At 35.8% G+C, this 72,089-nt stretch overlaps 2 protein-coding genes across 4 annotated transcripts; one reads left to right on the top strand and one right to left on the bottom strand.

Annotated features, from left to right (window-relative positions):
* Window positions 1–48,109: 48,109 nt before the first annotated feature.
* Window positions 48,110–51,957, top strand: LOC107893722 (glucan endo-1,3-beta-glucosidase 3). Of its 3 annotated transcripts, none has more exons than XM_016818790.2 (4): window positions 48,110–48,374; window positions 50,024–51,277; window positions 51,423–51,462; window positions 51,561–51,957. In XM_016818790.2, the coding sequence occupies exons 1-4, from the start codon at window positions 48,317–48,319 to the stop codon at window positions 51,715–51,717; spliced, it is 1,509 nt and encodes a 502-aa protein (XP_016674279.1). In that variant the 5' UTR covers window positions 48,110–48,316; the 3' UTR covers window positions 51,718–51,957. The 3 variants fall into 3 exon arrangements, with proteins under 3 accessions (XP_016674279.1, XP_016674278.1, XP_016674280.1); XM_016818789.2 differs by having other exon boundaries at window positions 51,402–51,462; XM_016818791.2 differs by having other exon boundaries at window positions 48,114–48,374; window positions 51,435–51,462.
* A 108-nt stretch (window positions 51,958–52,065) lies between these two features.
* Window positions 52,066–54,162, bottom strand: LOC107893723 (F-box protein SKIP28). The gene is made up of 2 exons (XM_016818792.2): window positions 52,917–54,162; window positions 52,066–52,688 (listed from the first exon to the last, which is right to left on the bottom strand). The coding sequence occupies exons 1-2, from the start codon at window positions 53,265–53,267 to the stop codon at window positions 52,089–52,091; spliced, it is 951 nt and encodes a 316-aa protein (XP_016674281.2). The 5' UTR covers window positions 53,268–54,162; the 3' UTR covers window positions 52,066–52,088.
* Between the last annotated feature and the right edge of the window lie 17,927 nt (window positions 54,163–72,089).

The raw sequence follows: 72,089 nt of genomic DNA, 5'->3' as shown, positions 1-72,089 counted from the left end.
GAACTAGATGAATGGCAGACACAGAAACCGAGAACACCCGATAAATCGAAACCAAGCAAGGACGAGCTCAATACATCACCAAATCAACTTAAGGTTGGAGACAAAGTACTACTAGATGCAACAGATCCTCGCATTACCACTTCTGAACCTAATGAAGAAATTCCCCTCACGATACTCAGTATTTTACCATATGGTACAGTCGAGGTAATTCACCCCAAATTAGAAACTTTAAAGGTAAACAATCCTCGTTTTAAATCTTATATTGAAATAGTTGATAGCAGGGATGAGGAGTGTAAACTCCTCGAGCCACTATGATCACACACCAGAGAGGTAAGTCAAGTTTAGACTATAAATAAGCGCTTCTCGGGAGGCAACCCGAGCACTAACAGTATTGATTTATTTAAATTCTAGTTTTTCACATTTAACGTACTAACTGAGTCTTGAAACACAGGGTTTCCCCATCCACACGGCCAGGCACGCGGGCGTGCCTTAGGCCGTGCACACACCACAGGAGGAGACACGGTCGTGTAAAAATAGGGAAATTTTTTTTCCCCAACACGGGATGTGATAAGTCACCACGGCAGTGTGCTAAGGCCGTGGGCGAAACTGCCAAACCAATACGAGCGTGTGACACGACCATGTTGTGAAACTGTGGGTGGACCTGTCAAATTAGCACGGGCGTTCGACACGCCAAGGCCTAGCCCCGTGGTCGACACTATCAATCTAACACGGGTATGGGCTACCATACACGGGAGTGGGAGAAGTGAACGAAGTAAGACACGGCCATGCGACACGGCCGTATGCGCCTACACTCCCAAGGAACACGGGCGTGGGGCGAATGTCAGACGCACCTAAATTTAAAAATCGCAAAATACGTAGGAAAAAATTAGGGCACATGGGAGTGCCCCACGGCCGTGTGCCTCAAAATCTATATAAACCCCTCACTATTCATCATCTCCCTCCCCAAAAATTCCTAACCCTGCCCTACCTGCCACACTTATGCGCCGCCTACAACACTGTTCCGACGACCCAAGCTTCTCCCTTTTGCATTTGTTTACTCTTTTCTCTCTATTTTCTTTAAATATTTTGCCTATTTCATGTTTTCTCTGATCCATTTGACTATTTTAAGTGAACATTCATAGTAGAATAATAGAAATACTCATGCTTATTATTAAAGAATTTTGCCATTTTTATATTACATTCATCTATCTTTCTTGTTTCCATGGATTTTATGCTTACCCACATGCATTCATACGTTAGATATGCCCATCTTATTATTCTTGTAGTCCCATTTTAATAACTTGATATATTTGCTCTAGTTGTTTTAGATTTGTTCTCTTCATCTAATACGCAAGTCTCATGAAATATTCCTATTTAGTTTTGTTTTTCCATGCTATTCTTGGGACATATTGGTTAAACTTCAAATTTTCAATGTAGATATACAATGTCATCCTCACATGGTAAGAAGACCGCGGTCTCCGCCTCAAAGAAGAGGAAAAGAGCAGCATCATCCTCGGATCCTACCGCTGAGATCTATCACCCTTTCCTCGAGTTCCCCTTGAGACCCCAAAAGGAGCTATTTCAGACATTACGGGCCTGACCCTTAGGTGTGAGCCACTGCATTAACTGGGCACACTTGAACAGATTCAGTTGCCTGACGCGGTCCGAGCCCTCCAAATGACTGACCCGTGGGGGCTCTTCTTTGAGATCATCGAGCCGGCGTATCTCAAGTTCACATTGAAACTCTGCTTCACGTTCCATCTTCAGACCGTCATGACCAACTTCGACGATCCTGGAACGGTCCAGTTCTGCCTTGGTGGTCTAATGCGCTAGTTGACCGTACCCAAGTTCGGGATTGCACTAGAGATTTACATGGAGGAGTTCATGGACGACAATGAACTCGACGCCCTCCACCGCCACATCCACTACTCCCTTTCAAAATGCTGGAGGGACCTCGTCCCTACCTCGGTCACCTATGATCCTAGCCGCTCTAAGGCATCGACCCTCGCCTTATCCCTGCGATACCTACACGTCATCTTGGCTCACACTCTGACGGGACGATGAGAGAGCACCGGTGTCGTCACCACCCACGATGCCTATTTCTTAAGGAGCATGGCGAACGGGCACGTCCTTGACTTTGCCGACTTTATCGCCCTCGCCATTCGCCATCAGACGGAGCGACATCGGAGGGGGGTCATCTCTATCGGGCCCTATGTGACTCGACTGGCTCGGCACTTCGGGCTCCTCAACACAGCGAAACAATTATCCTCCCTCACTCTCATCAGCCAGATGTCCCCACAGGGCATCTCGAGCATGTTAAACATAAGGATGATCAAGAAACAAAGTGGCACCTACCCTCCTCAGTACCGCCTTGTCCAGTCCACTGAGGAGGAGGACCCAGAGGACATTACTGATGATGTCCCTCCACGTCATGAGGACACGTCGTCTTAGCCACCATCCATCCATTGTCCAGTTCATGCGGCGGCTTCATACTCTGACATTTCTGAGTGCCTTACACGATTTGAGCAGTAATATTTTCAGCACTTTGATCACATTGATACGACTCTACATTAGATTTGCTAGCACTTCCACATCTCATCACCACCACCACCTCGCGAACCATCCGGTGATGATGATGTTTAAAAACTTTTTATTTATTATTTTTATTTTCACTTTTATCTTTATTTATCTTATTTAAGTACTTTTTATTTCATTTTCCTTTATTATTATTATTTTAATTTTAGTTTTTATAATTTTTATTGAATAATTTATGGTTTCGGCTATTTCATTACGAGTAATTATGCTTCCTTATATTTCCTAAAAAGTTCTTGATTCTATTACAGTTATAAAGAGCTCCAAAGCTCATCATCGCATAGGAACTAAAAACCCCACTAACAAAGGTTCTCTACGACTGCCATGTCCTGCTCGACCACGACCATAGCTACCACCAGATATAATATTCTTTTGGCGCAGGACTTATGGACTACTGAACCTCTACCACCACCGGAGTATCCTCCTTCACTCTCATCATTGCCTTGGCCGATTATTCTCCATAACTCCAATTCAAGGAGTTCATTCATCATTCAGGAAGTTTCACTTCTTTCCCTATCTTATGATTATTTATCTATATTTTTCAATATATCTATCTTTGTACATTGAGGGCAATGTACATCTTAAGTGTGGGGGATATTTCATATCATCATTAGAAATCCCTGAATTTTGTCTTATTCTCATGTGAATCACTCATATCACTATTAGAATGAATTTTAATTAATTTATGATTTTTATTGATATGTCTTGAATTAAAACATAGGCATTTATGCATTGATTGTTTAAACTTTAAGACATTAGGGAATCAAGCATGATAAGTTTATTTTTGAAGGATTATAAACTTTTAGGTTGTTTCCCTAAGTTTAGGTATTGTCGTGAGTTGAAATTCACAAGTTTAAACATAAGAAAAAAACATAATTTTTGTGAGATCTTGAGCCTTTAGAGCATATTTTATTTCTTTCATACTCACTTTTATTATGAGTGTGTCAGTATTGATTTGTTATACTAGAACTTGCTTGCTTATGCATGTCAAAACCACACCATTTGATTTGATATGTCAAGATGATAAAGGCACTTAGGTTTAACCCACTCACTTCACAAAAGCCTACCTTCATAATTAACCCTTAGTGAACGCCTTTGAGCCTAACAAACCATTAATTGATTTACCCTCAATATTAACCCATAACCCATTATTGTTGAAATCCCCTAATTTGATCCCTATTTTTGTCGAGATTTGATTTGAACTAATTGCTTAGCTATGTTTTGTTCTTCTATGTATTTGACTTGTTCGTAAAAAAAATACTTCAACACATATTAATAGTAACTCGTCATTTCTGAGCTTGAGTGTTAATTCCATATTCTGATAAGAAGCTCACTTGTATTCAACTGATGACTAGTTATTTTTCTAGCTAGGTAATTTTTCAATTCAATCTCAATTCTAACCTTTTCCTTCAGCTTGTGACCACACCCCCTAACCAAAGCCACGTTACAACCCTCTAAAGACTTTTTTGATTGATGTATCAACTCAATATATAGTGGTGGAGATTTGATTTTCAAGCAAGCCTATTGTAATAACTTTTCATATTGACTAATGAGTGCTTTAATTGATGTCCTTAAACACCTTGAGTGATTTGAGTGAATCTTTAGTGAGGATGTTAAACTCTGTGATATTTTGATCAAAGGTAATCACTTAGATAAGGGGAGACACCTATGTTTTCGTGATAAAATACCTCAACTTGGAATGTTTGAAACTTTGATGTACTTTTAGTTGAATTTTCAATGTATGAATACTTGTGGATTATTTTGAGATATTATTGATAGGGATTATAAATCGAGAAGAATTTATTTTGATTGTGTGTTGGGGATTTTGCTTGAGGACAAGTAAACGTTTAAGTGTGGGGCTATTTGATAAATTGTAATTTATACATGTTTTTACCCCATGCTTAGCACTTTTATGGATGGCTTCTCCTTAGATTTGGTGAATTCTATGCTCCTAATTCTTTAATTTCATGTTTTATACTTAGGTGAGCATAGGAGAGTAAAATGAGCGAGAAATAGGCCGAAAACAGAGAAAATGAACCCACATGGGAAATCAACACGGCCTGGACTTCCTCACACGGGCGTGTCCCACGACCGTGTCCCTTTGTTAGGATTGAAGCACAACTTACACAGGTAGACTATACGCCCGTGCCTGTTCAACAACTTTGACCACGGGCTGGAGTAATCTCACACGAGTGTGTCACACGAACGTGTCCCTACCGAGCCCAAGTATAGCCCTATTCAGAAAAAGCCAATTTTGAGGGCTCTTAGGCATTCTAATGTCTACTTAAACACCTGATGAGGCACTTAAGAAGGAGAAGGAGAAGTAGAGTAGGAGGCAAGGAATTACTCAAGGGAAGCTGATTGGTCCATCTCAGAAGCCGGATTCATCATCAAAACTGAAGATCTCCCTTCAATTTCCATTCAGGGGTTTTGGGTTTTCTTTATGTTTTGTATTCATTATTCTTCTGAGATGTTTTCTTCTATAATTATGAACTAAACCCCTAAATACCTAAGGGGAATGAAACCTAAGACAAATCTTGTTATTATTATCTGAATTGTATGATAAATATTTGACTTGTTCTTAATTATGTGTTCTTAATTCTTGTTTTTATATTTCAGGATATTGATTCAAGTTAATTCTCTTATTCAGAGGAGGAATAGACCCTGTCTAAGAGTAAATTTGTCATAATTATGCGGAGTTGATTGCACGCCTAGAGATAAGGTGATAAGATTTTGCCGGATTAGGGTCAAACCTAATAAGGGGATCTATAGATCGAGTTAATGCAACACTAGGTGTTAATTAGAAAGAGATTTCAATTAATCAACCTAGTGTTAGACGTTATTAGTCTCGAGAGAGATAATAATATAACTTAGGGATTTCTAAGGATAAAGTCAAATGAATAAATTGTCTGATTCAGAGTCAAATAATAAGTGAATTCTAGGTGGATTTTTCCTTGGGTATTGTCTTAATCAATCGAGTTTTCCCAAAAGCTTTTCCCTAATTTTTTGTGCACTCTTAGTTTAGTTAGTTTAGATAACCAAATCCCCTAATTTTTAGGCTAGATAATAAAAAGAAGGTAATTACTAGTACTCTTGGTTCCTTTGGGTTCGACAATCCGGTCTTGCTAAAGCTATACTACTGTTCGATAGGTACACTTGCCTTCATCGTGATAATAGTTAGTTTCAAGAACGATTAATTAAAAATATTTAAAACCTGCCGCGAATATCATGTATCAACACTGTTAAGTGTTCGTGTACAGATGCACCTTCCTCCAAATGATGAGTATAAAGACGCTGCTTCATATACAACTTGCTTGTTAGATTTTTCGACATACATGTTTGTTCTAGCCTTTTCCATAATTCAGCGACAGTCTTCTCCTTCATCACATCCTGCAAAATTTCGTTGGACAAATGCAGATGTAATTGTGTTAACGCCTTTTGATCCTTACGCTTCTTCTCTTCATCTGTTAATGTCAAAGCCATCTTATCTATCCCTAGCAAAGTATCCTTCAGATCCATCTGCGCAAGAACTGCTTGCATCTTAGTCTGCCACAACGCAAATCCAGTGTTGCGATCCAACAGCGAAATTTCATACTTCAAAGAAGCCATTACCGTGACCGAGATGAACAACTTGGAAGCTCGGATACCAATTTGTGAAATTAAAATAAAATAAAATAAAGAACACACAAATTTTAAGTGGAAACCCTTTCGGGAAAAAACCACGGGCAGAGGAGAAGAAAATTCACTATGTCGAATTCGAATTATTACAAGAGGAATAGACTATGTCTATTTATAGGCTTGTAAAGTCATATTCTAATAGGAGTGTAGTAAGATTAAAACACCTTATTCTAATCAAATATAAAATAGATGGAGTTTAATAATGTTTAAAAAACCTTATTCTAAAATAAAATAAAATAAGTGTAGTTGTATATAGATTTTACTTTTATTTTATTTTACCACTGTATTTTATTTAAAGAAGGATTCGGGTCATTTAATTCTAACAATAGGGTTATTGAAATTGAACCGGGCTGAGAATTGAGTGGTGTATGATGCATTTAAAACCATCATAAAATCAGAAAGAACTGGTTGAAGAGCAAAAATAATTGCCTAGTAATTTTCGTCTATTTATTTCAAAAAGAATTAAAAACTGTAGCTGCTGCTCATCCCAATCTAATAGCCATTTAATTTTAAAAGAAATGTTGTTGGTGCTCGTTCCATATACAGATATAATGAATCTATTTCTCAAATTGGTCCATCATTTTATGCTCTATACAGGTTTTGGTTGGGCTAAGATTGATTCATTTGATTATGGTATGTTTGACAAAATAATAGCATGGGAGTTTTTCAAGGACTCGTTGTAACACCCCTAACCCGTATCTGTCATCGGAATAGGGTTATGAGGCATTACCGAACAATCACAACATAAATCGTACATTTGTGCAATCATAATTAAAATCTGTTAAACTTAATCACTTTGACCCTTATAAGGCCCATTGCAAACTTTGGAAGACTTAGAAAATTTTCTTTGATTTAAGGGTCACACGCCCATGTGAACAGGCCGTGTGCCTCATACGGCTACCAGACACGCCCGTGTCACAGGCCATGTGAAAACAAGGCATACATACTGACTTTCACCATACGGCCAAAGACACGCCCGTGTGCCATGGCTGTGGGAAAACTAGAGGGGTTACTGACTTGGGTCACATGGCCGACACATGCCCATATGCTAGCCGGTGTGCCATACATGGCTAGTAGACACGTCCGTGTGTCTAAGCCGTGTCAAAACTGTAAGGTATACTGGCTTAATTCGAAAGGGTACCCCAAGGGACACACGATCGTGTAACATGACCATGTGTTGCACATGGTTGAGACACACGCTTGTGCTCTGCCCGTGTGGACAAAAATAGGCTATTTGCAAAACCAATTTGCCACCCTTCTCAAGCACACCTAAACCATAACAACTTGCATCATTTATATACATTCAAAGGCAACCAAGACATGCCATTTAATACACAAAACATGTCATCTTATTCACAACCATTTCAATACTCAAAACCATGACCAAAATCATATTGAAACATTATGTCAAAACCAATTGTTCCATTTATCTCCTTTATGCATTTTCTCAACATTTTATCACCTATTTTAATATCACAAAACATTCCATCACAACATCTTATAATCAAGCCATTACATATCAATTTTCAAGCATTAACAACTAACCAAATGAGCAACCATTTAGCTATATCAACAACTATGGCAAACATACCAAAATAAGCCCACATATAAGGCACTATATACATTAATATATCACTTATCAAACACATAACTTAAGCCAACTTAAATGGTCATACACATCATCATTTATAAGCCAAATATCATGGCTAATATCATAACTCAAAAAATACCAAAATGACACTAGCCTATACATGCCATATACCATATATACAAAGCTTTAAAAGTACCAACGAGTTGATCGATAGTGTGATGACATTTCTCGACGATCCCCGAGTCCGAGCTAGCTTTGATTATCTATAAAACATAGACAATTAACACACAGTAAGCTTTATAGCTTAGTAAGTTCGTAAGTAATTAACTCAATTCGTCAAATAAATATAATTTAACTATTTTCACATTACCAAATCAAAATCACATTAACCACAAACCTTTATCATGTCTCAAAACATGATCAAATACTATCTCAATGAACTTTCTCAATGTAATACTCGAATAGGTTCTGTACGTACCTGTTCCGCCTCGTACTAACCTCTTTCTCAAATACGTCACTCTTTTACTCGTTGAACCATTTGGAATAGAAGTCGGATACTTAAGATCTCAATCGATAAGTACCTATACCATGGCCCGTAGCCAAATCAAGGTATTATTCGCACCCAAAGTGCCGATATCATGGCCCGAAGCCAATACATTAACCTAATGACATGTCACTAACATCCTAAACTATTCTTAAGGTTCAACTGGGAAGTTTCACTTGTTGATTTCATCATCGAACCCTCTCGTATAGTCGTATTCACAATTCAAACATTATCCACAATCTCATAAACACATTTTATGCAATATCAAAGCATATAACATTCATTTATATGAAATTAACACCTACAAACTTACCTCGAATACTAAAACGGCGAATCGAATCGTTTAGTCGATAACTTTAGTTTTCTCCCGATCTAGATCGAATTCCTCCTTTCTTGATCTAAATGTATTCAAAATTAACCCATTTAACTACCAACTCATTCAATTTAATCCACGAGCACATATTTGGACATTTTTACACTTTAGCCCTTAAAGTTTCACATTTATTAAATTTAGTCCTTATTTTATAAAAACATAATTTACAACAATTTTAATTAAACCCAAGCTAGCTGAATTTCTATAGGCTCCATAACAGCCCATATTTTCCAATATTTCACACATTTAACCACACATTTTCATCTTTTCACAATTTAATCCTTTTTATGGAATTTCACTAAAAATCACTTTACAAAACATGATAATCTAACAACAAATACTCATTTTTCATCATCAAACATTTAAGAGCTCAAACATTCATCAATGGAACTTCATAAAATCATCAACAAATTCAAAAATTAAGACATGGGCTAGCTAGTACTCGAAGTAATGATCACCAAAACATAGAAATCATCAAAAACCGATAAAAAATCATACCTTAATCAAGGATTAAAGGTGCCAAAAGTTTAAGCGCTAAATGTTCTTCTTCTTCCTTGATATTTTGGTTGATGAATGCATGAAATGATGAACATTTTGTTTTGTTTTAATTAAAACATATATTAATTACTAATTTACAAATTTGACCTTGATTTAAAACATTAATAAACATCAAATTTATGCCCATTTATGTTCATTCCCACTATCAATGGGCTAATTATATCATAAGGGCCTCACATTTAATAAGCCATGGCAATTAAGCACTTTTAACATATAAAATGCAACTTTTGCATTTTACGCTATTAAGTCATTTTCTCAAATTAACCACTTAAACGATAATATTAGCACACAAAATTTTCACACATATATATTCACATGCAATAAACACCAAAAATAATATTAAAATAATTTTACAACCTCAAATTTGTGGTTCCAAAACCACTGTTCTGATTTAGCTAAAATCGGGCTGTTACACTCGTCAACTAAATTAAAGGAAGATATTTTGCTGGAAATGTACAATACTTTTAGCAGATCTTTGTAACCAACCCTTGTTTGTTTTCTTCTATTGAGTGTTCCATTTTCTTAGTTGTTTATTGGCAAACTCTCTTAAGTGAGGTGGAGAGTTAGTATTGGTGTATATGTTGATTGTGATATTGCCTTGCATTAACTTAGCTTATAAAGGGTTATAGGTAGTTATGGGCTTTAGCCAATATAGATGGATTGTTCTGTTTATTTGATTTGATGATCAAATAAGTCATGAACTCATCTTTAAATTTTAATTGCAGTAGTGTGCATGTGTATGAGTTCCGATAGTTGTTGTAGTATCTTGTTACTCAAGTCCGACGACCAAACTGGGTGAGAGGTGTTACACAAAGTGTCATAAATCTCACCAAAAATTAGAGGCACCATGAAAGGAAAAAGCACATAGACATTCGTTATCACTTGGTTGGAGAGGTGGTCACCCAAGGAGATGTTCAGATTCATAAAATTTGCACACAACACAATCCGACCGGCATGTTGACAAAAAGTCTTCTAGTTTCAAAGTTCAAGCACTATTTGGACTTGGTATGTAACACCCCTTACCCGTACCCGAGACTGGGATAGGGTACGAGGCATTACCGGACAAACATACAAACATCCAACTAAAATACAAGCTATAAAATTTCATTTTTATTTCGAAACATTCATTCACATGCACATAGTCCCTTATTTGGGTCTACGAAGTCCAAAACACACTTTAGAAAGGTTTCGGGACTAAATTGAGAATTTTGGAAAGTTCTGGAAAACATAGAAATATTTTTCTCATTAAATAGGGCCACACGCCCATGTGGACACAGGGGCATGCCTGTGTGCCAACAACATGCCCGTGTAATTAACTCAGGCTATTTCACAAGCCTTTTTCACCCTACATGGATCTACATGATTTCAATAACATTCAACATTCTCTATTTTGATACAAATATATCATTTGTCTACCATCATGCATGTAATACACATTCTTACATGAACCAGAACTATACATACCAGATCTTGTTCTCATTTTATACCAAGCCTAGACATACCATCTATTTTCAAACATAAAACAACATGCTTGACTAAGACATTCCACACCTATTTCATGTTTAACCACGGTATTACTTATGCTTAACATACACCTTTACATTAAGAATATGGTCATATCTATTGATCATAATCTATCCACCACATAAGCATGACATATCATACATTCGACCGTATCAAGACATCACTACGCACATATCATACAGCAATGGATCAAGCTGTATGATCAAGCATGCATAATCAATTAGACTTACAACCCAATAATAGAATATAAACCATATCACATGGCTATATACGATTTAACCATAATAAGCCAATACGTTTGGCCAAATCATACTAACAGCTATCATACAGACTAAATCTCTATACATGCCACCGACTTAAAAAAATTTAAAGTTTATCGACGCTGCACATCAACGTTCTGATAGTGTGATGCTTCTCTGACAATCTCCAACCCCGAGCCAACCTACCAATACTAAAAAAAATGGAGAGGGGGGTAAGCTTTACGCTTAGTAAGTCCATATGAAATTAATAAGCAATTTACCAACATGTTTCCTTAGGTAAAACAACTATATTTACACTATTAATCATATTTTGGTCAATCTGTCTACTTGAGTCATAGTCAGAAATTTATTTAAAATTTTAGCTAAAGGGCTCCAAATTAATATCCGTTAATTTTCCCAGAAACTAGACTCAAATATATTTTTATCACAAAATTTTTAGAATTTTTGGTTTAGCCAATTAGTACAGTTTATTCATTAAACTTGCCCTTGTTTAGCTGTCCAACAGTTTTGACCTCTCTTCACTAAAAATTATTTATCTCATAATATGGAACTCGGATAATGCCCTCGTCTATCTTTCTAGAAAGTAACTCAATAAGTATTTTAATCATATAAATTATAACTCACAATTATTTTTGTACAATTTTTAGTGATTTTCTAAATATAAGACAGGGGAGTCTGGAATCACTCCTACTCTTTCTCACAAGAACTCAAATATCTCATAATACAAAATTCTTTTTCTTAGACCATTTCCTTAATGTGAAACTAGACTCATTAACCTTTAATTACATATATTATTTAGCCTATAATTCGACTTTCACTATTTATGGTGATTTTTTAAATTCGAGCTACTGCTGCTGTTCAACACTGTTTCGGTGCAAAATCACAATAGCTATCATAAAATTCATTATTACTTTATACTCATAGGCATGATTTAATATATACATGTATCTTTCAACAAACCCTTATACTTTCATCAAATCGTATAACATTACTGTTCATACATAATACACAAGGATATATATAAATAGCCATGAATCATCATAGTCATACAAGCACATAATGTAACACCCCAAACTCGGCCCAGACATTATGGCCAGATCTGACGTGTCACATGGACTTACGACTTAGTATGCATTCGTTGGTTTAAGTGATTGAGGTGGTCTTTGTAAAAACAGTGGTTGAATGAAAAGCCGGTTTATCAATCTTTAGGCTATCCATTTGTTGTGCTTGTTGAGTCTTAGAAAACGGTCATTAATTTTGAAAACCAGCGCAGCCTAACACTAGCAGTTTCGACATAGTATAAATATAATCAGAAAATAAAACCATAGCGGAAAAAGAAATTTAAATAGCGGCCTTATTACAACTTAAAACCCAAAATTAAATCATAATATAAAATAATAAAAATAAACTAACTTAGAAAAACCAACTTTGCAGATGATGTGGCCACTCGAATCCCTCACAGCTCCAAGCCCACTATGGTTGGGGATTTCCTGCAGAGATGAAAATAAAGGGTGAGTTCGGTAAACTCAGTGTGTAACATAACCCAACCATAGCCCAAAATAGATCAAACCTCAGAGTCAGACTTATCTAGGCCCTGGCCCAGTACAGAAATCAGAATGAAACCCGTAGGCCCATAGCAGATACAGAACAAATATATCATGAATGCAGAAATCCCAACCTAGAGCCATCCATAACACCCCCGTACCAGCCTTACACCATGTGGGGAGACTACTCGACCCACCCAACCGCTACACACCACAGAAATTGCAGCGAGGCTGCCAGATATTGTGACGAAGTCACCAGATACAGATATTGTGGCTAGGCCACCAGAACAAATATATATATATGTGGCGAAGCCACCAGATTGCAGCGAGGCTGCCAGATATTGTGACGAAGTCACCAGAACAGATATATGTGGCGAGGCCACCAGATTGCAGCGAGGCTGCTAGAACGCTTCCTCCATCAATATAAACCCATGTACCATGCAATAGAAATAATATGTCATGGCATACGTATACAGAAACAAAACATCATGCTTTTCAGAAAAAATATAACTCTAGGGGTAAAATCGTAATTTTGCATGCATAAGGGTATTTCAGTAATTATTACCTATTGCTAAGGTTTCATGCTCATTCTAATGTTTACCAAGTAATTAGAAGTACTTACCTTGTTTTTTTACCAAAGTGGGCCCGTTGGCCCATTGGCCCGTTTTCGGCCCATTAAGCCCAAAAATACTGCTGTGCACGAAAATGCACACTCTACACTCTAATCATCCAAATGCACCATATTCATTAACAACTGTCTCACGAGTGCTTGCACGCTCGCGAGTTTACAAAATACCAAAGTTTCGGTATTTCGACTTTTACCGATTCAGTCTAAGGGAGGGTGTCGTTACACACCTGGTTGATGACGATTGATGACGATATCTCTAACGCGATAATCCTGTTAGGAGACTGCCATTAATCCTGCTCCAAACACTCTTAGCTGACGCCCAACCCAAACGAGCACGTTACAAAGCGAAAGGGATCAGCCAAGAAGGGTATGCCTACTCTCCTCATGGTTTGCTCTATTTAAAGCCAGCTCTCCATCTACTCTTATGTTAGCTTCCCGATGTGGGATCCCTCAATCACCAGAGTTTAAAACCAACACCAACTCTTGCCGTCCCAACATAGCAAAATAATCAACCGTTGCGTGCCAAGGGATTCGAACCAAAGTCCTCTCACATGCCAACTCACGCCACCACCACTAGGCTATCAACTCATGTGTCATAAATCCAACACATTAAACTTTAAAGCGCACCTACTTGCTTCTAAATTTATTGAAAAGAGAAACCAAAATATATTGCAAGAGCCAAGACTTGAACCTTCGACCCCTAGCTTCCTCTATGGCGTCACTTTCTTGTCCTCTAAGTGGCGCCACCTTGCCACTACACCACACTCCTTTTTATGTCACCTTTTACCCCTTTACTCTTAAAAGCCCAAGCGCCAATTGCATCACCTGTTCATAAAATTAAAATTCCGAAAACTACCACGGATTACCTTAAGTTTGAGCCTTCTAAAGGCCCACTAATCTACTAAAATATATTTTTTAACCAACCAGAACACACACAAATTTTAAAAATCACAGAAACACAGAAAACCTGAAAATTGGGGCGTTACAACTCTACCCTCCTTAAAGAAATTTCGTCTTCGAAATTTTACCTGAATCAAACAGATGAGGATATTGTTGACGCATCGCCACTTCTGGCTCCCAAGTAGCTTCCTCTCTACCATGATTACGCCACAGAACCTTTACTAGTGGAACTGATTTCCTCCTCAAAATCTTAACATCTTGATCCAAAATCTGCACAAGCTCTTCCTCAAAAGTCAAGTCTATTTGGACCTCGATCTCTGTAACCGGCACAACATGAGTAAGGTCAGAACGATACCGCCTTAACATGGAGACGTGAAAGACATCATGAATCCTATCCAACTCTGGAGGTAGCTCCAACTGATAAGCCACTGACCCACTCGCTTAAGAATTCGATAAGGCCCATTGAACCGCGGACTTAACTTGCCTTTCCTCCCAAACCTTAATATTTTCTTCCAAGGTGAAATCTTCAAGAAGACCATATCACCCACAAAGTACTCAATTTCATTGCGCTTCAAATCTGTATATGACTTCTGTCTATCAGATGCTTCCTTCAACCGATCTCCAATCAACTTGACTTTATCCTCAGTATCTGCCACCAGCTCAGGTCCAAGAACCTGTCATTCACCCAACTCGGTCCAACAACTAGGTGTACGACATCTTCGCCCATACAGTGCCTCATAAAGAGCCATTCAAATACTTGCCTGATAACTGTTGTTGTATGCAAACTCTACCAATGGTAAGTAATCCTCCCAACTTCCTCGAAAGTCGATAACGCATCCCCTCAAGATGTCTTCCAGAATCTGAATAACCCTTTCCGACTGACCATCAGTCTGAGGATGAAAGGCTGTCCTAAAGTTCAACTGCGTACCCAACGCCTCATGCAACTTTTTCCAAAACCGAGATGTGAATCTAGGATCTCGATCAGAAATAATCGACACTGGCACTCCGTGAAGTCGCACTATTTTCGCCACATACAATTTGGCTAACTTCTGAAGTGAATAATCAGTGCGGACAGATATGAAATAAGTAGATTTGGTCAATCTATCCACAATTACCCAAATTGAGTCCTTCTTCGATGGTGTCAAGGGTAACCCACTCACAAAATCCATGGTTACCCTCTCCCACTTCCAAAGTGGTACTTTCACTGGCTGCAAAAGTCCAGAAGGTAATTGATGTTCAACTATCACTTGCTGACAAGTCAGACATTTTCCCACAACTTCTGTTACCACTCGCTTCAATCCAGGCCACTAATACAACTCCTTTAAGTCGCAATACATTTTACTCCCTCCAAGATGCATAGCACAAGATATCCATGAGCTTCTTTCAGAATTGCTTGCCTCAAGTCAGAGTCCTTCGGAATACAAACTCTACCTTGGTAACACAGAACTCCCTCACTGTTCAATCTGAACTCAGAAGTATCCCCATTCTTAACCTACCGAAATCGAGAAACCAAGGACTCATCCCTCGACTGTTTTTCTTTAATCTGATCCACCCAGGTCGGCCTAACTTGCAGTTCTGCTAACAGACTACCATCGTCATACAGACTTAAACAAGCAAACATGGCTCTCAGATCAGATACAGTTCTACGACTTAGGGCATCAGCCTCCACATTAGCTTTGCCTAGGTGATACTCAATCGCGCAGTCATAATCCTTAAGCAACTCTATCCATTTCCACTGCCTAAGGTTCAGCTCCTTCTAAGTCAGCAAGTACTTAAGACTCTTATGATCTATGTATATAATACACCTTTCTCTGTACAGGTAATGTCTCCAAATCTTAAGCGCAAAGATTACTGCTGCCAACTCCAGATCATGAGTAGGATAGTTAACTTCATGTGGTTTAAGCTGTCGAGATGCATAAGCAACCACTTTACCCTCTTGCATCAACACACAACCCAACCCTACATGTGATGCATCACTGCATACGGTAAAATCTTTTCCAGACTCTGACTGAATCAGTACAGGTGCCTCGGTCAAAACTTTCTTCAGCTTCTCAAAAGATTCCTGTTGTTTCTCAGTCCAAACAAACGGTACTCCCGTCCTTATAAGCTTTGTCAAAGGCGCTGCCATCATAGAAAATCCTTCCACAAACCTTCTATAGTACCCAGCTAAACCCAGAAAACTTCAAATTTTTGACACTGACCTCGGTGGCTTCCATTCCAGAATCACTTCAATCTTTCGAGGGTCCACCTTGATCCCTTCAGCAGAGACAACATGCCCCAAGAAAGTTACCTCTCTTAACCAGAACTCACACTTACTGAATTTCGCATAAAGCTCCTTCTCCCTCAGCACTTACAGCACAATACGAAGGTGCTCATCATGTTTCTCCTCAGTTTCAGAATAAACCAGAATATCGTCTATAAAGACGACCACGAATCGATCCAAGTATGGCTGGAACACTCGATTCATCAGATCCATAAATACCGTAGGTGCGTTCGTCAACCCAAATGGCATAACCAAGAACTCATAGTGACCATACCAAGTTCTGAATGCCATCTTGTGAATATCCACCTCCTTAACCCTCAACTGATGATACCCAGATCGAAGGTCAATCTTGGAAAATATTGAAGCTCCTCTAAGTTGGTCGAATAAATCATCGATTCTCGGCAGTGGGTACTTGTTCTTAATCGTCAGTTTGTTCAACTGCTGATAATCGATGCACATCCACATTGACCCATCTTTCTTCTTTACGAACAACACTGGTGCTCCCCACGGAGACACACTTGGTCTAATGAAGCCTCTATCCAATAACTCTTGAATTTGGGATTTTAGCTCCACCAACTCCTTCGGTGCCATCCTATTAGGTACAATGAACACCGGTGCCGCTCCAGGCAACAAGTAGATTCCAAACTCAACCTCTCGGTTCGGGGGAAAACCCGGAAACTCCTCTAGAAAAACATCTTAAAAATCCTTGGCGGTTCTAATTTTATCCACTGTCAGATCCTCAGTTTCCGATTGGCTTACAAATGCCAAATAAGCCTCACATCCCTTTCGAATCCACTTCTCGGCTTTCAATGCCGACACCATATTAGACAGATAATCCCTACGCTCGCGTATCACCAAAACCTCATCATCCTTTGTGGTCTTTAACATTATTCGCTTAGCAGCACAATCCAGAGTAGCCCTATGCTTAACAAGCCAATCCATTCCCAAAATGAGATCGAATTCTCTAAAAGGTAGCTCCATCAGATCTCCAGAGAAAACTTTTCCTTGAGTTTCTATAGGCACATCTCTATACAGTTTATCTACCCTAACCGAGTGACCCAAAGGACTTAGTACAGATAACCCACTCACGGTTTCCTCAGAGCGCATACCTAGCAACCCAGATATAGCACATGCAACATATGAATGGGTAGATCCAACATCTATCAACGCAGTGTATGGCATACTAGAAATCAGAAACGTACCAGTTATGACGTCAGGTGCATCACCCTCCTCTCGGCGACGAGCTGCATACACCAACGTCGGCTGACGAGCCTCAGCAAATCTAGTACCCCTGTCAGGCGCTCCTCTTCCTCGACCATTTCCATTACCACCACTGCCTTGCCCACGTCCTCTCCGAAACTGTGGTCCACCCCTCACTGGTTGAGCGACCCTCTGCTCTAAAACTTGATCTTGATCTGGTTCCTGGGGACAATCCTTAACCCTATGCTCCATAGATCTGTATCGGAAACAAGCACCAGAACGTTTCCGACACTCACCCATATGCATCTTCCCATAATTCCTACAACCCTTCGGTCTAACAGCATTCATCGATACTGCTCGAACTGGCTCCATTACCCTAGCTCTCTTAACATTCCTGTTCATACCACCTAAAAGTCCTGAATCTCTCCTAAAACGGTTTCGATCTTTCTCACGATTCTGTCTTTCTGTATGCTTCACTTCCTCAGCTATCTTAGCTTTCTCCACTAAAGTAGCGAAGTTACGCTCCCTCTGCGGAGCAATCAGCACCCTCAGTTCATCTCTCAGACCATCCTTGAAGTGTACGCTACGCTCATACTCTGTAGCGACAATCCCAGAAGCATACCGACTAAGTCTCAGAAACTCAGACTCATACTCAGCCACTGACTTATTCCCTTGGACCAAGTTCAGAAATTTTTTCCGGTGAGCGTCCACGTAACTAGCCCCAACATACTTTCGTTTGAAGGCTGTCTGAAACAGCTCCCAAGTCACACTGTCAGCAGGAGTTCCATCTCTCACCGTGAGCCACCACTAATAAGCCTCATCCCTGAGTAACGATATGGCCCTCTTCAACTTCTGCTCCACAGAGCAGTCCAGATCATCCATAATCCGCTCTGTGGCTTCTAACCAATACTCAGCCACATTCGGAGCTACACCAGATACGCCCCTAAATATCTCTGTGCCATTGGCCCGGAGCCGCTCAGAAATAGACCCCCGAATTTCATTTTTCATACTTGCCCTAGCAACCCTTTCCAAAACTCGGAGCATTGCCTGGGACAGAGCATCGTCCCCGGTACCTCGATCATGAGACTCTACCTCTGTTGCCGGTGGTACCGATGCATCTGCTACCAGCACATGTCCTGAAGACGAAGATTCAGCCTGAGCATTACCTCGGCCACGTCCACGGCCTCTTCCACGAGCTGCTCGTGTACTCATTTCATATTATCTGATTAAGAATTTTATGAATCAGTTTAATATTTTAGTGTTTATTATAGATGTCTTATGAATAACAGTAATTCAGAGTTTGAGTTTGTTTCCTTTTGCGGTAGCCTTGCTACAGTCTCAGTCTACTTATTAGAGTTTCTACGGTTCTAGTGTTACCCTAACTAAAGTACCATGATAAGGTTTTGTACAAGCATATAACAGATATTTCAGAAACAATCAGAAAGGCTCAGAAAACTTACAGACTTGGGCCGGAGATTTGGTGTACCACCTTCTAAAAAAAACCTAATTTTAGAAAATCGATTTTAATCTTTAAAATCATCTATTTGTAAAGAGAAAATATTGGAAACATTCTCGAAAACAATTTATAATCAAGTTCCAAAAAAAATGATTTTCGAAAACCTTAATTCAGTGTTTCTTTACTAACTCCCATTTTTAGACCTGTTCCACAGCCGAGTTGTTGTAACTTGGCTCTGATACCACTAAATGTAACACCCCAAATCCGGCCCAAACGTTATGGCCAAATCTGATGTGTCACATGGACTTACGACTTAGTACGCATTCGTTGGTTTAAGTGATTGGGAGTGGTCTTTGTAAAAACAGCGGTTGAATGAAAAGCCGGTTTATCAATCTTTAGGCTATCCATTTGTTGTGCTTGTTGAGTCTTGGAAAAAATTCATTAATTTTGAAAACCCGTGCAGCCTAACACTAGCAGTTCGACATAGTATAAATATAATCAGAAAATAAAACCATAGCGTAAAAAGAAATTTAAATAGCGGCCTTATTACAACTTAAAACCCAAAATTAAATTAAAATATAAAATAATAAAAATAAACTAACTTAGAAAAACCAACTTTGCAGATGATGTGGCCACTTCGAATCCCTCACAGCTCCAAGCCCACTATGGTTGGGGATTTCCTACAGAGATGAAAATAAAGGGTGAGTTCGGTAAACTCAGTGTGTAACATAACCCAACCATAGCCCAAAACAGATCAAACCTCAGAGTTAGACTTATCTGGGCCTTGGCCTAGTACAGAAATTAGAATGAAACCCATAGGCCAATAGCAGATACAGAACAAATATATCATGAATGCAGAAATCCCAACCCAGAGCCATCCATAACACCCCCGTACCAGCCTTACACCATGTAGGGAGACTACTCGACCCACCCAACCGCTACACACCACAGAAATTGCAACGAGGCTGCCAGATATTGTGACGAAGTCACCAGATATAGATATTGTGGCTAGGCCACCAGAACAAATATATATATGTGGCGAAGCCACTAGATTGCAGCGAGGCTGCCAGATATTGTGACGAAGTCACCAGAACAGATATATGTGGCGAGGCCACTAGATTGCAGCTAGGCTGCCAGAATGTTTCCTCCATCAATATAAACCCATGTCCCATGCAACAGAAATAATATGTCATGGCATACGTATACAGAAACAGAACATCATGCTTTTCAGAAAAAATATAACCCTAGGGGTAAAATCGTAATTTTGCATGCATAAGGGTATTTCAGTAATTATTACCTATTGCTAATGTTTCATGCTCATTCTAACGTTTACCAAGTGATCAGAAGTACTTACCTTGTCTTTTTACCAAAGTGGGCCCGTTGGCCCATTGGCCTGTTTTCGGCCCATTAAGCCCAAAAATATTGTTCTACACGAAAATGCACACTCTGCACTCTAATCATCCAAATGCACCATATTTATTAACAACTGTCTCACGAGCGCTTGCACGCTCGCGAGTTCACAAAATACCAACGTTTCGGTATTTCGGCTTTTACCGATTCAGTCTAAGGGAGGGTGTCATTTACACACCTGTTTGATGACGATTGATGACGATATCTCCCACGTGATATTCCTGTTAGGAGACTGCAGTTAATCCGCGCTCCAAACACTCTTAGCTGACGCCCAACCCAAACGAGCATGTCACAAAGCAAAAGGGATCAGCCAAAAAGGGTATGCCTACTCTCCTTATGGTTTGCTCTATTTAAAGCCAGCTCTCCATCTACTCTTATGTTAGCTTCCCAATGTGGGATCCCTCCATCACCAGAGTTTAAAACCAACACCAACTCTTGCCGTCCCAACATAGCAAAATAATCAACCTTTGCATGCCAAGGGATTCGAACCAAAATCCTCACACACGCCAACTTACGCCACCACCACTAGGCCATCAACTCATTTGTATCATAAATCCAACACATTAAACTTTAAATCGCACCTACTTGCTTCCAGATTTATTGAAAAGAAAAACCAAAATATATTGCAAGAGCCAAGACTTGAACCTTGGACCCCTTGCTTCCTCTATGGCGTCACTTCCTTGTCCCCTAAGTGGCGCTACCTTGCCCACCACCTTGCCACTACACCACACTCCTTTTTGTGTCATCTTTTACCCCTTTACTCTTAAAAGCCCAAACGCCAATTGCATCACCTGTTCATAAAATTAAAATTCCGAACACTACTACAGATTTAACTTAAGTTTGGGCATTCCAAAGGCCCACTAACCTACTAAAATATATATTTTAACCAACCAGAACACATACAAATTTTAAAAATCACAGAAACACAGAAAACCCGAAAATTGGGACGTTACACATAATGGCAAATACATACCTTTGCTTTCTTGCACATATATAGGCAAACGTGCCTGAATCAAATCTAAATCAATCGCAATAACAATTCAATCACAATTTCAAATTCACCACAAATCATTATACAATTTAATTTCACACATGTATACATTCATCAATCAAATCCAGTCTCATTCAATTCAAATCTCACTACTTACCTCAATTTCATTTGATTTTTCTCTTCACATATATTTTCCCTATTAACATAACTCAGACTTTAGAGGATACACGAATCCAACTAAACACCAGAGTGGCGGCCAATGCCACATCAGATAGTTCGAAACAAATAAATGACGACCAACGTCTCATCCGCTAAGCCGAAGCAAAGTGGCGACCAACGCCTCATCGAATCTATCCGAAGCAAATGTGACACACCAAGTGTCTCATCGACTCGAGGTCGAAGAATCCTTGAACTCTTCCTATCCTATGGCATGCCAACTATATCCACCCTAGCCCGACTAGTTAATAGGGTATTGGAATCACATATTCATATTACTTTCACTTTCAGTTGATCATAATCATTCGAATTCAATTTCACAAAATCATTTACTTTCTCGAAATGCCCATTTAAACTGTTTGGAAACATAAGGATACGCGGATAGCTCGGAAAGCATATACAATGCCAACGTCCCAGACGTGGTCTTACATGTAATCAAACATCGATGCCACTATCCCAGACAAGGTCTTACACAAAATCAGATACGATGCCAATGTCCCAGATATGGTCTTACATGATATCACATATCAGAAATCCTATGTCATGACATATGTATCCTAAGTATTCCTAAGTTTCATACGGGGATTTTCGTACGTCGAAACATTGTCGATACTTTCCCAAATGTCTCGTTTTATTCAACTCATATATTCATTCATCATAGTTCAATGGCAAATAAGCATAAATAAACCATTTGAAATACATTTATTTGTAAATATATAGACTTATATCTCGTATACTATCAAATAAATAACATTAAAATACACATTGCATTATTAAAAATCATATGAACTTACCTCGTATACGAAAGTGGCCATTTTTACCATTTAAGTCCACTACTTGGTATTTTCTCGATTTTAGCCCAAATCTCGATTTTCCTTGATCTATCATTTCAAATATAGTCTATTTAGGACTCACATTATTCAAAATGACCCAAAATCATATTTTTACAAATTTGCATTTTGACCCCTAAACTTTTGAATATTTTTACTTTTACCCCAAGGCTTGGAAATTAAACTTCACCCTATTTTATTATGTTTTATGACATGCTGATCATTTTTCCCTTCTATGGTAACATCAAATTCTCACTCTAACATGTACTTATGAACATTAGGTATTTTTTACCGATTGTGTTGTTTTACTCGTTTTCACGTAAAATCGCTTAGCAAAAGTTGTTTATCTAACAACCAACACTCATTTTCTACCATTAGACATCAAAATGCGTGCATGTCACATATGGGTCAATTTTTAAACATGAATCCTAGCTCAAATTAATGGTAGAAATGGGTAAATCGAGCTACGAGGATTTCAAAAATGCAAAGAACATTAAAAACGGGGCAAGGATGAACTTACAATCAAGCTTGGAAGTTTTACAAACCCTAGCCATGTCTTCCATCTCCATATACGGTTATGGCATGTGAAAAATGAAGAAGATGACATCTTTTTCTTAGTTATTTTGGCTTTATTTGCCAAATTACTAAAATACCCTTAATGAAAAATAAATAAAAACATACCATGCCATATCCATTTTTGCCCACTAATTACAAAATGGGCTATTTACCATTTAAGGATCTCCAATGTAATAACCCATTACTCACAAGTACTTAGTACCTTTGTGAACTAGAATACACATTTTGCAACCTTTTACAATTTAATCTTTTTCACTAAAATGAGTGCCCAACCATCAAAATTTTCGAATGAAATTTTCACGAAATTATTTCGTGAAATCGTAGACCATAAAAATATAATAAAAATAAAAAAATTTTGTCGAATTTGTGGTCTCGAAACCACTATTTTGACTAGGCCCAAAATCGTGATGTTACAACTCTCCCCCTTTAGGGATTTTCGTCCCTGAAAATCTTACCGGAAAAAGTGGTTTTCACTTAGATTCCTCAATCTCATATTTGATGCTAAAGAACTTCCACTTAGGCTGTGCCTCCAATACATCTTTTTAATTTCTCATATGATCTGAAAGCTTGCGAACTCAACTCCCAATTGTTTTTAAATTTTCAAAGCCTTCTCAGTTTCCCTGGATATCATGACATAAAACCCAGACCTCAATTTATTTAATGGAGAATAGAATTCCAAGTAATCCAACAATCAGAAAGATCTGGAATTCCATGAACTTTATGAGTAGAAATTCATTAAATACCGATATGATTTATAGATCTCATAAAAAATTCAACAATAATATACATCATATTTTCCTCTTTTTGCTACAGAAATAATTCTGATATGGCCCCGAGAATAGTCCTTTCTCATTTCCAACCTAATATCAATCCTGGAAAAGATAACTCTAGTAGACCCTGATGCTCGGCTTTAACCCCATTAACAACTCAGATTTTCTGTGGCACCGAATGCTCTAAACTATCACATCACTTTATTGTCTTGAAACACATCACAATTCATACAACAAAACATTACTGAAAATTAGGAAGTCTTTACTCAATCCAGACTAGTCCAGTTCAAATGCTTCGGTTAGCAATATTCTCATCTGTCCGAACTTTGCCAACATGTAATAAGCTTTTCAGCTTTCGCAAGACGAAAACTTCATCATTCGTAGTAGCTTTAACTCATATCAAAATTTTTCTAAGAGATATACACTTCTCATTTAGACTATTTGCCTTTTATCCGTAAACAAATGAAATTCTATTATCAGACTTGAGAAAAATGATCCTGACATAATTGTCACATGAAAATTTTCAAATAAATAATTCACACAGGTTGAGCACTCGAGTCGACCTTAATCACAAGTGAATGACATTTCAAGTAATCCTTTCTTCTAGTTACCAAACAATTCATCATGCAATCCTTTACTAAAACACCCCTCACCCGTATCCAAAGTCGGGACATGGTTCAAGGCGTTACCGGACGTAAACATTCACAACATTCAAAACCGGCCACAAAATTTTACAAAAAATTAAAACATCTCAAACACATGCATATCGTTCCTTATATAGGTCTTCGAAACCTATAACATACATTGGGGTGGTTCAGGACTAAACCAAGAACTTTAAAAATCTTTGGGCAACTTAACTAATTTTCTTGCTTCGGAGAGTCACACGCCAGTGTGGATTGGGCCGTGTGGTCAATTTCAAGGCTATTTTCCAAGCCAATTGTCACCCTTAATTACCTACATACACTTATTGTAACACCCCGTACCCGAGACCGTTGCCGGAGTCGGACACGAGGGGTTAACAGACTTAAATCACTTAGTTGCACAATCCATTTTAAATTTCCAGACGAGCTGGCTAACTGCGTCACTGTCACCTTAAAAATCATATCTCGAGTTTCAAAACTCGAAAACTAGTTCCGTAAATTTTTCCTGAAACTAGACTCATATTTCCATCTAAAATTTTTTTTCTATAATTTTTGGTCGAGCCAATTAGTTCAGTTTATTATTTAAAGTCTCCCCTATTTCAGGGTTTGACTACACTGACCTTCATGCATTACGACTGGGATATCTCCCTGTACAGGGCTTCAATACAGATGCCGTTTGTCTCTATAGAAACTAGACTCGTAAAGGAATCTATACATATATGGCATGACTTCTAATTATCTCTGGTTAATTTATAATGAATTTCCAAAGTCGGAACAGGGAACCCAGAAACCGTTCTGGCCCTGTTTCGCGAAAACCCAAATATCTATTAACATACAACTCATATGACCGCTTCGTTTCTTCCATATGAAAGTAGATTCATCAAGGTTAGATTACATAATTTATTCACTATTTAACTCCATTCCTACTATTTTTAGTGATTTTTCAAATTCACACCACTGCTGCTGTCAGCTTCTGCCTTTAAGGTAGACTTTACCTATTTCATAGTTTCCATGATTCAACTAGCCCTTTAGCATATATAGCACAAAATATGATCATGATTAACCATTCCAATGGCTAATCGTTGCCAAACGTTTCCATGCCTCTTAATGAACATATACATTCAAGATGATTATAACATTATGCTCAAAAAATATATATAAGCCATTTTCGCATGGCTATCCAAATTTGTACAATACCAAAAGGTACATGACCAATCATCAAAAAGGGTAGTCCTATACATGCCATTTCAAAGTTCAACCAAAAGTGTACCAAAGGGCTTTGATAGTGTGGGCGACTTCGACTTCAATAATCCCGAGTCCGATAGCTGACGAACCAAAATCTATAAAACAGAGATTCAAAGAAACAGAGTAAGCATTTAATGCTTAGTAAGTTTTGAGCCATAAAATTTGACACAACTAAAGGGTAGCATTCATATGGCTAAACGGATAATTTCATATGCACAAATTCTCAATATCACTTACTTCACATTACCAACCCTTATATTCATACACAAAAGATCAACTTAGCCAAAGGCCGGAAGCTCACTAATCGACTAAGCGAATAATATTTAAACGAAATCACTACTCCAATGCGTATACGAAACGTACCTCATCGTTGGGATTTTTCGAGCGTATTAATTGAAATTTTTACAGCAAGATCGCTCATTCCCAACCCAAGTACCTTCGGAATTTAGCCGGATATAACTACTTGCTCAAATGCCTTCGGGACTTGACCCGGTTATAGTAACTCGCACAAATGCCTTCGGGACTTAGCCCGGTTCAATAACTCGCACCAATGCCTTCGGGACTTAGCCCGGATATAATAACTCGCACAATTGCCTTCGGGTTTAGCCCGGAATTAGTCACTAGCACAAATGCCTTCGGGACTTAGCCCGGTTATCATCCGAATATCCATGCACATATCAATAAATCATGACACATCTCTATTTCAATTTCATGACTAGAATTCAAACACAAGTCACTTATCAAGCATTATCATTTCGGCTCAATAGCTACATACAAGAGCATGATTTTGATTTACTTGAAACATGATCTAATCGAATCAAAATCTAAGCTCCATTACTCAAAGACTTACTTCGGATGTGGTCGAACGATTTCGACGGCTATTCGATCACTTTTTCCTTTCCCTTATCCAACTGTGGTCCTCTAAGCTCTTGAGCTAATTCAAACAAATTTAACTTATTAAAGTCTCATTATGCTAGCTTATGGCCGAATATGACAAGGAATTTGATAGGTCATATGGCCACCTTTTAGCTCAAATACACAATGGTCATGCACATTTTTAATCACATTAAGCAATTTAATACAATTCATTCGAACATCAAAAGAGAAGCTCAAGGTACTTAGCCCATATATACATTAGACATTAGAGTCACATATTGTACGAAATCACAAATCGAATTCAACATATTAGCTAATATTCCCCTTAGCCGAATTTTCTAAGTTAAGATAAAGCCATCAATATGCTTACCTATGGCCGAACATACACATCAATTTATGTACTCATTCATGTGGCCGAACATACATGTCTATGCTGAGGCCGATTGCAACACTTAATACATTCTACAAGTATGGTCACTTGTATTGACTAAACACCATTTTGTTTCAAGTTCAAAACTTGGCTAATACACATATATACACTATTAAAGCATCCTCTCCCTTTCCATCAATTCAACACATGCATTACTCATTGATATACAAAATTATATTCGGCCTTAGCACACATCTTGCTGGCCGAATTTTTCTCCATCTAATAACATTTTATGTATTATGCCGAACCAAAAGATCAAACACCTAGCTTAATCATTTCCAAAACACTTAACCGGCCTTTGACCAAGACTTTAAACAAAGTCTATGTTCGGCTATCACACATATGGGCATTATTAGTTCAAAGTTTTAACAAGATTAATTTCTTTGATCTTAACCTAAATGACAACCCCTATTGTTCATCTAGATTTAGCATGAAACAAACACCAACCAAGAAAACAACACCCATGGCCGAGTATCATCTTCATCACATAGCAAGATTTAAACCATGGGCTAGGTAGAACTCAAACTAACATCAAAAATATGCATGAATCTCATGGAACAACATCAAACTTACCTTAACCTAGCTACAAGCATGGCCGAATCTCTTCAACATTTCCTCCTTTCTTTCCTTTTGAATTTCGGTCAAGAAGAATGAAAAAGGATGGACATTTTTTTTTCTTTGTTTTCATCATTTTCCTTTTTCCATTTCTTTATTACTAGCTTTTTATTTTATTGTTTCCTACATACCACATTAGCACACCATGCTTAAAATATGCTATGCCCCATAGCATGCCAGCCACTAGCTCAAATATTGGGCAATTTGACATGCAAACCCACCATTTCACAACATGCATTATTAGGCCTCTTTACATTTGCCTAGCACATTTCTAAATTTTCTCACATAAGTCCTATTTGATAAAATTCACTTACAATTAACAAAATTCAAACATGAAATTTTCACACATGCATATATACATATAATGAGCATCAACTATGACGGTTAATTATTTTTATGACTCGGTTTTGTGGCCCCGAAACCACTTCCCGACTAGGGTCACATTAGGGCTGTCACACTTATACATTTTCATAGCAATTGACATGGCATATTTGAGTAATTATATATTCACAATCAAGACACAAGCATGGCATTCTTACAACAACACATAACATATTACCAACCATGCATGGCAAACAAGCATATGCACATCACCAATGTCAGACATAACATGAATAGCTAGATTTATAAGTCAGAATTATTAGCTCACTAAAGACCAATATATTTGGCCAAATTATAATAACACATGTTATAAAACTAGGTCCCTATACATGCCAATCACTTGATAATTCTAGCATATGTGTTTATACTGTCAAGGTGTTGGCTTGATAGTGTGATGCTGCCTCCGATGATCTCCAACCCCGAGTTAACCTGACAACACTAAAAGAAATGGAAAGGAGGGGGTAAGCTTTACGCTTAGTAAGCTCGCATGAAAATAATAAGCAATTTACTAACATGCTTTCCATAGTAAACCTATCCCAATTGTACATTTACACATGTTCTAGTTAAGTTGTTTTCTTGGGTCACAGTCACTAAATCATTTATATCTGGAGCTACCGAACTCCAAATTAAGATCCGTAAATTTTTCTAGAAACTAGACTCATATATATTTCCACCATAAAATTTTAAAATTTTTTTGTCGAGCCAATAAGTACAGTTTATTATTTAAATTCTCCCCTATTTTGCTATTTGACAGCTTCGACCACTCTTCACTAAAATTTAATTATCTTTTTCTAAGAATTCAAATGATGTTCTCGTTTCTTTCTTCTGAAAATAAATTCAGTAAGGAATACAACCATATAAATTATGTTCATTACCTATTTTTAACAATTTTTAATGATTTTTACAATTCAGAATAGGGGATCACAAAATCAGTCTGAACCAGTCTTACAAAAATATAAATATCTCAAAATAAAGAATTCCTTTGTTTTCTATGTTTCTTTTATATGAAAATAGATTCAATAAGCTTTAATTCCATATCTCATTCCACTTTTATTTCAACTTCTACTATTTTTGGTGATTTTTCAAAGTCACTCCCCTGCTGCTGTTTTAGACTGTTTATCCCAAATTTCATTCCTTCACTAAAATTTCTTATTATCTACTTTCAAGATAATAATTATCCATATTCATCTTATCAAAAATTCAATCACATATCTAAATCATAACTCATAACTCATATATTCATATTCCGGCATTATCTCACATTTTTTTTCACGTTAAATTTCATTTAGCAAACTTGTTTCTCTTGGTGAATACTTCGAAAAGTAACAATATCCGGTGGTTTTAGCACATAGCTCCACACTATTGGGCTAACATGTAATTGTGGCATACGCACTCAGCGGCACTTTTCAAATTAACATGTATAACCGTGGCATATCCACTTAGCACCACGTTACATGTTTAACCGTGGAATATCCACTTAGCACCACGTTAATGAATCAATATATGTAACCGTGGCATATGCACTTAGCACCACGTTACATGTTTAACCGTGGTATATCCACTTAGCACCATATTAATGAATCAATATATGTAATCGCGGCATATCCACTTAACACCACGTTACATGTTTAACCGTGCTATATCCACTTAGCACCACGTTAATGAATCAATATATGTAACCGTGGCATATCCACTTTGTACCACGTTACATGTATCAATATGTGTAATCGTGGTATATCCACTTAGCACCACGTTACACATATAACCGTGGTATATCCACTTAGCACCACGTTTTTTTCATTCTGAAGGTTCAATCGAGATTTCCTCATTTAATCTCAATTCATCAACCACAAATCATCGTTTGTGTGCATTAATTGAACAATACTAAAACTTATTTCATTTGCACTCTCTTCACAAGTCCATTTCATTTCACATGTCAAACATGTACTCATGAGTTTCGAGTACGTACCTGTGCTATCTCTTAGCACAACCACTCATGCAAACAGGACAATCATATGCAAGATCTCATATTCTCGATAATCACTCATTTCTTTTAAATATCATATTCCATCAAATTTCTATTAACATCAAATTCAATACAATTATAACAAATTATATTTCATGTATATCAATAATAACATGAATAATAGGCTTATTAAATCACGCGAACTTACCTCGGATCCAGAAATGACAATTTACCATTCTAGTCCAGAACCTTGTATTTTCCTGATTTAAGCCCAAAACTTGATTTCCTTGATCTATAATATCACATTTAGCCTACTAATTAGTCACACTATTCATCTGGGTCTAAAAATCATATTTTTACAAATTTTCATTTTGACCCCTAAACTTTTGCATATTTGCATTTTTTCCCCAAGATTCGAAAATTAAAATTCTTTCTATTTTCTTATGTTTTATGACATTCTGATCATTTTTCCCTTGTATAGCAACATCAAATTCTCACTCTAACATGTACTTATGAACATTAGGTATTTTTACCGATTATGCCGTTTTACTCGTTTTCACGTAAAATCGCTTAGCAAAAGTTGTTTAACACAATTTCAAGCTTCATATTCTACCATTAAAAATCAAAATACATGCATATCATTCATGGGTAAATTTTTAAGCATAAATCCTACTCAAAATAATGGTAGAAATGAGCAGATCATGTTACCGAGATTTCAAAAATACATAGAACATTAAAACCGGAGCTCGGAATCACTTACTATTAAGCTTGGAAGCTTGGCCAAACCCTAACCATGGCTGGTCTTGGTACATTCTACTGTAGAAAGAAGAAAGGGACACATTTGGGGTTTAAAATTTGTCTTTTAATTCATTTTACCCCTAAATGACCAAAATGCTCTTTTTACTATTCTTCCAAATTTTACCCAACCAAGGCCATTTTTGTCCAAAAAGTTATACAATGGTTTAATTATCATTTAAGGACCTCCCATTTAAATTTTCATGACAATTAGACACCTCTAACATGTAAAAACTCAACTTTTGTACTTTTTACAAATTTGTCTTTTTTACTAAATTGAGTGCCCAAACGTCGAAATTTTCGAACAAAATTTTCACGTAATCATTCCGTGAAATCGTAGACCATAAAAATATAATAAAATTAAAATTTTTCTCATCGGATTTGTGGTCCTGAAACTACTGTTCTGACTAAGCCCAAAATTAGGATGTTACATTTACTATTCATTAATTACGCTAATCAAAACTGTTTCAATTGCATTAGCTCAAGTAACCAAAATATCTCAATTGAAGACATTACCTATGATTGACTTACTTGAGAGAAGTAATTCACCATACCGATTGAAACTCACGCTTTTATCACATATACCGTTACTGATGTTAAATCCTTACACGGAAATTAGAAAAATTCCAATACTAAAATCACCACATTACCAAGATCAAATCAGAAGTATAGTCATACTTGACATGATTATTACAAGCTGAAGAACGCACTTCAGACATGAATCATAATTGAAAATTTATGGAACAAAGATAACAAGAAAATCAAGTAAAGAAATCCAAGATAGACAAACCTAAAATAAAGAAATTCGAATAAAGAAACCCAAGATACGATACTATGTCGGAAGATTGAAAACCAAACTCATAGGAAATTACGGAAGATCTCGATAATTCGATTATAAACACTACTTCGGTAAGAGGGAGGGGTTGTAGGGCCTCTAACTTGACTTTCTTATGCATATGCATATAACACTATTTCATCATCATAGTAACATTTTCACAAGCATATAATTCACTTTAGGCTAATTATTATTCACACCTGCATGGCACGAATCCTCCAGTTATCTTATTTAAACTAATGCACTTATGCATGCATTCTATGTTTTCTAGATAACTTTGCTTATCTATTCATCTAATCAAACAAATCATACTCATGACATCGTATAAAGGCCAAACAAACATGAATATTTGTATCACAATCGCAACTTTCATTTTGTGCATCATCATATACATATCATTGCAATCATCTAATTCAGTCCAAACAATTTATCTTAAATAAGTTCATTTCATTACAATCCTTTATCTCATAAAAAAAATATCCTTGACATTCAACGTCCAATCGGAACAATGACAATTTTTTTTATTCACATCATGATATCATGAACCTTTATTCATACCTCTACAAATTTCTATTTATCCCATTCACCTTATCAAGTAAGCCAAGTGCACTACATCATATGAGCATCAAACAAGCATGGGTATTCATCACAACATGAACTTTCATCTCACACATTATCACGTACATATCATTAATTTTTATTCATACTTTCTCGAATCGAGACTCATCATGATCGTAATTTTACTCAAATACCTTCGCATCGTATTAACATGGTTGGTGTATCTCAGTTGGAGAGTGCCTCTGTTTAAACAAGACAGTTTTCATATGCGTCAGGAGGCATCACATTATCACGGATCCGTGGCATGTATAGCTAGACTTTTACACATGCTAGGTTAGTTCGAGAACCGACTAAATCATATCTCCGATACCACTAAATGTAACACCCCTTACCTTTGCCCGAGACCGGGATAGGGTACGAGGCATTATCGGACAAACATACAAACATCCAACTAAAATATGAGCTATAAAATTTCATTTTTATTTCGAAACATTCATTCACATGCACATAGTCCCTTATTTGGGTCTACGAATCCTAAAACACACTTTAGAAGGGTTTCAGGAATAAATCGAGAATTTTGGAAAGTTCTGGAAAACATAGAAATTTTTTTCTCATTAAACAGGGCCACACACCCATGTGGACACAAGGGCATGCCCGTGTAATTAACTCAGGCTATTTCCCAAGCCTTTGTCACCTACATGCATCTACATGATTTCAATAACATTCAACATTCTCTATTTTGATACAAATATATCATTTGTCTACCATCATACATGTAATACACATTCTTACATTAACCAGAACTAGACATACCAGATCTTGTTCTCATTTTATACCAAGCTTAGACATACCATTTATTCACAAACATAAAACAACATACTTGACTAAGACATTCTACACCTATTTCATGTTTAACCACGGTATTACTTATTCTTACCATGCACCTTTACATTAACAATATGGTCACATCTATTGATCATAATCTATCCACCACATAAGCATGACATATCATACATTCGACCGTATCAAGACATCACCACGCACATATCATAAAGCAATGGATCAAGTATGCATAATCAATTGAACTTACAACCCAATAATCGAATATAAACCATATCACATGGCTATATACGATTTAGCCATAATAAGCCAATACGTTTGGCCAAATCATACTAACAATTATCATACAGCCTAAATCTCTATACATGCCACTGACATGAAAACATTTGAAGTTTATCGACGCTTCACATCAGCGTTCTGATAGTGTGATGCTGCCTCCAACAATCTCCAACCCTGAGCCAACCTGCCAATACTAAAAAAAATAAAGAGGGGGGTAAGCTTTATGCTTAGTAAGTCCATATGAAATTAATAAGCAATTTCCCAACATGTTTCCTTAGGTAAAACAACTATAATTACACTTTTAATCATATTTTGGTCAAGCTATCTACTCGAGTCATAGTCAAAAATTTATTTATAATTTGAGCTAAAGGACTCCAAATTAAGATCCATTAATTTTCCCAGAAACTAGACTCACATATATTCTTACCATAAAATTTTCAAAATTTTTGGTTTAGTCAATTAGTACAGTTTATTCATTAAAGTTTCCCCTGTTTAGCTGTCCAACAGTTCTGACCTCTCTTCACTAAAAATAATTTATCTCATAATACGGAACTTGGCTAATACTCCCATCTATCTTTCTAGAAATTATACTCAATAAAGATTTTACTAATATAAATTATAACTCACAATTATTTTTGTACAATTTTTAGTGATTTTCTAAAGATAAGACAGGGGAGTCTAGAATCACTCCGACTCTATCTCACAAGAACTCAAATATATCATAATACAAAATTCTTTTGCTTAAACTGTTTCCTTGGTGTGAAACTATACTCATTAAGCTTTAATTTAATATATTATTCAGCCTCTAATTCGACTTTCACTATTTATGGTGATTTTTCAAAGTCGAGCTACTCCTGCTGTTCAACATTGTTTCGGTGCAAAATCACAATAGCTATCATAAAATTCATTGCTACTTTATACTCATAGGCATGATTTAATATCATACATGTATCTTTCCACAAACCTTCATACTTTCATCAAATCATATAACATTACCGTTCATATATAATACACAAGGATATATATATCACCATGAATCATCATAGTCATACGAGCATATAATGGCAAATACATACCTTTGCTTTCTTGCACATATACATGAAAATGTACCTGAATCGAATCCGAATCAATTGCAATAACAATTCAATCACAATTTCAAATTCACCACAAATCATTATACAATTCAATTTCACACATGTATACATTCATCAATCAAATCCAATTCTCATTCAATTCAAATATCACTACTTACCTCAATTTCATTTGATTTTTCTCTTCACATATATTTCCCCTATTAACATAACTCGGACTTTGGAGGATACATGGATCCAACCAAACACACCAGAGTGGTAGCCAACGCCTCATCAGATAGTTCGAAGCAAATAAGTGACGACCAACGTCTCATTCGCTAAGCCGAAGCAAAGTGGCAACCAACGCCTCATCGAATCTATCCGAAGCAAATGTGACACACCAAGTGTCTCATCGACTCGAGGTCGAAGAATCCTTGAACTCTTCCTATCCTATGGCATGCTAACTATATCCACCCTAGCCCGACTAGTTAATAGGGTATTGGAATCACACATTCATATTACTTTCACTTCCAGTTGATCATAATCATTCGAATTCAATTTCACAAAATCATTTACTTTTTCGAAATGCCCATTTGAACCATTTGGAAACATAAGGATACGCGGATAGCTCGGAAAGCATATACAATGCCAACGTCCCAAACGTGGTCTTACATGTAATCAAACATGGATGCCACTGTCCCAGACAGGGTCTTACACGAAATCAGATAGGATGCCAATGTCCCAGACATGGTCTTACACGATATCACATATCGGAAATCCTATGTCTTGACATATGTATCCTAAGTATTCCTAGGTTCATATGGGGCTTTTCAAACGTCGGAACTTTGTTGATACTTTCTCGGATGTCTCATTTTATTCAACTCATATATTCATTCATCATAGTTCAATGGCAAATAAGCATAAATAAACCATTCGAAATACATTTATTTGTATATATATACTTACATCTCATATACTATCAAAGCAATAACATTAAAATACACATTTCATTATTAAAAATCATATGAACTTACCTCGTATACGAAAATGGCCATTTTTACCATTTAAGTCCACTACTTGGTATTTTCTCAATTTTAGCCCGAATCTCAATTTTTCTTGATCTATCATTTCAAATATAGTCTATTTAGGACTCAAATTATTCAAAAATGACCCAAAAATCACATTTTTACAAATTTTCATTTTGACCCCTAAACTTTTGCATATTTTCACTTTTTCCCCAGGGCTCAAAAATTAAACTTCACCCTATTTTCTTATGATTTATGACATGCTGATCATTTTTCCCTTCTATGGTAGCATCAAATTCTCACTCTAACATGTACTTATGAACATTAGGTATTTTTTACTGCTTATGTCGTTTTACTCGTTTTCACGTAAAATCGCTTAGCAAAAGTTGTTTATCTAACACCCAACACTCATTTTCTACCATTAGACATCAAAATGCATGCATTTCAAATATGGGTCAATTTTTAAACATGAATCCTAGCTCAAATTAATGGTAGAAATGGGTAAATTGAGCTACGAGGATTTCAAAAATGCAAAGAACATTAAAAACGGGGCAAAGATGGACTTACAATCAAGCTTGGAAGTTTTACAAACCCTAACCATGTCTTCCATCTCCATATACGGTAATGGCATGAGAAAAATGAAGAAGATGACATCTTTTTCTTAGTTATTTTGGCTTTATTTACCAAATTACTAAAATACCCTCAATGAAAAATAAATAAAAACATACCATGCGATGTCCATTTTTGTCCACTAATTACAAAATGAGCTATTTACCATTTAAGGATCTCCAATTTAAAAACCCATTACTCACAAGTACTTATTACCTTTGTGAACTAGAACACACATTTTGCAACCTTTTACAATTTAGTCCTTTTGACTAAATTGAGTGCCCAAACGTCAAAATTTTCGAATGAAATTTTCACGAAATTATTTCATGAAATTATAGACCATAAAAATATAATAAAAATAAAATTTTCTTCGTCGGATTTGTGGTCCCGAAACCACTGTTCTGACTAGGCCCAAAATCGGGATGTTACATGGTAAATATCTAATGAAGATCCAATTAGGCCCATGATTGGGCTTGGAAAAGGAGTTAAAGTGAAATACGAGTCAAGAGATTTGTGGAGTATGCCTCGTATTTCAGACAAAACAGTAAGTGACATCCCAATGAGATAAAGCTTGACGTCCCAACGAGCAACAAAACGTCATAACGAGAAGAAAGCCTTCGTCCCGACAACGTGACACCTCTCATCACGATAAAATGAATGCCACGTTATGACATGATGATGTGTTCCTCAAGTTTCTCGATTTTCTTCACTCAGTTAAACTCTATTTTGGTTTCTCACTTAAACTCTTATTAACTTAGTGATATTCTAGTCATAAAAGCTACAAATTTTAGCCTATAAATATACCTTATTTACCTTAAGTTTATAGAATATAAAATAACACAATCAGGAGAGAATTTTGTGTTTTAGTTTAAAGGGGTTTTTCTTTCGGCTTATGTTTTGACTCTCTCCATCTTGTACTTTTCTCTTATTAGTGAAAGCTCATTTTATCTCTGATTTTTTATCCTCTTTAAAGAGTTTTTCCATGTAAAATTTGTGTGTTCGATCTTTTCAATTTCTTCGTTATCATTCTTGTTCATTACTTACATGTGTTTATCCCCAACATATTCTTATCACTTTATTACTTGTTTTGACATATGCACTTGTGTAACGAAATTTTACTCATCAGGAGGTGTTCAACATATATAAATTTGTAAAACCCAAAAAGAACAAAAAATCTCTCAACTAATGAGTCTTTTTTTAGCCAATCCCTGATACTAATAGGCTTAATTTGAAACTCTGGGTTTGTTTATTTACATGTAAAAGGTTTTACAGAAAATGTTTTCTGCATTTTCCTGTGTTTGTTTCACAAAAAATAGCTTATTCAGTGAAAAATGACTCATAGGTCAATGTAAAATAAGCCATTTTCCTGTAAAATGACTTACACTCTTAAAAAGCATAACTCATTTTCCGGAAATAAGCTCCTCAATAGATAATTTTATTTTAATATAAAAATTAACTTAAATCAAGTTTAATATTATTATATTGATAATAAATTTTATTTTTAAAATATTTAAATTATTAAAATATTATACGTTTCAATATTATTAAACAGACATATTTAATTATTTATATTTAGTCATATAATAAATTATTAATATAATAAATATAATTTATTATTTTAATAAATTATTTAATATTGTAATTTTATTTTAATAATAAATTTAAAACAATATAATTTTAAATAATATTATTCACATATTATTAAAAATATTCAATATTATTATTTTAATAATACATATTTATTACAATTATAAATATATTAATAATAAATGTTTTGTAGTATAAAGGTTAAAATATGTTATAAGTCTATGTACACTTCACATATTGCAATTTAGTCTTTGTACTTTTATTTTCAAGAATTTAATCCCTTTACTTTTCAAATTTGAAAATCGAGTCCAATTATTGACATCATTAGTTTTTTTTTGTCAATTTTGTTGATGTCACATTTTTAAATAAAAAATACTCACTTGGTAGTCATGTAATTAAAAAATGACGTCGTAATGAACCTGAATTTAACATAATATTTTTAATATATGCAAAACAATATAAAATATAAAATTATAGATAAAAATAAATTCAATTAAACAATGAAAAAATAAAAAAATCTCTTATGTATTTTTGTTTTATTGAAAACAACTTTTATGAAATATTTTTAACAAATCTACCAAACAACAAAAAGTATTTTACACATATTTATCTAAACACCAGAAAATATTAGGTTTTCCAGAAAAGTAAATCATTTTCCAGAAATCATTTTCCAGAAGTCATTTTTAGTGAAACAAACAAAGCCTTTATTTCATTTTCTTTTTAATTAGTCTTCTTCTAAATATAATATTTATAACCCTTTGATTGATAAATTTTTTGCTAATGAAAATGGAAAACCCTTAAAAAATACTTTAGATTTACTCTTGTTGTTAAGAGCATGATATTTCCTTTACGGTACATAGAAATAGTCCTTAAAGTTGATCCTTTAAATTGAAAATTAAATCCAGAGTTAAAAAAGATGACTTTCAAAAATCCAATTGTTCAATCAATAATTATATAAGGAAAAATTATGAACATTTAATTTTTATATGAAAAAAAATGTGAAAGAATTAATTGAATTTCCCTTTGATACATTGATAATGATTTTTTTTTATTTTATAAATTGATTAAGAGATTAATATGCATTCTTTTTATTTTAAATTATTTGTTTTTAATTTTTAAATCCACAATAGGCAATACATATCACTAATAATCTGGTTTAGTTTCAAATCATTTACCAAATTAATTAAAAACTAAAATTATGCTAGTTAGAGTGAATTTTTTTTTGCAAATATTAAATTATTTATATAATTTTATTTTATATTATATTTTTAAAATTTATATTTTCTATTATTTTTAAATGGTGTTTAGTTAATTTATAAAACTAACTTCTTAAAAAAATAAACAAATAGCGCTTAAATACCAAATTAGATAGATTCAACTATAAATAAAACAATCAATAGATGTGGAATGCCTTTGTTTTAAAAGCTAAAAGCTTTGGTTAGAATGTTTGATGATCGGTAGAATTTATAAATGTGAAGGGTTAAATTTATTAAATTAATAGAATTGGTAAGTATTAAGAATTAAATATGTTATTATACCAATTAGAAAAAGGTTTTTCGTTATCAAGTTAACTGTTGGTGATCAAACCAGAACGAATTCAAACATTAGTTCTTCAATTGAAATTTTTTAAAGTTGAGTGATCAAAAGAGGAATGTAGACATAATTAGATGAGCATTTGTATAGTTTACCTTGAAATCAAACAATTAGATTTTTTCATAGTTGGATTAAATATTTGAAGTGCTTAAAAAATATAGAAAAATGTCGATTTGGCAAATGAGATAGTTAGCTCGAGTTAGGGGGTGAGCAAAACTTGATTTGATTGAAAAAATAGAAAAAAAATTATAATTTTGAGTTAATCAAATCAAGTTATTCGATTTTTTCGAGTCAACTCAAACAAGTAATTCAAGTTTCAAGTTCTAGTCGAGTTGAATTTTACAATTCAAATAACTTGAATAATTCGAATAACATATAGGTGTAAATACCCCTTTGGTCTCTGTCATACCACTAAATGTAACACCCTTTGCCCGTCACTGTTATCAGATTAGGGTTATAGGATGCTATAGTAATTAACAAAACATACACATGCTATTTCAATTCAAAATTTATCTTTAATCAATCATCAATATATAAGCAGTCAATAATCATGCTTTTCATACAAAAATGGGGCTTAAATCAAGGTTTTGAAACTCTAAAATCAATTTGGAAACAAGCAGGGACTAATTTAAAACAAAATAGAAAAGTAATGTAAAAATAGAAAACAGGGGGTCACACAATCATGTGGCCAAGCCGTCTAACAAGTTTAGTTTGTGTGTCTCCTTCCACACAATTTTAGTTCTCACACACGATTGAACAACACAACCATTAAATGTAACACCTCTCGTCTGTTACCATCACCAGATTAGGGTTACGAGATGCTACGACAATTAATAGGACACACGCATGCTATTTCAATTCAAAATTTATCTTTAATCAATCATCAATATATAATCAATCAATAATCATGCTTTTCATACAAAAATGGGCCTAAATCGAGGTTCTAAAACTCTAAAATCAATTCAGATATAAGCTGGGACTAATTCGAAACAAAATATAAAAGTAAGGTAAAAATAGAAAATAAAGGTCACATGATCGTGTGGCCAGGTCGGGTGACAAGTTTAGGCCGTGTGTGCTATGGAACATGGTTGTGTTGTTTAATTGTGTGTGAGAACTAGAACCATGTGGAAGGAGACACATGATTGTGTCTTCTGACTGTGCAACTAATTGTAGTCATGTGATCAAAATAAAAAAACTAAATTACACAGACCACACGGCCATTCCAAGACCCCATGTATGGCACATAGTCGTGTGTCAGGCCATGTTTCAACTGATGTGACCTGACATGTACCTTTAATAACAAGTCAAACATTTCATGCTTACTTAAGGTACAAGTATACCGTTTACCAATCATTCAACCTGTTCAAATCATACCAAAAACATACCAAAACATGTCATTTGTCTAGTTCTGACCAATACGCCATAGGGCAACATCACAAACAATAATCCAAACTAACATCCAATGTCATTTTCTAACCAATTCAAGCTTGCATATTAATGTTATACAAAATGTTAAATGTCACCTATTCATTAACATCTAACAAACCATATATCAAAGTATATATATAAGCATGTATTCTACAACAGCTTTAATTCACTTAATCAACTAAAACATCCCAAAACAACAATCAAAATACGATGTCATATCTATTAACCATTAAACAAGTAACCAAATACCAACTATACATATATGGCATTCAATATTCCATCAACCATGCAATTAAACTTTCAAAACCCTTTCAACTATTTTATCATCACATACCACATCAACCATAATCAACCACATTATTTTATTAACAAATTCACATGGCTAGGAAATCTTAAATATACTTTAAATACATCTATAACACCTCTAACCCATATCCGTGGCCATAACAGGGTTACGGAGTATTACTAGAATATATAGATCAAATAAAGACAATCCATATTACTTGACATTCATATCAGAAATTATTCAGACTGTCCCTTATATGAACCCTCAATCCAAAATGCACATTAGAAACAAGTTGGGACTAAACCAAATACTCAAAAAAAAAATCACAAAATTTTAAAATCTTTCTAAGGTGTAGGGGACATATGCCCGTGTGGTCAAGCCGTGTAGCTCACATGGCCAATAGACATGCCCATGTCACAGACCGTGTGGGCATTTGAAATAGGGTACACAGTCGTGTCCCAGCCCGTGTTAGTACCCGTGTAACTCTCTGACTTGGGTCACACGGCCAAGTCACATGCCCGTGTGCTAGGCCGTGTGGACATAAAAATTTACATTAAATAGGTGCAAGGGTCACATGGCCAAGCCACACACCCGTGTGTCAGGCCGTGTGATCAATTTTGAGCATTCTGTTTTGAAATTTTTAAGATTCAGGGGACACACGGCCAGATTACACGCCCATGTGCTAGGCCGTGTGTCACATACAGCTGAGACACGTGTCCATTTCTCTACCCGTGTGGACAAAATAAGGCCATTTCCTAGCCATATTTCTTACCCAAACTTGTCTTCACAATAACACTTAAACATATTCCCAAACCAATATAAAACATTTGAATCAAGCCATAACCAAGTCTTATACATATCATATTATAACCAACTCAAACCATGTTATACATATCATATTATAACCAACTCAAACCATGTTATCATTTTACCTATTAATTAACCATCAATCAATTATACCAAAACATATATCAACTATAATAAGACTATATACTTATATATATATATCAAAATCTATCAAACATAAGCCATTCAAATGGCTATTCACAACAAAACATTTACATGCCATCAATAGCCAAATTAACCTATACATGCCATTATACCAAAGTTGATTTAATAAATATACCGAAAAAGGATTATTAATAATGTGATGTGGCTCTGACCAGCTTCCAACCTTAACAAGCTTTCGGGTTACTATAAAATAGAGGAAATAAAACAGAGTAAGCATTTAATGCTTAGTAAGTTCATATAACAGGAAATTAACTTACCAATTAATTCACATTTAAGGTAAGCAAATAAACATGCTCAAAAATTGGCCAATTGCCTAAACACATATCCTCATCAAGCTTGTTAGTCATGTAATTCACATAAATACCAAGAAACATGAATGAGCTCATCAATTTTCAATTTCCACATACATGTATTTATCACTTCAAGTGTCTATGAACATGTACATATTATATCTTTATATTTCAAGTATTTCTCATAATAATTCATCTTGAATTCATATCATCTCATATCAAAACTTTACCCGTTGAATCATTTAAAATATTGATGGATACAAGGGTAGTACACATAAGTGTACAAAACTATAAACCATCAATTCATATTTGGGAATGCTCATACGAGCACATATACGGGAAGCTCTCTCTCTCGAGCCATATAACGAAAAGCTTATCCGGGTTGTATAACGGGAAGCTAATAAGAGCTATAATAGGAAAGCTCATGCGAGCCAATAACGGGTAGCTTCGAAAAGCCATTAACTAGGAAGCTCCAAATAGCCATTTATCAGGAAGTTCAAGCGAGCCATATCGGGAACCTCTAGAGAGCCATTAATCAGGAAGCTCACAAAGAGCCTTTAATCGGGAAGCTTTGAAGAGCCATATAACGGGACGCTCATAAGAGTTGTGGTGTGTCTACAAAACATACATAATCACAATCAATCGGGATGCTCCGAAGAGTTATTAACGTGAAGCTCGCAAGATCCATATAACGGAAAGCTCGAGAGGGCTATTAACAGGATGCTCTTTCAAGCTGTGGTGTGTCTGCAACATATGTAGGACCACAACCAATTCGGGAACCCAGTATCCAATCAAATTTTATTTATTCAAACGGGACTTAATATTTGTCAGATATTATCGGATTTGTGATCAATTTCATACATACGACATTTATACAATTCACATATACAACATCCAACTCAAATATATAAATATACACAATTTAGTTACACGAACTTACCTCGACAATGTTCGTGAACTTGTATGCCACTAATCCGTTACTTTTTCTTTACCTCGATCTAGCTCTGTATTTGATCTATCCGGATTTATAGGAGTAAATTTATCTCAATTTAATACAACTCATATTCAATTAAATTCAACTCACATCCTAGGTAAAATTACCATTTTGCCTCTATACTTTTAATCAATGACGATTTCGTCCTTAGGCTTGGAAAATGAAATTCATGCAATTTAATCCTTATTCCAAACCTAAAATTTTTTTACATGTAACATTTACAACCCAAGTAATTCATAAAATTCAGAATTTTCTTTAAATTTCACATCTTTACAATTTAGTCCCTAAATCATAATTTCATCAAAATTCACTTTACAAAAGTTGTTTATCTATCAATAACTTTTCATTTTCTACCATAAATTTCATAATTCATACATATTCATTCATATAAAAACCCTAGTACTTTGATAACTTTACAAATTAATCCCCGAGATAGCCAGATTAAGCTATTACGATGTCGGAAACATAAAAATCATTAAAAACATGATAAGAATGCTTACTCAATTAAGCCAAATAAGCTTGCTTGAGTTCTCTTCTCTTACTAGGATTTCCAAAATTTTTTTTTGGGAAAGATGATATTTTATTATTTAATTAACTTATCATCTTTTATTATTTCAACTTTCCAATTTAGTCATTTTCTTTATCAAATTTTCCATGGATGAATCATCATACTTATCTACCAACTCCTCTCAATGGTCTATTTTCCATATAAGGACCTCTAATTTTGAATTCCATAGCTATTTGATCCTTTTAGCTACTAGAATTCAACTTTTGCATTTTATGCAATTTGGTCCTTTTATCATGTAATCGGTAAAATTTTCTTAACAAAATTTTTATACAATATTCCTATCATAATGTAGACTATAAAATAATATTAAAATAAAATTTATTTTGGACTCAAATTTGTGGTCCCGAAACCACTGTTCTAATTTCACTGAAAACGGGTTGTTACAACATCAAACATTTATATTCATAACTTCACTCCTAGTGCATGTCACATATCCCAAAAGAAACGTTTTCAAGTCTACCGAAAGATAGTTGGATAGTGTGATCTTCAAATTGATCTGATTGCCCGGTTCTTCAAAGTGATATCTACAAGAAAACAAGAAAAACAAACGAGTAAGCTTCAAAGAGCTTAGTAAGTTCATAGGTTGAAATTATATAAGTTACCTTGAAAACATAGTTTAATAATTAACAAAGTCTTTAACTAATAGTAACTCTGTCAACCACATTCAACATGTGAGGTTCATATACACGAGTCATTTAATCATCTCATTTGTACGATATCAAGCATTATCAAGTCACGATATAATATCAGAAATCATGAAAACATATACAAGTCATCAACAAGGCATCATAATCAAATAACAATTACATATCATCACCATGTCATTTAACCATTGAAAATCTGCCCGATGAACGATATAAACAGATACAAATACGTGGTTATCCATTTAAGACATGCCAGAATGCTCAATCGAGCCAATCCAACTAAGAACACGCTTGGGCACTAAGTGCCTAGCTTGTATGCTAACATCCCTCTAGAAACATGCCTGGGCACCAAGTGCCAAGCTCGTAGCCTTTACATCCGCCCCTAAAAACACGTCAAAATCACTATAAATATAAACTCGGTAATCTGCAACAAATGCTGGACTCCGGTATATTCAGTGAATAATAACAAGTCAAGAATCATCATCTCATCACAAGGCAATCCCGTACAACATGCAAAATAACCTATTGGCATGCCAATTGTATCCTATCTTATGTTCATCTGGGCTCGATACATAAAATCACGTAACACTTTACAGTTCAATTACATTTCTCACATTGAATCAATTTGATACAATTTAATTATATATACACATATTCAACAAATCATAAATCACAAGTCGATACAGTATTATATATTATACTAAATTAAATCGTATGAACTTACCAAGGCTAAACAACAAAAATTGCAATATTAGAGACTAATAAATAATTTTCTCTTTTTCACAATTATCCACCGACTCTTGATCTAAACAATAATTATTTCAATTATCAGCCCAAATACTTTATAATAACCTATTTAATGCATACGACTTTTTTATTGACATTTTTTACAATTGCCTTAAACTTTAATATTTTATATAATTTAGTCCCTAAAATCGAAACAAGTTCATTTTTCATAATAAAGCCCAAAACTATTATGTCGAATTCATGATCATCCAAAAACAGCTCTCAAGTCATGAATTTTACAAGAAATTCATGCCATTTTCAACAATTTAACAATTTAGTCCCTAAACTCAAAACTAAGCAAAACCACTTTACAAATTAGTCCAAACTCATCATCAAGCTTCAAACCAAAGCATTAACATCTAAAAAGCTTCAAGAACATCAATGGCAAGTTTTCAAAATTTTGAAAGTTTCACAAAATAGCCTTTGAACTAGATAGATTAAGTTACAACGATTTCAAAAACATAAAATTCATGAAAAACGACTGAAAATGAACTTCCACGCAAGTTTATAAACAAGGCCGAAGGTTGGAGATTTAACAACAATGGTGTTCGGTGGTGAGATTTCAAAATGGAGATGATGACAACTTATGCTTATGTTTTTAACTTTTATGCACACTTTAATAATGGCTCTGTTTGCTAAATTGAACCATTTCCTCAAATAATTTTAAAAAGTTGATATTTCCCTACTTTCTTTTCAATCGAAATATTGGAAAAAAACAAAATAAATATATACACGCACATATAGATAAAATGCATACATCTACTTATAACTCTTCTTGATTTTTAAATCAAAAGAAAAATGTTCTTAAGAGTTAGTTTACCATTGAGGTTGAAAAGTGTTGCGAAAAAGTACTTTTCAAAAATTTAATTGGGTTATCATCATGTCAATAATTACTTTTGGAAAGATAAAATGTCAATTTTAAATATGATATTGTAAAGAAAAAGATTTAATAACGAGATAAAAATATAAATTTATTAAAAAAGCACTTTTCTAAAAGCTAAGTTTAGACTTGGCTTAAACCCGAGTTTAAAATCAAGTTTGGTTTGAAAATATTTTGTTTATCTAAATTTTTTATTTAAAATCAAGATTTGAGTTGAAAAATATTTTCAACGTCAATGGTAAATTAGAATTTTAACCCAAGCAAAAAAAACAAAAGTGCTTTTCAATGCATTTACTTTTTATTCGCCTATTAAATCTTCTATATTACAATATCATGTTTAAAATTAACATACACTATCAAAATTTTCAAAATTATTTTTTGAAAATTTTTTTTCACGACATTTTTAAAAAATACATTTCAACTTCAATAATAAACCGTCTTAAATATATTCAAATCCCATTCTTCTAATTATTTAATAACAAAATGTTAACTATATTAAATCTCAAACAAAATAAAGATATTAAGTGCGATTGAGTTTCTTGAAATGTTAAAAATAATGTCCTTAATACTCTAAAAAGAAAAGGTAATGTCCTTCACAAATGCCATTGGTCAAGTCAAGCGAATCTAATATATTTAGGTACATAGTAACATTAAAGGATACAAAGAGTATATTAATAAATGATATTTAAGAGTATAGAGTAAAAAATACATTAAAAATATCTTTAAAATCATGATCGTAAAGAGTGCATTAATAATTTTAAAAAGATTTCCCAAATTGGTTTTTACATACATTTATTATTTATTTATGAGTTTCACTTTAAGGGTATTTATAAACGCCAAGTAAATATTTTATTACAATTTTATTAAATAAAAAGTTAAGTTTAACATATTAATTTCCCTCAATTAAAAAATTAAACTACATTTAAGCTAATTGAATTATTAATAAATTTTTATTTTGGTCATTTAACTTTAAAAAAATTATAACATAGTTACTAAATATTTCGATGTTTTTATTTAAGTTACTAGGCTATTAAAATCATTATCACATGACCTTCTTCATTCGCACTGCCTACACCAATTGAAAGCTCATCTTCTCCTCCTCTTGTATGGTTTAGTTTGTTTTTTTAAAATGCTTTTAAACTTTATAGTTCTACAAACCATAATCCGAGCAAATTTGTTCTTTTAATATCTCTGACGCTAACTATTAGATTAACTTGTATCTAAAGTATTGCTACTCATTGGTGGATACTGTTTCACTGTATCGATCATTGACTCATTACTTGAAGTTAGCCGATGGAACTTTTGAAAAAAAACTTAATAACTCGATGAATTATATAAAAAATTTCAAATAATTCAATATAATATCTTTAAAATTTTTTGAGGTTTAAAGATTAAAGTATAGACTTAATAACAGTTACTCTTGAAATTTTTTTATTACATTATTTATATATTACCATAATCAATACCACTTTTAACTATAAAAACCTTTATTGAAGATTTTTTTAGATAAATTTTTATCTTCAATACGATACATTTAATTTTTTTATCTTACATTATAATATCACTATATCACAGTATTAAATTTCATATCTATCATTCTTTTTACATTTACCATAAATAAAGGCAACCTTCATCCAAAATAATCTTAAATAATAACGCTACTCTTATATCTTAATAATAGAAATCCTGTGGGGAATATGACCGTTGAATTCAATCTGACATACCACGTCATCACTGAGACAGTACTCCCCTCGTAGACTGTGACTCTACTCTGCGTTAACACTTACCCAAAAATCATAGCAATAATCTTTAAAGAAGGAAATGTCAAATATATGTATTCCCCTGTGGTGGGCATTAGTTGCTAACGGTGCACATTATTTGAATCTGGACCGTCTGATTTCTGACACAACCTCTGATCTATCTATCAAGGATTCGAGACTGGTAAATAATACTGTACAAACTAACAAAAATCCCTGCTTCCTTACAACTAAACAAAAACAAAAACATAAAGGCCCCTCTCTAGCCACTTGTTTTCTATTTCCACTTCCTAAATTTCTCCTCCTTTTTCCCACTGTTTTTTCAATCTGGGGTTCTTTTGTTTTTGGCGTCTGTCCGGTTCTTTTTGCGCTCCAACTTAATACCTTTGTATGGTTTTCAAAGATTGAAGCTTTTCACTCAAAATGGCTATTTTACTGCTGCTATTGCCTCTGCTTGTTTCAGCTGTTTATGGTGATGAAAGTAAGTCTCTTTGAAGCTGTACTTTACTACTTCCAATCCTTAGGCTTTACCTCCCTCTCTATATTTGTGTTTTTGTCTTTGCTGATATTTCTGCTTATCTCTGCTGAAAAAAACCTTTTAAATTCCTTGTTTCAGTGATGCGTAGTGTGTATTTTCCTTGGGAGGGTGCTACTTATTCTGTTTAGCACTCTAATAATCTTCATTTGATGTTTCCTTGTGTTCATTCATAGTGGAATTATTGAATTTTAAAAACAAAAATTATTGTGTTGTTGTAAATCAAAATCTTACTTTAATTATTTTATCATGAAACTTTGTTTTTATTTTCTGTAGAAACTAGACATTCTAATGTTAAAGAGTGAGGAAGAGCGAATGGTCTTACCCTTTTGCAGTCAAAGCAGGGGCCTCTGTTTAAAAGTCTTTCCCCTTCGTTGGAATTTCTTCTGGTCTTTCCTTTCACTATATTCAATGGGAATCTCAGCTAATAATGCATTCCAGCTCATATGGTTCTTTACCCCAGTTTGCCCTTACATTTGACATAATACTTTAGAGGACCAAAATAACCTCATTCAATGCAAGATCTCCAAGTCGTCAAAGGTGTTGGTATCTTAGGAATATTTATGTACATTGGATGGTAGTATTGTCATCTTAATGGTGTATAGTTAACATGTTTGCCTAGTTGGTCCCGTATGTTATATGTGGAGTTCCATCACCCCCCTGAACCGTTTCTTATAGGAAATAATTTAAATATTTTAAAATGAGTTCTCAGTTCATGTGCTTCGGTATTTTTTATGATGGATGTTGCTATGACATGTCTGATGTCTTATTGTATGTTTGTTTAAGTTGTTAGGAGAATTGTAATGAAAAAGAATACTCTTATAATATATATATCATATTAATGTTGGTTTCGAGGAATAGACAAGTATAGGAGGATTGTGTTACTTATATGGTGTGATATGTTACCCACCTTTGAGCTAATTCGATTTAATATTCAAAGTTTTGCTCCAAATTCAACATTTTTTATTCTGTTTCTTTCCTAAAATGACTTGGGAACCTTTGAGTCAAAACTTACTGCTGAAGGAAAGTATGAGATTGACCCGAAAGATTATATCGCAACTTATGTTGAACTTCATGCAGAAGTCTTTAAGATATTGCTTGAATATGAGGAAGCATTCTCCTTCTAGAAGCACTCGCCTTTAAGCCACATATGCCTTCTGTACTTGGTTATAATTATTGTGTTGTCTTGTAAGTCTCAAGGTGGAAGGTGATAAAGAGATAACCGGATCAAGCACATATTGAACTGTAATCCTACATTGGTTGATCTCTGCAATAAAAGATAAAATTCCTTATGGTTGCGTTGCTATGTTTGACCTAAAGCTATTTGTCAAACTCAGGCTGATATGCAGCTATTCGTTATTAAAAGGACTGTTTGAAGCAATATGCACTATTGAAGTTAACATATATTGATGAATATAATCATATTAATGATATCATCAACATATTTCTTTTAGAAATGAATTGCAATATTCTAGTTAATGGAGTCAATGATATCATCAACATATTGACATTGTTAATCTCTTGTCAAGATGGAAGACCTTTCATTTTTCTTTGATATCATGTCTTAACATTGGCCTATGGATCTTTTTATGCAGAAGCCTTTATCGGAGTGAACATTGGTACGGACCTTTCTGACATGCCCAGCCCTACTCAAGTGGTAGCCCTTCTCAAGGCTCAGAATGTCTGGCATGTGAGGCTTTATGATGCTGATCGAGCTATGCTCCTTGCACTTGCCAACACAGGAATCCAAGTGACTATCTCTGTCCCCAATGAGCAGCTCCTTGGTATTGGTCAGTCGAATGCCACTGCAGCCAACTGGGTGGCTCGCAATGTTATAGCCCATGTCCCTGCCACCAACATCACAGCAATAGCTGTTGGGTCCGAAGTACTAACTGCGCTCCCAAATGCTGCTCCTGTCCTAGTTTCTGCCTTAAAGCTTATCCACTCTGCCCTTGTTGCTTCAAATCTTGACAGTCAAATCAAAGTCTCTACACCACATTCATCTTCAATTATTCTGGACTCTTTTCCACCTTCTCAAGCCTTCTTTAATCGTTCATGGGATCCTGTCATGGTTCCATTACTAAAGTTTTTGCAGTCTACTGGGTCGTACCTTATGCTCAATGTATATCCGTATTATGATTATATGCAATCAAATGGCGTGATCCCGTTGGACTATGCTCTTTTCCGGCCCCTCCCTCCAAACAAAGAAGCTGTGGATGCTAACACACTTCTGCATTACACTAATGTCTTTGATGCTATTGTTGATGCAGCATATTTTTCAATGTCATACTTAAACATCACCAATGTTCCGATTGTAGTCACCGAGTCTGGTTGGCCTTCTAAGGGTGATTCATCTGAGCCTGATGCTACGGTTGACAATGCTAATACATACAACAGTAACTTGATCAAGCATGTAATTAACAACACTGGGACTCCTAAACATCCTGGGATTGCAGTTAGTACTTACATTTATGAGCTTTACAATGAGGATTTGAGACCTTCGCCACTCTCGGAAAAGAACTGGGGGCTATTTGATGCCAATGGAACACCGGTTTATATTTTACACTTGACAGCTGCTGGTACTGTTTTTGCAAATGACACTACAAACCAAACATTTTGTGTTGCAAAGGATGGTGCTGATCCGAAGATGTTACAAGCAGCTCTTGATTGGGCTTGTGGACCTGGGAAAGTTGATTGCTCACCTTTGTTGCAGGGGCAACCATGTTATGAGCCCGATAATGTGGTTTCCCACTCAACTTATGCTTTCAATGCATACTTCCAACAGATGGGCAAGTCTACTGGAACCTGTGATTTCAAGGGGGTGGCTACCATCAGTACAACTGATCCAAGTATGTGACTATGAGATTTGTTCTTATAGAATAGGACATTAGATATTGTAGTTTTTCATTTTATGGTTTACTCACTGGTATTTTGATAATCATTGTTACCTGCTGATGATTTGGTGTTTTCAAGATATTGACTTACGAACGTTAGTGATTGGTGCAGGTCACGGTTCATGCATATTTCCTGGAAGGTATGCTCCTAATAATTTCTAGTTCAAGCTATATTATGATGAACATACAATGGCTTTAATGAAATCTGATGATCGTATGACTTTGTTTTTGTCTGTAGTTTTGGAAAAAACGGCACCATCACTAACGGTACATCACTGGCTCCTTCGTCGAATGACACGAGTTTAGGCTGCCCAACACAATATTTCTACAGGAGTTGTTTGTTCACAACCTCTGTGATAATAGGCGCTTTCCTTATGACTGCTGTTTTCTTGTAGAACTTGTTTGTACTTTACCCTTTGGTTTTAACAACATTCAATCGTTTCTGAAAATTCGATTCCATCTCTGTTGGAATACTTGCAGCAAACCCAATTTTGTTTCTCCTATTGGGGTCGAGTCGAAGGATGGAAAATTTAACTGAACATATGGATAGCAAGTAGTGTTTAGATTGATTTGGTTCGTTGTCATTGGAGTCTGTACAAACCAACTATGAGATTATTCAGGATTTTTGATGTGTAGCTATCTTATTCTTTAAACTTAAAGTTGAGTGTCCATTGATATTTATTTCATCAAGGTTATCTTGCGAGGTTCATTTGATTGTAATTGGTTCAAGTGCATATATCTCATGTTCGAATAATCTCTCTCAAATTTATTCAAAATCATCAGACTTATCATGGCAAACACTACAAATCCACCCTATTGAACCGGTTGAAGCTATCTGCATGTTGGCATGTTGAGTACAGCATGGCTTATTACAGAAATTGCATTTGGGAAGCTGAATCCAACAATCTGGGCAAAGAGTATCAGCACAAACAGTTTCTTCCAAGTCTCCAGTTTCGACACACTTGCCACATTCTTCACACCTTGGAATGCAGAACATGCACATCCTACATCCAGTCATTGAATTCTCTCCCTTCCTTTTGCATTCCTCTCTAGGACAATCAAATACAACCCTTACTTCATTGCATTTGGGACAAAGTTCCACATCAATAACTCTCCCAAGTTCTTCCCATCTATATGCTTGCAACCTTCTGTAATTATGATATAAGAGAGGCCGTCTCTTTTGCTGAATCTGCTGCAGTTTTTGGTTTGTTTGGAGGTAAAATTGAAGCCTTTCGAGGTGTTCTTTCTTCATGTTGGCAATGCCGTTTATCCAAAGGCTTTTTAGGCCATCTTGGAAGTCGGATAGCTTCTGCAGAGCTCTTATTACTCCATCAGGGGTTAAGCCAGTGCAACCTGGTATGTGAAGCTGAATCAATATGTAAAACAACTTCTTAGTTTATATTAATGTCTTTATTACACAAGTAGTATTTACTGCAGGGGAAAGAAAATCATAATTTAGAGTTGAGTCTGGTTGTTTTTGGTCCACACATATATAAGATAGAGGAAAACGAAACCCTGCCATTGAAATCTTATCCATTCCATATCCTAAAAGGAAGTATATTTGGAAAAAAAGAAAATAATAAAAATTTCGTACCTTACTGATAAGAGGGTTTTGGTCGATTACCCTTTGAAGCCCATCATCTGTAATTTTGGCACAGTACATGAGAACCAAGGTTCTTAGCCTACCATTTGCCTTTGAAGCAATTTTCATCAGAATCTCATCTGACAACCTCAAGCTCAAAGGCCTTTCAATGATGATGTTTAGCCATGGGAGTACATCCTTTTCCACTGCATCTCTCAGTGACCTGCAAACTTCACTCATGGACAGAAGTTCAAATAATGGAAGGTAGGCTAGGACAAGAAACAAAGCCTCATGGGATGGCCCTGCAAAACTGGATTGTTTATGTGAAAGGGTTGCAAGTTCCATGCTCTTTGCAATCTCCATATTGTTTTGATGAAAGAACTGTCTAGATTATATATAGAGAATATAATTCCTTAACAAATAAGCGACCAAAATATGCCCTAAACTAAAGGAGAAATAAAAAGAAGATGTTGACAGGAGGGAGGAAGGGGTTGAACTGTGAGTTTGTCAAAATATGTAATCCATTTTTCTTGCCCTCAAAGGATTTGCTCCATAGTTGACTAGCTTTAAATTCAACCATACGACTAAGTTCTTTTTTTTTGTTAGTTTTAAGAAAAAATGGAACATTAAACTAAAAAAAAAATGTTAAACTGATTATAATCTGATCTTAAGATTGTTGTGTTAAACACCTTCTATAATTACACTATGGTAGTTTCAATCATTTACATTTTTCAACTGTCAGTTGTTCACCATCCACAAACAAGTCACTGTTGACATGTCCGTCCTTGATGGAAAGATGTGCAAAGGGAGTAGCAACTTGGAGATATGGACCTAAACAGAGCTTTCTCCTGGTGTCTATCCAACTCTTGTCCAACAATGAAGATCATGTATTCGAGCAAGGCCGAATCAGAGGGCAACATTATAGGACCAAGACTTGATAGACCAAACTCTTCCTCCGAAAAGCTTTAAGAGTTCAACAAATATGTTGTTGCTGAGATATGACAAGGGCACATGATGCCGCTTCTGATCTGCTGTGTAGATGACAAAATGACCTGTTTCAGCCACCGGTGATTCATCGACACCGCCTGCTATAACTTTTGCTTGGATGTCCCCGGTAAATAAACTCTTTCTCCCCTTCACTGTCATTTTCTGCCACTTCCTTGCTAGTCTGTTAAGTTCCTTGCCGCCGTTGATCATTCTGGCTGTAATCTCTACCTTATAAATATAACTATGTTAGTACAAATCTCTCTGAGGAAAATTTCGAACACATGAATGGAATTCGAATAGAAAAAGTAGAAATAAGATAAGGATCTAAGTATATATCAAGCCACTATCTTTAAGTTATATTCGTCTCTATCTAGCAAACGAGTTTTAAGCAAATTATGCTTCAAGAAATAATAAAACCAATGACTATTTGCGTTTTGCACTGACAAGAATAGTCCACCAAGCACTGAAAATAAAAAGATATTTTTAGAATTTGGTGGTGTAATTTCCAAATGAAATCCCATTATTATTTATAAAATTTTTTTATGTCTCTTCATATAGACATCTTTAGATAGGTGTCTTTATGAATAAATAAAAAATAATAATTATTCTTTAATTTTATAACTATTCAAGTAATATTGTTTGAATAGTTATAATTATTTTTCAAAAATTAAATTATATATAACTTTTGACCAATGATAAAAAATTTCTCTTTTGATTAATTACTAAAAACACGAAAATATACACACTTTTTCATGCCCTTTTATACTCAAATTCATGTAGTTTCAGTAAAATTCTTGTCGAAAAATATATAATAATTATAAAATAATTAAATTGCACTTAAAGTCTAAACATGTTGAATTTTAATTAATTTTATATTAAATTTTAGTTTATTTTTGATAGATTTGCACAAAGGGCGAAAAATGACTCGGTAGACACTACTGAAAGCACAAAACCGAGAAGCAATTTTCGAAGCATCAAGGCAAATTAATTTTTCAGCTTAAGATGGTCCAAATTATGAATATTAATTCATAATATAATTAATTCTAATTTTAATCCAAATTATTTTGGCTTAAATAATTATTATTAATTAATTATGAAAAGAGGCCCAGTTAAGCTGAACTAAGAAAACTGATCCAACCGAGCACTGGGCTGCCCAAAACCGTCCCACATGTTGACCCAATCAGCTTGTTTGGATGATTATTTGGCTTGCAAAACGGCTCTTGAAGACTCCTTGAATTTGCATTCAAACCCCTCCACTTAATATGCCTTCTTAGATTTGCCCCTACCTTAAAATAGGAAGATTGAAACATTCAAACTTACCACACGTGTGGCTGGCCATGGGGGGAGTCTATGGTTGCTGATTTTTTCTATTTTTAGCAGCCATCTCAACCTATAAATACCCCCTTAGCTGTTTATTTCAAACACATCTCAAAACCACTCATCCCTTTACTTCTCTCTCACTTTCTCTCTTCAAAACTCCTTCCTTTGTTCTTCTTTTTCCCTTCCATTCCCTGGTTGATTTTCCCTCTTGGAAAAGAGCCTTTCAACCATTGTTGGAAGCAGCATTCAAGTGCTCGTAGAAGGCTCAGTTCAACAAGAACAAGCAGAGCAGGAGGAGAAGAGCAAACTAGTCAAGCTTCGGAGAAACACGGATTTGATTCTAATTCCCTATCCTTTAATTTAATTAATACTTGTGATGTTGATATGTTTAATTTAATTAATTTGTCTTAAATTTAATTCGTGTTAGGTTGATTGCATTTCGTCCACTTAAGTTATTAAAATTGTGTTTGTGTTGTTATAGGCCTTGGTAAGTTGTTTGACTAAGTAAAATCATGATTAAGTTATTCTTGCATTATAATTGTAAGGTAACTAATGAATTAATTATTTAATCGTTTGAAATTGTAATTAATTGACACAATACTTAATCAGTGCATGTTTAATCTTCTAAGGTAGCTGAGGGTTAAATTAGCAACTGTATTAGAGTTTTGCATAACTTGCTAGATTGTTGTGATTTGTGATTAAACTGTTTCAAGGTAGGAATACATTGTTACCTCACTTAATCTTTTATGTGCTTATGAAGATTGATTAATTGTTTGAATTGACATTGAAAAATGTTCAAGAGATTAGTTAACTTAATAAGTATGTATGAGCAGTAGTTAGTAAATTACCAAGTTTTCGTGAATTTATTCGTAACAACATTAATATGAATTTAGTAATTCTAAGTTAAGAAATGTGATTAATCTAACATAATTATGTCATCTTGATTAAAATCATATTTTGAAGTTGTGTATTGGAACTTTTATTTTTATTTTATTTTATTTACTTAATTTTTAATCACTTCTTCAAAATCAGAATATTTTTCTTCACCAAAGTGTTTTAATTACATTTGTAAATAAATTCTTTTCACAGTCCCTATGGGTGTAACAACCCGATTTTGGGCCTAGTCGGAATAGTGGTTACGGAACCACAAATTTGAGGTCTAAGAAATTATTTATAATATTATTTTATGTGTCATAGCATGATTATATAAGTGCATGAAAATTTTGGTGAACTAATTTTAGTGTTTGTGAGCTTAATTGAGAAAAAGGACTAAATCGCATAAAGGACAAAAGTTTTATTTTGCTAGCAAATGTGTTAAATAGCTAGAGAACCATAATTGGGGGGGTCTTTAAAGTGCAAATAGGCCTTTAAATTAGTGGTGGCCGGCCATAGAGACAAAAAGAAGAAAGTTGTCAAAGTTAGGTGAGTTTTGGTGACTAAATTGACTGGAAATAAAATAAAATAAAGAGAGAATGATATCATTTTTTCTCATCTTCTTCTCCACCGAAAATACCAGCAAATAGGTGGTTTTGAAAGCTCAAAATATCAGCCACTTATATCCCTTGCAAGTAAGTGATTTAGATAGCCTTTCTTGATATATATATTTTTGCATTTTTAGGACCCTTGTAGCATGAGCTAGCTAATGAGAAGACTATTTTGCAAAATGGTTGAAAGTCTAGGGTTTTTCCATGAGAGCATTTGTAATATTTGCTGAAACTTTATGAAAGAAAATGAATCTTGGTTTTTAATAAACAACTTTTGTGAAAGGATTTTCATGAAAACACCTCAAATGAACCATTTTGTAAAGTTTATAAAATGAGTGATAAGTGTGAGAAATAATTAAAATTTTGGGCTGCTTCTAGTATAAAAAAAATTCGGCTAGGCTTGGTTAGTGAGAAAATTTGATAAAAATCGTTTTACGTGTAACACCCCTTATCCGTACCCGATATCGGGACAAAGTACAAGGCGTTACCAGGCATATACTTGGACACTTTCGGAAAATACAAGTTATAAAATTTCATTCTAATTTAAAACCGATTAAACAACATCATAGTATCCCGATTATGGACCTACAAGGTCCAAAACATACATTAAAAGCGATTCGAGACTCAACCGAGAATTATAGAAAATTTTAGAAAAATTACTAGGGTTATGCCTCACACGCCCATGTGGAGGCAAAGCACACACGTCCGTGTGCTTAGGGACACGCCCATGTTGAATTATTTGAATTTATTTTTCAATTAGAACCTAAAGGGGTTTTTACACGGCCAAGCACACACCTGTGTTCCTGGCTTGTGTCCCTCACACGGCCTAGACACGCCCGTGTCCAAAAACCCGGGCATTCTGTTTATGACTTCATCATTCATTTTGAGGCACACGGCCAAGGCACACGCCCGTGTGCTAGGTTGTGTCCTCCACACGGTTGAGACACATGGCCGTGTCTCGACTCGTGTGTTTACTACCATTAAACTGACCAAAAATTTTTAGTGCAGGGGACACACGGATAGGCAACACACTCATGGAGCTGACCGTGTGTCACATACGGCCTAGACACATGCCCGGGTGTCTACCCGTGTGGACCTTTTTAAAGCTATTTTCCAGGCCTTTAGTCACCCTCTATCATCCATACACACTTAGAGACTTCAATGGTATTTAACATGGCCTAATTACACTCTTAAACAACCTTGACATGACTCATCGCATGTTAACCTCATCTCATTGGTTTAGTACATGCTAAATTATCCTTTTTGTATTAGGGATTAACATAGCACATTTTACCTTTTACACTTAGGCCATATTATAACCATATACCATTATATGCTATGTCCACTCTCAAATTATTAGGTTCCATTTCAATCATCCATCATGATAAACCTCATCATCAATCATCCAGTCATGATAAACCTCATCATCATATCTCATGAAACATTTAAACATAGACATGCATCATTGGTAGGTTTACTACCTACATCAATATGAGCCATATCTCATGGCCATATACAAAAGAATAAGTATACCATTTAGGTGATTACATTGGCTAGCCAAATGGCACATATAACAAAATAACCAAAAGTCCTATACATGCCATTAAACAAAATGGAAGCATTTATATACCAAAGCAGGACAAGTCGATAGTGTGTTGATTCTCCAACCATCTTCCAATCTTCACGAGTCCACGAGCTCTGTAAGATAGGGAAAAGAGAAAGGGGTAAGCATTTATATGCTTAGTAAGTCTGGATAACTAGAAAGTAAACTTACCGGTTAATTAGCATACAACCATATTAGGCACTAATTCCAACAAGCATGAAATAGTTTCCCTATCACATGCACTCAATCATCAATTTAGTTTCATAACAATACATCATGTCATTAGTCTTAGATGAGCTCATCAATTTAATATTTCCATTTCTATTTCTCCTGTTAATCTCGTTAAATTTCTCAAACATCTCGATGGATAGCGCAATTTCTGTCACATTATACAAGTGATCATCTCTAGTATGCACTCCCGTGAACCTTATATCTTACTGCGGGATTACCAGTCCAGGCTAAATCCCCCGTAGTATTAACTCATAGAGCAATGTCGGGATTACCAGTCCAGGCTAAATCTGTTTCTACAACAATTGCTCTCATAAGCTCGGATCTGAATTGCTAGTCCAGGCTAAATTCAGTCCTCAATCGGATTACCCGTCCGGGCTAAATCCTTAATGCACCCATATTCTTCGAGAGGCTCGATCACTCAAGGAATACCCATCCGGGCTAGATCCTTTCTACTTTGAGATCGTCGGATTACCCGTTCAGGCTAAATCCTTTTCTGCAACACATGCAGGATCTCATGTCATGTAAGCCATAATTTATCCATCAAATTTCTTTTTCTATTTCAACCGGGACATTTATCATTTTTCCTTTACACAAGCAATTCATAAATTATCATGCAATGAATATCTAAATTTTCATACATTCATTCAAGAATACGCATGTTTAAGTAAATTAAGAGTTTACTTCGGGTTATACGAACTTACCTGGTAATGGCTTCGGTTTCGTATTTTGGTTATTCTGAAACCTTTCGTTTTTCACAGTCGACCACCGAAATTATTTTCTCGGGGTTTATATCAATAAAACTAGATTGTTAATACATCACATTATTCGTTTTAAGCCTAAAACTCATCCTCGGGCAAAATGACCATTTTGCCCCTAACCTTTCACAATATTTACAATTTAGTCCTAAGTCTCGTATAATGAAATGCATGTAATTCCTTGGCTACCCAAGCCTAGCCAAATGTATTATAAGCTCATACTAGCCGACGTTTTCCTCTATTTCACATTTCTACCCCACATTTTATACCTTTTTCATTTAGGTCCCTTTTTGGTGTTTTCATGAAAAATCACCTAGCAAAAGATGTTTATCCAACATTAACCTTCATAGCCCTCCATAAATCATCAAAGAACAACCATCTCATGCCTGGTTCAAATTTCTAACATGAACCCTAGCTTGAAATATGGGTAGAAATAGATAGAGCATAAAATTTCTAACATGAACCCTAGCTTGAAATATGGGTAGAAATGGATAGAGCATGTTACGAGGGTTTCAAAAGTATGAAGAACATTAAAAAACGGGGCTAGGGAACACTTACTATTGAGCTTGAAATGTTGGAAAACCCTAGCTATGGAGACTCCTTCAAATTTGACAGCATGGAGAAGAAAATGAGTGAATTTTTTCTTGATTTTCCCTTTTTATTTCTTTAAATAACCAAATGACCAAAATACCCTTCCTTATTAACCTTTCCAAATTTTCCATGCATTCCCATTTTTGTCCAAAAACTTAGAAATTGGGAAAATTACTCTTTAAGGACCTCTAATTAATATTCCAAAGCAATTTCATACAAATTGCTTCTAGAATCCAAGTTTTGAAATTTATTCAATTTGGTCCTTAATTTCCAATTGAACACCTTACACATAGAATTTCTTCATGAAACTTTAACAAATGCTTATTTTTCATATCTTAGACCTCATAATGATCATAAAATAATTATTTTAACATCGGATTTGTGGTCCCAAAACCATTATTCTGATTAGGCCTTAATTCGGGATGTTACATTACGAGCTTAGGGGCAAAATCATAAATTTTGTGAAAGTCTAGGGGCAAAATAGTAATTTTTCCAATGTATAAATTATGAAATGTATTGGTTAATATGATGATTAAAGTGGTGGATTTTATTATTTTAGATCAAGAAAATCGAGATTCGAGCTTAAATCAGAAGGTACGAGGTTATGGACTAAAATGGGATAATTAGCCGAAATTTCATTCGAGGTAAGTTTGTGTGACTAAATAAGCATGTTATCCATGTTATTGTTAATATACTTGAAATCTATCTTGCTATGATTGTATTAAATTATATGTTGATGATATTGAGTATGAAAAAGTGATGCCAAATGTTAATAACATTTATGTGATGATTGAATACATTGGAAATTGGATGGAATATGGTATTCCATTGAAACGTGTAAGTTGTACGCAAGTAAGGTAACTTTATCATTTTTATGTGTTGAATGATTAATTTTGCGCAAATATGATTGAAAATGCATGATGAAATTTAATATAGTGGAGTCTCGATTGAATCGAGGAATAGATTGGATATCCATGCCATGACATTTGGGGTGACATGTGAGCTAGTGTAAGACCATGTCTGGGACATGGCATTGGCCACATTTTGTATGCTAGTGTAAGACCATGTTGGACATGGCATCGACATTGATTATGAGAGCCAGTGTAAGACCATGTTGGACATGGCATCTGTGTTGATTGTGAGTCAGTGTAAGACCATGTTGGACATGGCCTTGGCATTGAGACGAGAGCTAGTGTAAGGCCATGTCTGGGACATGGCATCGGCCTCAACATGTGAGCCAGTGTAAGACCATGTCTGGGACATAACATCAGTAATTCACCCTCTTGTGTGAGGCTTATCGGATATCCATTAGTATTCCAAAAGGATTCACAGGTTATTTTAAGGCTCATGATAATGATATGGCAGGATATAATCATGTTGTGAGTGGTACAGGTTCTTATTCGGACTAATGAGATATGAGTCTAGTTATGCTGCCCTGATGGTAAGAATGATATGTAACAACCAGTTTTTAGGTTTAATCGAAACAGTAGTTTCGGGGCCACCAAATTCGACGAGTAGGTTTGTAAATATTATATTTAATATTGATGAGTTAATTGTGAGTTTAAAAAAGGTTTTTGATATTATGATTTTTGTTTTATAAGCGATTTACTAAGTTCAAGTGGTATGACCCTAAGGTCAAGTGGGTTTAGAAAATGAGGTATCGAGACCTCATTTCTATAAATCGAGTCGTAAATATTTTTATAAATATTTACAAAGTGGTAATAAGATGGTATTAAAATTTCGTTGAAAAATTTTATCGTTTTGATAGTTAATTAAGTAAAAAGGACTAAATCGCGCAAAGCGTAAAAGTTGTGTTCTATAAGTTAAAGATATTAAATGGCTATGAAATTAAATAGTGGGAGTCCTTAAGTGGTAATTATTCCATAATTTTTGATAGTGGAATTCCATGGCTTGGTATAATGGAAATTATTAATGTATATTAAGGTTAAATAGGGTATTTGGTAATTATAATAAAATAAAATAAAACAAAAGCCAAATTACATACTATCATCTTCATCGATAGCCGAATGTGAGAAAGAAAATAATGTTGTCAAAGCTTTGAAGTTTCGGCCATGGTTGTTCATGCATGTAAGTCCTTTTCGTCTCGATTTTTAATAATTTTTACGTTTTTGAGATCGTTGCTTTGTGTTATAGCTAGCCCGTACCTCCGATTTTAAAATTTTTAAAGTATTTGGATGATGTCGTTGTTGAATATTTGAGTATCTTGATGTTTAATGATAGAAAATAAATCTTTGATGGTAGATTATTGAGTTTTGTTAAGTGAATTTTAGCAAAAATGTCAATTTTGGACTAAATTGTGAAATATAATAAATTGTGTGGTAAAAGTGTGAATAAATGAAAACTATGGGCTGATATGAGCATGTATGAAATTCGGATAGCTTGAGCTATTATGAAATTGACTAAATTTGCATTTTACGAGCTTAGGGACTAATTTGTAAAAAGGTTAAAAGTGTAGGGGTAAAATAGTAATTTTACCAAAATATGAAATTGAGTTAAAATGAATAAAATATGAATTTAAAATGAATAAAATATGAATTGAAATATCTGAATTTGATTGATTAGATCAAGTTAAGCCTCGTACGAGTCTATATCGAGGGAAAAACAGAGTTTTGGACTAGTCGATCCATTTCAACGTTTTGACGATCGAGGTAAGTTTGTAAGTATTAAGCATTGTTAATTTTATGCTTTTAATGCTTGATATTGTATAAATTGTCTATATGTGATTATTGTTATGATTAACGACTTATCGGCTAAAATGGCACTTAGTGTGCGGTTCGAAATAGCTTCGGCTAAAAGTGGCACTTGGTGTGCAATTTGAGATAGCTTTGGCTATATATATATAAATGACAATTAGTGTGAAAAGTATCAAGGATGGAACTTAGTGTACGAAACATCCAGAATAGCACTTAGAGTGCGAGGTATCGAGTATGGTACATAGTGTGCGAGACATCGAATATGCAACAACATTATGTATATGTATGAAATGGTAAGGATCTGTACAGGTACGTACAGAAACTCAACTTAATATGAAATCCATGAATGGTAAGTCCATGAGCATTGTGAAATGATGTTGTGTTAATTTGGTGAATAATGATATATGTTTATAAAATGTATGGATTTCTAATTGAAAGAAAGGAAGGTGTGGTAAATTTCGTTATTATTATTTTCTTACTAAAATAGTTTTGGAGAACAGCAGCAATCCGACTTTGAAAATACACCAAAAATAGTAGAAAGTGAGGTAGAGATTGAATAAAATATGGAATTGAAGCTTATTGATTCTAGTTTCTTATAAAAGAACAATGCAAGCAAAAGAATTTCATATTATGATATATTTGAAGTTGTGTGAGACAGAGTCAGAATGATTTTGAAATCCCGAACTCTGATTTGATAAAATCATTAAAAATTGTACAAAAATATTTATTGTTTATAATTTATATGCCTATAATTAGTAATGAGTCTATTTTCAATAATAATAGATGGAAACATTATCCGAGTCCCTACTATGAGATAATTAATTTTTAGGGAAGAAAGGTCGAAGCTGTTGGGCAGCAAAATAGGGGTGATTTTAAAGAATTAACTGTACTTATTGGCTGAAAGAAAAATTCTAAAAATTTTATGATAAGAATATATGTGAGTCTAGTTTCAAGGAAACTTGGCAGAACTTAATTTGGAGTTCATTGGCTCCAGATATAAATAAATTAGTGACTGTGACTCGAGAAAATAGCTTGACCTGAACTTAAGTAAAAGTGCAAATATGGTTGTATTACCTTGAGAAGCAAGTTAATAAATTACTTATTATTTTCATATGAACTTACTAAGATTTATAGCTTACTCCCCTTCTTTTTCATCTCTTATAGGTTTATTTTGCTAGCTAGGGTTGGAGATCACCGGAGATTCAATCATACTATCAAGCTACCATTTTGGGTATAAGTATTCAAATTCTTAAGTCTATGGTATGTATAGGGGCTTTATCTTTTGTAATTATGTCATTACTAATGTGGCCAAATGTGCTGGCCTATAATGGTTATAGTTCAGTTTGTGTATAGCCATGAATGGTGGCTTATGTTGATTATATGATTATGCATGTGCCTATGTCATGGAGATGAAGCTTTTGATTGTGTGTATGTAATGAGTTATATTGTTGGTGGTGAATGCTTGATGGTTTAATTGAGATGAATGACGTGTTGGTAACTAAGGCTTAAATGTGTGATATGAAAGTAATCTTATAAACTTTGATGCATGAGAATTAGTAAATTTGAGCTTGACTAAGCATGATGTTTTAAGTATGTAAAATAGGATATGAGGTTACCATGATCTTGTATTGTTTGTGGATGATTGAATGTTCAAATGTGCCATGTTAATGGTCAATAAAAGTAAGCAAGTGAGTTTGTTATTGAGGGTGTCAATTGGCTCGGAAAATAGCCTAAAAATTGTCCACACGGGCCGTGTGTCCCCTACATCATGTACTTTAGTTTTGAATTGGCGACACAGCTGTGAGACAGCTATGTGTCTCAGTTGTGTGAGGGACACAGCCTGGAGGCACGGTCGTGTGCCCTTATTTTTGTGATGACGTCATAAACAGAGAGTTACCTGGGCTGAGGACACGGGCGTGTCCCGAGCCACACGGGCGTGTGACCCTGTTTCATGATGAAATTTTCTAAGTTTTCCAAAACTTTCCAAAGTTCTTGGTTTAGTCCCAAACCACCCCTGATGTATGTTTTGGGCCTCATAAGCCCGTATAAAGGATGTTATGCATGTGTTTTAAAAGTTTTAATTTGGTTGAAATTTTATGGCCTGGTTTTGTATGAATGTTTTAATGTAAGTCCGGTAATGCCTCGAACCTTGTTGTGACGTTGGATACGGGTAAGGGGTGTTACATTTAGTTGTATCAGAGCTATGGTTTAGTCGATTGTGACAGCCCAAAGTTGACCCTAGTCGGGAAGTGGTTTCGGGACCGCTAAACCGAGTCACCGAAATGTTTGAATGTGATACTTATTGTCTAGAATATGTAATTATGAATGTGTGAAAATTTCAAGCTTCAATTTGGTTGATTTCATGTGAATTTAGTCAATAGGACTTATGTGAGAAAATTCAAAAATGTGATAGGTCAATGTGTGAGGACCTATTAGTGATGTGGACAAAGGGGGGGACTTGCATGTCAAATTTCCCCCCCTAATGAGTAGTGGCCGGCCATGACAAAGAATGATGGGCAAAACATGTCATGAAACATGTTTTGTTAGTGGAAGAATAAAATAAGAAGTATGGGTAATAAAGAAATGGAAAACAAAAAAAAAAAATGTGTGTGTGTAGTGTTTGTCCCCCCCCCATTGCCGTGAGCTCAAGAGAAGAAAGGAGAAAAGTTTGTGTTCATCCTTTCTCACCTCCATTTTAGCCTAAATTAGAAAGAAAAACAAAGAAAAAAAATTTCTCATCCTTTGGTTCATCCTTGGCCAAAAATTTTAAGGAGGAAAGAAGAAGAAAGGTGAAGAGATTCGGCCATGCATGTAGCTAGGCCAAGGTATGTTTAATGATGTTCCATGAGATGCATGCATGTTTTAGTTGTTAGCTTGAGTTCTACCTAGCCCATGGTCTAAATCTTGCTATGTGATGGAAATGGCACTTGACCATGGATGCATCATTCTTGGTTGGTGTTTGATGTTGTGGTGATGAGGCATGAGGATGAGTTAAGATTCGGCCTAGGTGGGGGTTGTGTTAATGCCATTGCATGCAAAATATGAAGCTTGTTAATGATGCATGTGATGATGGCTTGATGATTCTTGAACCTCCTTTTTAGCATTTTTGTGTGAGCACATATGTGCATTGGTTGCTAAAGGGAGAAGAATCGGCTAGCAAGATGTGTGCTAAGGCCGAATGTAACTTTGCATGTTGATGAGCAATGCATGTGTTAAATCGATGAAAAGGGGGAGGATGCTTTACTAGTGTGTATATGTGTGTATTAAGTGTTGAAATCGACCCCAAAAATGGACATGCATATTCGGCCAAGGGGAAAGAAATTAGCTAATATGTTGTGTTGATGCATGATTTTTGCATGTATGAGACTTTAATGTCTAATGTATGAATATGGGCTAAGTGCCTTGTGTTCATCTTTTGATGCCTAAATGATGAAATCAATTTATTTGTTTGATTAAGCTCAAGAGCAAAGGGGAAATAAATCCGATAAAGGGAAGGAAAAAGTGGTCGAATAGTTAGCGGGATCGTTCGACAACACCCGAGGTAAGTTCTTGAGTAAGAGAGCTTAAATTTCGATGTGATTAAATCATGCTCTATGTGTGGCTATTGAGCCGAATGTACAAGGACAATATGTGCCTTGTGTTTGAGCTTCTTAAACGAAAATGAAATATGAATGTGCCATGAATTATTGTTAGATGTGCATGATTAATTGAATGCTGTCCGGGCTAAGTCCCGAAGGCTTTGTGCTAAGTGAATATATCCGGACTAAGATCCGAAGGCCTTTGTGCGAGATACTAAATCCGGGTTAAGTCCCGAAGGCATTCGTGCGAGTTGTTAAATCCGGGTTAAGTCCCGAAGGCATTCGTGCGAGTTGTTAAATCCGGGTTAAGTCCCGAAGGCATTCGTGCGAGTTGTTAAATCCGGGTTAAGTCCCGAAGGCATTGTGTGAGTTACTAAAACCGGGCTATGTCCCGAAGGCATTTGAACGAGGAGCTATATCCGGTTAAATCCCGAAGGTACGTGATTTGGTAATGAATGAGCTTGCTGTAAAATTTCAGCGAATACTCGAAAAACATCCCAATATGGGGATATGTTACGTATGTGTTAAATATTAATCGAGCCCTTACAAATAAATGTTCGCTCAGTTGATAAACGAGCTACCGGCCTTCGGCCAAGTTAGTTTATTGTGTATGTACATAAGGGTTGTTAATGTTGTGAAGCAAGTTTGATATCGGTAAATTGCGTATTATGAAATATTCCGTTTAGCTAAATGTGTGCTATTATTTGTGCATGCTGGAATTCCTTGCTCAAACTTACTAAGCATAAATTGCTTACTCGTTACATTGCTCCTCTGTTTTATAGATTTTTGGTTCTCCAGCCATCGGACTCGGGATCTTGAAGTCGAAGTCGCCCACACTATCAAAGGCTCTTTTGGGTACTATTTTGGTTGAATTTTGATATGGCATGTATAGGACTACCCATCGTTGTCTTTCGAGTACTTTATGAAATGTATAAGTGTACAGCCATGCGAAAATGGCTTGTAGAAGTGGAGTATGGCATTAGACCATGCGTATTTATGAATGTATAGATGGTTTCATGATGTAACTATAGTTGGAATGGAAGTGTTGAGCAAATGACCAGCCACTAGAATGGCTAAGTATGATCATATGTGGGCTTATGTATGACAAGGCCCTAGTTGGTCCATGAAACCCCAAATTAGGTAAGGTTTACTTTGAAAACAGAAGCTGATAGCAGCAGTGGTGTGGATTGGAAAAATCACAAGAATTCGTAGGAGTGGAATTAAATAGTGAATAAATTATGTAATCGAACCTTGATGAATCTACTTTCATATGGAAGTAACGAAACAATCATAGGAACAGTACAGTAAGAGATATTCGGGTTCTTGTGGAACAGGGCCAGAACAGTTTCTGGATTCCCTGTTCCGACTTTGGAAATTCACTATAAATTGACCAGAGATAATTAGGGGTCATACCATATATGTATGGATTCCTCTCTGAGTCTAGTTTCCATAGAAACAAACGGCATCAGTATTGAAGCTCTGTGCAGAGAGATATCCAAGTTGTAATGGGAAAAGGTCAGTGTAGTCGACCCCTGTAACATGGGAGACTTTGACTAATAAACTGTACTAATTGGCCCGACCAAAAATTCTAGAAAAAAATACATAGGTGGGGACATGAGTCTAGTTTCAGGGAAAAATCACAAAACTGATTTTTGAGTTGTGAAACTCAAGATATGATTTTTGAAGCGACTAGTACTCAGACTGGGCAGTGTCTGAAAAAAAAAAAAAAAAAAATTTTTCAAAGTTTGTTAACATCTCGTGTCCGACTCCGGTGTCGGTCTCGGGTTCGGGGTGTTACATTTTATTGGTATCAGAGCTACGGTTTAGTCGATTCTAGGACTACCGTAATGTGTTGGGTCTAGCTATACATGCCATTTTATGTGATTACTTGATAGTGTGGTGACTTCTGACAATTGTAAATGTGTTTATAGTAATGGATCCCGATCGTGACCGAGAGGTAGCTGATGATCTTGAGAGTGTAGGGCCTGCTCCCGCGCAAGGGGCAGTGCCGGTAGACTCTCAACCTAATGCTAGTAATCCGAATGATGAAGCTAGACAAGCATTCTATAGCGTGATGAATGATTGGTTCAACCAATACATTCGAACTAATATGGCTGTTCCACAACCTCCATTCCCGACAAATACTACCCCCGCACCTACAATACCACCGGTAACTGACCAAATAAGGTCAAATAAGCCCCCAGTTGACAGAATCCGAAAACATGGGGCTACTGAATTTAAGGCTATGGATAGCGATGATGCCGAGCAAGCTGAATTTTGGCTGGACAACACTATCCGGGTACTCGATGAGCTATCTTGTACACCCGATGAATGTCTAAAGTGTGCTATCTCCTTGCTACGTGATTCTGCCTACTATTGGTGGAGTACTCTGACTTCTATTGTGCCCCGAGAGCAAGTAACTTGGGAGTTTTTCCAAACTGAGTTTCGGAAAAAGTATATCAATCAGAGATTTGTTGATCAAAAACGGAAGGAATTTCTTGAGCTTAAGCAAGGCTCCATGTCGGTTACTGATTACGAGCGAAAATTTGTTAGACTTAGCAAATACGCTCGGGAATGTGTTTCGTCCGAAGCTATTATGTGTAAACGCTTCGAGGATGGGCTGAATGAAGATATAAAAATGTTCGTTGGCGTTCTTGAAATACGAGAGTTCGTGGTACTTGTTGAACGAGCTTGTAAAGCCGAAGAGCTTAGAAAAGAAAAGCAAAGAGTTGATGAGGGAACTGGAGAGTTTCGTAAAATATCCTCGGGAAGGTCTCTTCAACAGACATCGAAGAGATTTCGAGATGATGCGGGCCAGTTTAGAGGCACTTCGGGCCTTTTTGGACGAGATCGTGATCGACCCCCTGTGGGTACACGTGGCACTTCGGTCGCCAGTGTTGGGAATGAACGTCGAGACATGACGAAATGCCGATATTGCGGTAAATGGCATTCGGGGAGTTGTAGATTTCCTGACCGCTCCTGTTACAAATGCGGATCAGTGGACCACTTCATTAAAGATTGCCCGAGGTTGTCGGGACAGAATGCAAATCAGAGTGGGAGACCGGGTGCTACCACTGCTCGAGGTAGACCATCTGGAAATATGGGCAATGCTGGTGGTGGTCAGAGAGGATCTAGAGATGATATAACCAGATCCGAAGCCCGTGCGCCTGCTAGAGCTTATGCTATACGTGCCCGCGAGGATGCTTCTTTGCCTGATGTTATTACCGGTACATTCACCCTCTTTGATACTAATGTAATTGCTTTGATTGACCCCGGTTCTACCCATTCTTACATATGTGAAACCTTAGCATCCAGTAAGACTTTACCTATTGAGTCTACTGAGTTTGTAATTCGGGTGTCAAATCCCTTGGGTCGTTACGTGCTTGTCGACAAAGTGTGTAAGAAATGTCCCCTGGAAAATTCGAGGTTCCTGTTTTCCAGCGGACTTGATGCTTTTGCCGTTTGATGAATTTGATGTTATCCTTGGGTTGGATTGGTTGACCGCGCATGATGCGATTGTGAATTGCAAGAGCAAGACTATTGATTTGAGGTGCGCAAATAACGAAGTAGTCCGAATTGAGTCTGCAGACTTGGAGGGGATGCCAGCTGTAATATCAGCAATGTTGGCACAGAAATATGTAAGAAAATGGTGCGAAGCATACCTTGCATATGTGCTTGTTGACAAAGAATTAGAAAAGAAACCCGAATCTGTGCCGGTGGTTTGTGAATACCCGGATGTTTTTCCGGAAGAATTACCGGGTTTACCACATGTTCGGGAGGTAGAGTTTGGTATGAGCTTGTACCTGGGACTACGCCGATTTCGATAGCTCCGTATCGTATGGCACCAACCGAGTTAAAGGAGTTGAAAGCTCAGTTGCAAGAACTGACGGAGAGAGGTTTCGCTCGACCAAGTTTCTCACCTTGGGGTGCACCAGTATTGTTCGTGAAAAAGAAGGACGGAACCATGAGGTTGTGCATTGACTATCGTCAGCTGAATAAAGTGACGATAAAGAACAAATATCCGTTGCCGCGCATCGATGATTTGTTCGACCAACTGAAGGGAGCCTCAGTGTTCTCAAAAATAGATTTGAGATCGGGCTATTATCAGTTGCGAATTCAAGATCCAGATATTCCCAAAACTGCCTTCAGAACGAGATATGGTCACTACGAATTCTTAGTGATGCCGTTTGGGCTCACTAATGCCCCTGCGGTATTTATGGATTTGATGAATCGGATCTTCAGACCGTATTCGGATCAGTTCGTAGTTGTGTTCATTGATGACATTTTGGTCTATTCAAGAGATGAGACCGAACATGCTGAGCATCTGAGGCTAGTGCTGCAAATTTTGCGGGATAAGCAGTTATATGCTAAGTTCAGTAAGTGTGAGCTCTGGTTAAGAGAGGTTAGCTACTTGGGTCATGTGGTATCCGCGTCGGGTATTCGAATTGACCCGAACAAAATTTCAGCCATACTGGACTGGAAACCTCCGAGAAATGTTACTGAAGTTCGGAGCTTTTTGGGGCTCGCCGGTTATTACCGACGATTTGTGAAAGGTTTCTCGATGATAGCCACACCAATGACGAAGCTACTTCAAAGGATGTTAAGTTCGAGTGGACGGAGAAATGTCAGAAAAGTTTCGACCAACTGAAAACTCGTTTGACTGAAGCTCCAATTTTGGTGCAACCCGAATCAGGTAAAGAGTTTGTCATCTATAGTGACGCATCCCTACTTGGGTTGGGTTGCGTATTGATGCAAGAAGGTCGAGTCGTGGCCTATGCGTCGAGACAATTGAAGCCACACGAGAGGAATTATCCGACCCATGATCTCGAACTAGCTGCCATCGTGTTTGCTTTAAAAATATGGCGACATTATCTGTTTGGTGAGAAGTGCCATGTATTTTCGGATCACAAAAGTCTCAAATATTTGATGACTCAACTAGACTTGAATCTGCGACAAAGACGTTGGCTTGAGTTGTTGAAAGATTACGAGCTTGTCATTGATTACCACCCGGGAAAGGCTAACGTGGTTGCGGACGCCTTAAGCCGGAAGTCATTGTTTGCTTTACGAGCGATGAACGTGCATTTGTCTGTTTTACCAGACAGTGTGTTAGTAGCTGAATTAAAAGCTAAACTATTATTGACTCACCAAATTCGTGAAGCTCAGAAAGTCGATGATGAATTGGTTGCAAAACGGTCTAAGTGTTTTCCGAACGAGGAATCAGAGTTTCAATTGATGATGATGATTGTTTGAGGTTCAGAAATCATTTGTGTGTTCCAAGGAATTCGGAACTCATTTCGATGATTCTGAACGAAGCCCATTGTAGCCGAATGTCAATTCACCCGGGGAGTACGAAAATGTACAACGATTTGAAACGTCAATTTTGGTGGCATGGTATGAAACGGGACATCTCTGACTTTGTTTCGAGATGTTTAATATGTCAACAAGTGAACGCGGAACATCAAGTGTCTTCAGGATTACTCCAGCCGATCATGATACCGAATGGAAATGGGATCGAGTCACAATGGACTTTGTGTCCGGACTGCCTTTGTCAGCAAGTAAGAAGGATGCGATATGGGTTATTGTTGATAGACTGACTAAGTCGGCTCATTTCATCCCCGTACGTACGGATTTTTCATTGGATAAACTAGCTGAATTGTACGTTTATCAAATTGTGAGATTACACGGGTACCTGTTTCTATCGTGTCGGATAGAGATCCGAGATTCACCTCACGATTTTGGAAGAAATTGCAAGAAGCTCTGGGTACCAAGTTGCATTTTAGCACTGCTTTTCACCCCCAACCGATGGTCAATCCGAGCGGATAATTCAGATACTTGAGGATATGTTGAGATGTTGCATCCTCGAGTTCAGTAGTTCATGGGAACGGTATTTACCTTTGATTGAATTCGCTTACAACAATAGTT

This window comes from Gossypium hirsutum, chromosome A01 (assembly GCF_007990345.1).
Source record: "Gossypium hirsutum isolate 1008001.06 chromosome A01, Gossypium_hirsutum_v2.1, whole genome shotgun sequence".
Lineage (NCBI taxonomy): Eukaryota > Viridiplantae > Streptophyta > Magnoliopsida > Malvales > Malvaceae > Gossypium > Gossypium hirsutum.
The sequence above is the reverse complement of the archived record's forward strand: the minus strand, read 5'-3'. Positions and strand labels throughout refer to the sequence as shown.

Excerpts from the sequence above, each read along its gene's own strand:
- LOC107893722 (XM_016818789.2), top strand. The coding sequence starts at position 48,317 with ATGGCTATTTTACTGCTGCTATTGCCTCTGCTTGTTTCAGCTGTTTAT. Across the intron at positions 48,375-50,023 it reads AGCTGTTTATGGTGATGAAA|AAGCCTTTATCGGAGTGAAC; the intron begins GTAAGTCTCTTT and ends CTTTTTATGCAG. Across the intron at positions 51,278-51,401 it reads CATCAGTACAACTGATCCAA|ATATTGACTTACGAACGTTA; the intron begins GTATGTGACTAT and ends GGTGTTTTCAAG.
- LOC107893723 (XM_016818792.2), bottom strand. The coding sequence starts at position 53,267 with ATGGAGATTGCAAAGAGCATGGAACTTGCAACCCTTTCACATAAACAA. Across the intron at positions 52,689-52,916 it reads AAAACCCTCTTATCAGTAAG|CTTCACATACCAGGTTGCAC; the intron begins GTACGAAATTTT and ends ATATTGATTCAG.